This window comes from Salvia splendens, chromosome 19 (assembly GCF_004379255.2).
Source record: "Salvia splendens isolate huo1 chromosome 19, SspV2, whole genome shotgun sequence".
Taxonomy (NCBI): domain Eukaryota; kingdom Viridiplantae; phylum Streptophyta; class Magnoliopsida; order Lamiales; family Lamiaceae; genus Salvia; species Salvia splendens.
Window position 1 is genome coordinate 4,511,353 of NC_056050.1, and position 51,314 is coordinate 4,562,666.

General features: G+C 39.7%; 5 protein-coding genes and 2 long non-coding RNA genes across 13 annotated transcripts; 4 read left to right on the top strand and 3 right to left on the bottom strand.

The window, feature by feature from the left end:
- Positions 1–9,426: 9,426 nt before the first annotated feature.
- On the top strand, positions 9,427–10,541 carry LOC121779331. The gene is made up of 2 exons (XR_006045783.1): positions 9,427–9,500; positions 9,961–10,541. It is a non-coding gene; the product is annotated as an uncharacterized LOC121779331 (long non-coding RNA).
- Positions 10,542–10,787: 246 nt separating this feature from the next.
- LOC121779318 (LRR receptor-like serine/threonine-protein kinase RGI5) lies at positions 10,788–17,561 on the top strand. 7 transcript variants are annotated; one of them, XM_042176639.1, is made up of 5 exons: positions 10,788–11,657; positions 11,779–11,919; positions 12,019–12,090; positions 13,048–13,119; positions 13,390–16,190. In XM_042176639.1, the coding sequence occupies exons 1-5, from the start codon at positions 11,507–11,509 to the stop codon at positions 13,401–13,403; spliced, it is 450 nt and encodes a 149-aa protein (XP_042032573.1). In that variant the 5' UTR covers positions 10,788–11,506; the 3' UTR covers positions 13,404–16,190. The 7 variants fall into 7 exon arrangements, with proteins under 7 accessions (XP_042032573.1, XP_042032570.1, XP_042032568.1 ...); XM_042176636.1 differs by having other exon boundaries at positions 10,788–11,919; positions 13,390–17,561; XM_042176634.1 differs by having other exon boundaries at positions 10,788–11,661; positions 13,048–17,561.
- A 934-nt stretch (positions 17,562–18,495) lies between these two features.
- LOC121778884 (receptor-like protein 9DC3) lies at positions 18,496–19,082 on the top strand. The gene is made up of 2 exons (XM_042176276.1): positions 18,496–18,667; positions 18,757–19,082. Exons 1-2 carry the CDS (start codon positions 18,496–18,498, stop codon positions 19,080–19,082), a joined length of 498 nt encoding a protein of 165 aa, XP_042032210.1.
- A 7,170-nt stretch (positions 19,083–26,252) lies between these two features.
- Positions 26,253–27,349, bottom strand: LOC121778885. The gene is made up of 2 exons (XM_042176277.1): positions 26,921–27,349; positions 26,253–26,786 (listed from the first exon to the last, which is right to left on the bottom strand). The coding sequence occupies exons 1-2, from the start codon at positions 27,347–27,349 to the stop codon at positions 26,253–26,255; spliced, it is 963 nt and encodes a 320-aa protein (XP_042032211.1).
- Positions 27,350–27,460: 111 nt separating this feature from the next.
- Positions 27,461–27,892, bottom strand: LOC121778886. The gene has a single exon (XM_042176278.1). The coding sequence runs from the start codon at positions 27,890–27,892 to the stop codon at positions 27,461–27,463; it is 432 nt and encodes a 143-aa protein (XP_042032212.1).
- Positions 27,893–39,426: 11,534 nt separating this feature from the next.
- On the top strand, positions 39,427–41,431 carry LOC121778887 (LRR receptor-like serine/threonine-protein kinase EFR). Its single transcript, XM_042176279.1, has 2 exons — positions 39,427–39,629; positions 39,694–41,431. The coding sequence occupies exons 1-2, from the start codon at positions 39,427–39,429 to the stop codon at positions 41,429–41,431; spliced, it is 1,941 nt and encodes a 646-aa protein (XP_042032213.1).
- Positions 41,432–42,526: 1,095 nt separating this feature from the next.
- Positions 42,527–43,905, bottom strand: LOC121779324. The gene is made up of 2 exons (XR_006045777.1): positions 43,149–43,905; positions 42,527–42,953 (listed from the first exon to the last, which is right to left on the bottom strand). It is a non-coding gene; the product is annotated as an uncharacterized LOC121779324 (long non-coding RNA).
- Positions 43,906–51,314: the final 7,409 nt, after the last annotated feature.

The window sequence follows — 51,314 nt, forward strand, 5'->3', positions numbered from 1 at the left end:
AATATGTACATTATGTATATCTGCTTAAAAACCAAATCCGGCGACGAACTTTAGGCGACGAACACAGTGTTGGAACATAAACGATATGTACCTTCTTGCATTGTTCAATTAATAACAAACACCAACGAGGCACACCCATAAATCGGCGACGAACGGTTGCAATAGACTGCACATCTACTGTTGCAATATATAAACGAACGGTTTTCTTCAATAACCAAATCCGGCGACGAACTTCAGGCGCGATGATATTTGTGGAGTGCAGACGCATAAATTTTAGAAAGATACCACAAATTGAACGTGATCTCCATAGAAATTACCGCTGAGATTGGAAGAGAAAACCATGGTATTTTCCATAACAACCACCAAGGTTAATTTTAGGCAATATCTATGTGCTAGCTGAGTTGCTTGCTAAGGTTTTTAGCAGTAAATTCATTATCAAAGATGAAATGTAGAGACACTGAAGATCGCAATTCGTCATATTTTCTAAGCAAAAGATAACCACTACACATTCTATAGCTTTCAAATTTATTACACACTCGAGCAATGAACAGAAAGGAAAAGCCCTAAATTTACTAATCAATTTATCTATGCCTGGCCAAAATCGGCGACTTTGAGGATTCCGTCGGCGGAAATCAGCAAATTGGTGGCCAACAAATTAAGGAAGATCTTCAACGGAGTAAATTAAGGAATTTTCCATAACCAACAAAATATTGTTTACCAATTTTGCCCTACACGGTTTTTTAAAGGATTAAAATTAATGATTAAAGCCAATAATTTAGGCCATTGGATGTAGGAAATCAACGGTTGAGATCAAGAAGGAAATAGGAGGAAATATGGGAAAAGGAAATGAATACATCCCTATATATATACATATATATATATATATATATATGATTGTATTCAAATCCTTTTCCCCTTATTAATCCAATCTCCTTCTTAATCTCATCCATGGATTTATAGTGATCGGATGGTTAAAATATTTGGCTGAAATTAGTTAATTCTCTTAATATTTAACGTGTAAAGGGCTTAATAGACATTAGCATTTGGAGTTAGTTATGGAATGCTCCATGATTTCAGCAGTTTAGCAAAATATTTTATGCAGATTTCGTTGAATTGTTACTCCATTCGTCCGGGTGTAATTGAAGAAGGTGAAGCAGCCGATTTCCCCCGGCGGCAAACTCGCCGAATTCCTGAACTCGCTCTTCGCCGGCGGAAACATGAAGAAGAGCAAAATCGGCGATGACGTGTCGTCGTCGTTGAAATCCACAAACGCATCGACGTGCTCCTCCGCTTCGTCGTTCTCCCGATCCTGCCTCAGCAAAACGCCGTCGTCTAGAGGCAACCATTCCTCCGGCGCAAAGGGATCCGTGAGATTATCTCCGATCAGCATGATTGTCGACGACGATCGCCGCCACAAATCACTACAATCAGAAATCAAATCAGCAACAAATCATCACCAAATCGCGACGTTTCCACGAAGAATCACAACAACATGAACAGCATCAGAAGCGTGATCAACGAAGAGCTCATGGCGCCCGTCATGGATCAAAACCGCCGCGTCGAGGAGGTGGCGAGAGATCTGCTGAGGAATTATCAGAGGAAAAATCAAAATCCTCACGTCAAACACGAGGTTGTCGATCGAAATTTTGATGAAGACGAAGACGACGATGCATTATATGTGATATACATAATCTACATATTGTATAGTATAATGCAGAGTGTAGTTTCTGTAATGCATTATATGTGATATGCAATGAACATTTATCTTGACCCGTTTAATTTAACTTATGTCGTGTTTTGATGTTTGGCGCACGTGTCTTGTTTTTTCTATTGGTTTAACAAGCCTAGGGGCTAGGGTGTAGTATGTTCTAAGTCTAATTAACGTTGTCCAAATATACGAGCTGCATTAATTCATCTGGGGTTGCACATTCATAGCGCGTAGCTTTATATTGAAACATGATTGCCAGTTTTTGAATGTGGGGTTTATGGTTCATTCATTCCCCTAGGGTTGCCCAATTATGGGGGCTAGGTGTGTAGTATACTGTGAGAAACACAACTTCTACGAAGGACCGCGAGTATGAGACATTCCTTTACGATTTAATTTTCGGTGTGGCTAGGTTAGTAGTTTAAACCGCTACAAGTAATGCGTCAAATGTTATTAGATAATGGATGGTATTGATTATATAATGCATGATATGCGAACGGCAATGTATAGGTTTTATGAGCGGGTTTGTTTGTATATGTTATAGAATTTCATGAATAGGTCAGTCGTTAAGGGTTTAGGGTTCATTCACTCCCCTAGGGTTGCCCAATTCCGGGGGCTAGGGTGTAGTATAGTGTAAGCAACACAACCTCTACGAAAGGCCGCGAGTATTAGTCCGTCCTTAAGGGTTTAGATTTTGGCGTGGCTAGGGTAGTAGTTTAAGCCGACACACATAATGCACCAATTACTTATAGTTAATGCATGATATGTTAACTGCAATGTATTGATCTTTTAGTCGTTTAGTCTGGTTTTGATTATTTGGGGTTTAGGGTTCATTCATTCCCCTAGGGTTGCCCAATTTCGGGGGCTAGGGTGTAGTATATTGTAAGCAACACAACCTCTACGAAAGACCGCGAGTATTAGTCCGTCCTTAAGGGTTTAGATATTGTAAGCAACACATAATGCACCAACTATTTATACATAATGCATGGTATTGAATATATAATGCATGATATGTTAACTGCCATGTATTGATCTTCTTAGCCGTTTTGTCTGGTTTTGATTATATGGCGTCGCTGTTGTTTTTGATATAAGCAAACAAAGGATGAGGAAGGTGGACAATGTTACAACATGGTATTATGTTGTATGTAATAACGATACAACATAATGTCTAAAAACTAATACATGATGTACTAATAAATAATGCATAGAAAAAGCCAAATAATGTACAGATTCAATCAAGTAATGAACATACAAATAATGCATTCACTCTTTGCACCATGTAGAACAGCAGTCACATAATGGCTAAACCATGATAAATAATGCATCGAAATATCAACATTATGTACAGATTCAATCTAATAATGAACATGCAATTATTGCATTGACCCATTGACCCATGTAAAACAGCAGGTTTATAATGCCTAACACATGATAAATAATGCATAAAAAAAGGTAAATAATTTACAAAAAGGTAAATCCTGCCCCGTTTCATTTAAGTTGTGTCGTGTTTCGATGTTTGGCGCACGTTTCTTGTTTTCCCTAAGGGTTTAACAAGCCCATGGGCTAGAGTGTAGTATGTTTTAAGTCTTAAAAACGTTGTCCAAATACATGAGCTGCAGTAATTCATCTCGGGTTGCACATGCATAGCGCATAGGTATTTTTTAAAACAGACATACATAATGTACATTTTAGTGTAGTATAATGCGTAGTTTAGTTTTTGTCATGCATTATTTGTAATATGAAATGAATATTTATCCTGACCCGTTTAATTTAAGTTGTGTCGTGTTTCGATGTTTGGCACACATTTCTTGTTTTCCCTAAGGGTTTAACAAGCCTAGGGGCTAGGGTCTAGTATGTACGACAACAACCACGTGATGCATAAAACAGGATAAATAATGCATTCAAATATTCAAATAATGTACAGAATCACTCAAGTAATGAACATACAAATATTGCATTCATTCTTAGACTCATGTACAACAGTAGTCTAATGATGCATAAATCAAGATAAATAATGCATAGAAATAGCTAAATAATGTACAAGGGTCAGAAATTTCAATCCCTAGAGATGGACGACGTTACAACCTCTTATTATGTTGTATGCAATAGGGAAGGCAAGAAGAAGTCGAACGAGGATGACCAATTGAATGCACGAGTATCACTTATTCATCTAGGGTTAAGATATCATCTCGGCTAGGGAGTAGTTTTTACCTATACACATAATGTACATATAATGCACCATTCACACATGTACACAAGCACTCAATTAATGCATAATACTTGGTAAATAATGTATAATACTTGATAAATAGTGTACAGAAGCAATCAAATAATGCACAAAGGAAAATGACTTTCACCCATTCACATATGTACACAAGCAGTCAAATAATGCATAATATTTGATACATAATTTATACTATTAGTTAAATAATGTACAAATTCAATCAGATATGCACAAAGGAATATTATACAAGCAGATTTGGGAATTCTGGTTTTCACTCATGCACCTATGTACACAAGCAGTCACATAATGCCTATTACTTGATAAATAATGTAAAGTACTAGCTATATAATGTACAGCTTCAATCAAATAATGCACATAGGAATATTGCATTCACCCATTCACCCACGTCCCTCAGCAAGCAGTCAAATAATGCCTAATAATTGATAAATAATGTATACTACTACATAAACAATGGACAGATTCAATCCAATAATGCGCACAGGAATATTGCATTCATCCAATCACCCATGTACACAAGCAGTCAAATAATGCCTAATACATGATGAATAATGTATACTACTAGATAAATAATGCACATATTCATTCAAATAATGCGCACATGAATATTGCATTCACCCAATCCCTCATATACACAAGCAGTCAAATAATGGATAATACATGATAAATAATGTGTAATCATTAATTAATAATGTACCCAAACAATCAAATAATGCACACAAGAATTTTACATTCACACTTCCACCCATTTACAAAATTTGTCGACGAATGCGCCAACGAAGACTACTTGATGTAGATCCTAGCCAATGCCATAAGCGAAGGCTCAATGATACCTCCCCTAAGCCTCAATACCAAATGCAGAGTCGGCTCTACAGAATTATTCATCACTCCGCTAATCAGAATACAGAGCGTAACAGCATAACTAAATCTAGAAATGGAGAGAGAGAATTACCTTTCTGTATGTTGTAATCAGCAATTGTTAGGCCATCTTCAAGCTGCTTTTCGGCGAAAATCAATTGCTTCTGATCCGGTGGGATTCCTATACATAATTTCAAAAGGAAATCACATCAATTTACCATCAACAATTCATCACACCCCATTTTCTTCAAATTAACATCGAACACCATAGAAACCTTTTGCAACCCTACCTTGTCGACGCCTTCAACAATTTGTTCGCGCGCTACCGGTGAGAGAGTTGGAGAGTGAAACCGATGAAAACGATCACTTTCTGGAGATACCCGACGAAAAATAGTGGCGGCTAGGGTTTGAAGAGTGGTGGAAAATGGGAAGAGGAATTGCAGAGACGTAGAGAGAGGGATAGACGTTTGGAGTGAGAGAGAGCATGAGTAGATGGAAGGTTGTATCAAAATCTCGCTGAAAATTCGCTCCTTCCGTTTTGGGCGGTTTTCAATTTGGTTGTTTTACTAGTTTACCCTTATAATGCACACAATCCACCATATAATGCACAAAATCCACCATATAATGCAACACGAGATTAAAAAATGGGATTTCATCCTGTCCCTCCATCCACCAAATCCAACGACCCAAATTAAGAAGGAACTTAAATCTAAGGGAGGAAAAGGAGATTAACACTACCCTATATATATATATGTATATATATATATATATACTAATTTATGTAATAAAATAATATATACACATCTCTTTTAATAATTCCCGTAAATCAAAACTATCCATATGTTCGACTATATTGAGTCGTCATAACAATAAATATATTCTCTATGACACACTTAATATCTATGTAGTAAAAATGACAATTTAATATGCAATGACAATATAATATGATAATATGCAAAATAATGCATGTTTCAGGTTAGGGATGTCACAATTACATTCCGCGTGTCCATAAGAATAGAATTTCATATCAGGAATTGAGGCTTCGACACGCCTCCATTTCCCTGTTCCGAGGGTGTATACTTGAAAATAGTCAGATTCATTATCCCGAACCATATAAACCACCTTATACTGGCCACTTATTTTGCTCATACAAAAATCAAAAGCAACCGGATACTCGGGCCAGACGTAATTTATTAGACAAAAGAGGGTTATATATTCACGAGTGAGAGGATTGCATATGTAAACATGATCATCAGTATAATCTTGTGGAGAAAAAAGAAGCAATCCACTAGCAGCTGTGCAGTTCATTGGTGTGATTCCGAAAGGGGTTTCGAAATCTGTGAGCCGAACGTAGTGAAGATCGTGACTCTCCAAATCGGCTTTGCCTTTGTCTTTGATTTCGAAGATCGTGCAACGAGTTGGGTTCGTCTTCAAGGTAACTAGGGCGGGCGAGAATTTTATTTCAAAATAGTGTTGAGCAGATTGATCCATGATTTGCAAACGCATTTGCTGATTGCAACGCCTCAGAATTGTTGAGTTTATTAAACTCAATTACTTTACAATTAAGGAATGTTAAGTTTATTAAAGTATTGGAAGCTTGGTGAACATTATGGAGAAATCAAGAAAATATGAGATTAATGATGAAGTGGCCGGAGGATTCTAGAAGATTAAAAGTTGTCATGCACCTTGTATTATTAAATTATTAGAATTATCTAGCTCCATGCATTAACGGACGTAGAGAGATATTAGCAATATTATATTTAGAAAGAAGATGGCTAGAATTCTCTAGGTATGGTAATGTCGGTTAAGAACCGACTTAGACTTTCTATATATATTGGCACTAGGCCATTTTGTAGAAAGTGTACACAAGAGAAATATAAGAAATGGTGTGTGTGAAAATAGTGAGAAAAGAGCCGTAGCTCATAGTTAGAAAGGAAGAGAGAGTTTTGTAGTGCAGTAACACTTTTGTATGTGAATTTTGTCATTCCTTTTTAATGAGAAGTTTTTAATCTCACTTATCTTTTCATATTTAATTTTTGTGGAGTGTTCCTATATTTTTTCTGTCAAATATCCAACAGGAATGAGAGGGGCTAGAGGATGTCGGTGGTGATTTGTGATGGCAAAATTTGGAAGAAATTACTTCCCATTAGTGGAGAACTCAAACACATAGTAGAAACGGCAGAGTAGCGTTTATTTATGAATAAGAATTTGGGCTTTATTAAACATAACTCTTTAGTAAAAAGGATACGCGGTTTATAAAATTTCAAAAGTTAATTGAAAAGCCAGATTAAAATTCTAAAATTGAAAAAGCAAAGGATAAAAACTAAATTAAAAAAAGCAAAATATAAAAGAGTGATTTTATAGTTCCTTTGCTTAATTGCTTCAGATCTTTTCTTATGTTGATCTTTCCTTAGTTTAAATATTTCCTTTTATTCACCATATATTTAATACAAAAACTAAACTTTTTCCCTTTCCTCAGTTTAATATTTGGTTTTCTTCTATGGTTCAATTTTTTATGCTATGTTTTGAATCTCATGTAACTTAGAATTTGGATGACAGCATAGATTATAAAATTGTGAATTTTACCTTGTTTAATGAAAAATGCATGTGAACTTTTGTGTTTCAAAGTTGAATTACTACTTACTACGCTTCCGTGTGAGTTTTTTATGAAAAGTTTTAAGTGTTATTGTGTTTATCTAACCATAAGATATGTCAGCTTTGAGAAGTTAGTTAGCTAACTATAAGATTCGTCTGCTTTGAGAAGTTAGTCTAGTATTTACTATGCTTCACAATGCACGTCCCATGTCCGTCTCCTTAGCAAGGCATCCCACAACTATCCTATTCTCTGGGACATCATGGATGGCAAATCGGGTCAACCATCGATCGTTTCACGATCAAATAGATCGATTTTTCCCATTCAAGAAGTCTTAAATATTCGATCTGATTTTTAAATGATGGATATTTTTTGTTTGATTTTAGATAATATCAATTGAGTTAAAGAGAAATGGTCTGATCTGGATGAAAAAAGAATTGAAATTCATGGTAGTGTGCCGTGTTACTATTGACACTAGTGGTATGGTGTAATGCCAAATTGCATTAACTTTTGTGGAAATAAAATTGTAGTAGCATCGATTTTTAACCTTTTTTTCTGTAGGAATAATTATGTTTGATCTATTTTTATTAATTTAATCAATTAAGTTTTAAAACTTTAAAAAATATAGTATAAAATATTATCTATTAACGATTTTAATAATGCAATTCTACTCTTTGTACTTTTAAAATTAAATAGAAGTAATGATCAATGATAACAATGTTTAATTTTTTATAAGCTTTTTTCTTTATTTCAACTCAAATCACTTTGGTAGCAAAATTCAAATTATATGATCATTTTGTTGGTAAAGGCTGGCAGTTTCTGACACAACACAATCATCCGACACGAATCCGCACAAAATTATTAGGTTTGGGTCAAACCTTATTAGGCATGTTAAGTACCCGATAATTCCACATTGGGTTCATGTTGAATGCGGTTAATTTATTAAGAAATATTATTATTATTTTTATTACTATTTACAAAAATATATTTTACTTTAATTTTTAAATTTCTTATAAATCAGGTTCAAATCGTATAAAATAAATTTTAATCATGTAAATTAGGTTGAAAAAAAGGTTTAATCGTGTAATTTTAGATTTAATCGTGTAATAACAGGTTGTAATCGTGTAATACCATGTCTAGATCGTTATTGTGTCGTATCAACCCAAATTATATCGTGTCATTAACGGGTTTGTGTCAGATGCAAGTCGTCTTTGGATTTGAAGGTAGTAGGTTGGGTTCGTGTTCGGGTTTAGAGTTTTCTTAAGAGCACTAGCAATGGTGACCTATCTCCGGAGCCCATCTGAGAGTCTATCTACATTTTTTTCTATCACGTCAGCAGGCCCATCTCAGAGCCTATCCCGGAGCCTATCACATTTCCACATCAGCACTATTTTTATATTTTATTTTTAAATGTTAGTCTGAAATAAATGTTATAAAATAGCAAGAAAAATAAATTAAAGACAACTCAATAAAAAAAAATTCATTAAAAAAATATCCTACATTTATAAAAATACCAAAAAAATAAACTAAAAATATTAATAAACAGAGAAGTAAAATGTAGAGTGAGATAAAATAAAATGAGATTAAATGTGAATAATTGGTAGGGAATGAAGTATATATGGAATATAAAAAATGAATAAAATTAAAAAAAAAATGGCCTAGCCGATACATCGGCTGAGGCGTGGTGGCCGAAAAGAGTGGCCATCGGCTCCCTCTCCACAATGGGAGCCGATGGGGGAGGGAGCCGATCGATCGGCCTCCATTGCTACTGCTCTAACAAGTTGAGTTCGGATTAGACTTTATTATATTGGGTCAGGTTGACCCGATAACGATCCAATGAGCACAATTTGCCACCATACATTCAATAATATTCTTTCTACACATGAATTTTTATATTATACGTATACGTATATGGTACTCGTAAAATTTAATACTCCTAAAATTTAATTTTATTTAATTAACAAAACGGATCGTGTGCATAGCACTACTATACAGTAGTTCTAGGGTTTGTTCTCTCTTGCTCTCCACCGCCAATCTATCGCCACCATAGTCCAGCGGCCGTCGTCGCTTTCCTCCCTCGCCATCCTTCCGCCGCGAAATAGGTATCTATAATTTCCATATTTCGGTTTATTATCTCCGAATATCATGTCAATTCTATTTTTCTTTAAAATCCAGATCCACCATTTGTGCAGCTCCACTATTCATTCACCGTCATTTTCAGTCATAAAGAGGAGTTTTAAGCGTTGTTTCGCTTTGTCATTTTAAGGCTGTGATATTTATAGGATTGTGTGTGTGATATTTATAGTCTTTCTCATTTCAGCTCCCGCATCTTAGCAAATCAGTGTTTGTGTGTGTGATTTCTGTTACCTTTCCCCGACGGAGAGAAGTAAGCTTTGTTAGCTTTTTCATTTTAAGATTATGTATTCACCAATTAGGGTTGCTCATTACGCCCAATTTTAATTTGGTATTCACCACTCTTAGATAGAATCAATTTGGAGTTAGAAATTGATGATGTTGGATTTCTTTTATTAACATTCTAATACAACTTGTCTGTTCTTTTAGGTAGAGAAATGACGAGAGGATTCTTCTTGAATTTACCGACAGAAAACACGATTAATATCCTCTCAAGGATCTCCGTCCGAGACGTTCTGCGCTGCAAGTGTGTTTGCAAGTCGGGGCTCGAGTTACTCAACTCTCGCGAGTTTGTCAAGTCTCATCTTTTTAAATCAGTGTCGGGGTTGGCTGTGGTACGCTCTGGTGTGGAGTCTAACTCATACGAAATCTTTGAATTTCAAGACAGCCTTGACCTTGAGCACCATAATCTCCGCTACAGTTTGGTCACCAAGTTTGTTTTTCCTCGTGCTGAAGCGCTTCGGGGTTCAGCTAATGGGTTGGTTTTTATGACGGGTGACAAAGTTTGGAATGGAAGACTTATATTCTTTCTGACCGCGAAGCTTCTTCTTGTTGGACTGATTTCCGTAGCACTATGAGCTTTTAACTTAATGTAGGTAGTATATTTGCTTTATATGTTTATGCTCTAATATGCTCAGACTTTGTGCTGCTGCTAGATGCTTTTTTTAGTTTTAATGTAGCTGATCAACTCTCTAATGTAGCATGGTTTACTATTACTGTCTTGTGAGATATATCTGTGCGAAGTAGCTTTTTTTTCATGAAACGACGTTGTTACAATAAGATGGAAGTTCATATTTTTCTTTCCATCTCAATCAAGACGACGTCGTTTCATCCACTTTGGATGCCATGTGTCATCTCTGGCTGTCAGTTGACACTGTTGCCTATGTATTGAACTTAAATTTTGTGGAAGTGAACAAGGAAGAAGTAAAATTGATTTACTGATATAGTAGTAATAAAGTAGTAGAACATAACAAAGATATAATGCTTGTGGGACATAAGCTAAAAGACTAAAAGTAGTTTGTTAAAGATAATGTGTACACAAAGATGCTTTAGGAAAGTAGATTGCTTTTTCTTTTGTTTCCACTAACCAAATTTGGAAATTAAATGATTGTCTTCGTCTTCATCTTCATCTTCGTTTGAGCTTTCGAAAGATTCAAGCTACTAATGGAGACCTCTTCCCCTCACTTCTCTCTCGCTCTTTTGCTTTTGACATTAACCAGCGTTACACTGATCACCTCCTCCTTCCCGTTTTCCAACTCAACTACTGATCGAGACGCTCTCCTCGTCTTCAAAAACGCAATCAATTTGGAGTCCGATTCCATCCTGATCAGCAATTTGTCCGCTAACGCTTCCATCTGCAGGTGGACTGGCGTCTCATGCGGCCTCGCCCACCAAAGGGTCACGGCCCTCAATTTCTCCGGCTCCCTCCTCCACAGAACCATCCCTCCACATCTTGAAAACTTAACGTTCCTTCAGTCTCTGGACATGAGCTCCAACAGTATCACATGTCAATACCCTCAGAGCTGTCCAATATCCAAAGGCTGCACACGTTGAACTTAGCGAGTAATCAGCTCGTTGGTGGTCTACCGAGTGCCAACTTCACCAACATGTCTGTGTTGGTAGAGATCAACCTCAGGTATAATAGCCTATCGGGTAGCTCCCAAGTGATATATGCAGCAATACTCTGAAACTCAAGATGTTACTTCTGAGCGGAAATAAAATTGATGGAAAATACCCGAAGAGTATATGCAAGTGCGGAGAGATGGAAGATTTGCGAATATCCTCTAACCAACTCACTGGCAACATACCAACTGAAATCGGAAACTTGACGAAGCTTACTTTATTAAGCATGTATTCTAACCATTTGGAAGTTATCATCATCTCTTCTTATATGAATTAGTTATCATGTTTAGTTATGTTTCTTGGAATATTCACTAACCTTTTGTTATAATGATGCTAATTGAGCAGGAGAAATTCCTTCTTCTATCTTCAACATTTCTTCTCTGGAACGTGTGTACCTTGGTAACAACATTCTTACTAGATGTATCCCCATTTTCAACAGTTTAACCAGGCTTCAAATATTGTATCTTGACAGCAACAACTTGATGGGTAATTAATTAACCACTTGAAAGTATATATCTGTTATATGTAGATGTTATATTTTGGAAGTCTTCTAAATGGCTAACCATGTTGTACTTGTATTTGTAGGTGGCATACCCAAAGAAATTGGATATCTCACCTCCTTGCAGCATCTAAAATTTAATAAAAACAATTTGACAGGTAAAATTAACATGTTGACTAAAGGAGAAAAATATCAGTAAACTATAAGGAGAGAAGAAAAACCACAAAGACCGTGTGGGCTAGCGTGCAATGTGTGCGCCAGGACCATCATCTTTTCTTGAATGATTTTTATTTAAAACAATAACTCATACTTCCTCCGGCCCAACTAAGTTAGGTCGTATTCTTTTTTCGTGATGTCTCAACTAAGTTGTCATTTCCTTTTTTTTTGAGTTATTTCCTTTTTTTCTGGTTTTTTTAATACAGTATTTTATTATCAATTAAACATGTTTGCACATAAGTTTTGGTGTTTGATTATTAATTAGATTGTACTTTTATCGACATCTTATAACCTTTTAAACCCATTACTAACGTCTTCAAATATTGCCCATGAAAATAACAAGATATAACTGAAAACAAACCAACTCAATTTCCACATTCCTACTGTAGTCCCTTTTAGTTGAGTCGTTTTCGTTTTTTTTTAATTAAAAACAAAACATCTTACCACTATTACTTTATTCGATCACCTACTTTACTCTCTCTTATCTTTCCTACTCCATCCGTCCAATTAAGTTGAATCGTATCCCTTATAGGGTTGTCCGAATTAAGTTGAGTAATTTCTTTTTTTTTTGTCCAAAAACAAAACATCCAATCACCCTTAATTTACTTGATCACCTACTACTCTCCTTTTATCTTTACTACCTTATTTCTCTCTCTTACTTTTCAACACAATTTCTTAATTTCCGTGTCCAAAAGTTTTGACTCGACTTAGTTGGGACGAAGGGAGTACTTTATTTCTCTCTCCAATTTTATTTCTTTTCCATTTGATCCATTTAACACAATTTCTTAATATCTGTATCTAAAAGTTTTGCCCCAACTTAGTTGGAACGGAGGGAGTACTACTATTTTACTAGACTTCATCACATGCTCTTTTACTAAAAAATGTTATATGCAATTTAGGTAACATACCAAAGCAAATTAGGAACCTTACTGTGCTGAGAACGTTATACATTGATTCCAACAAGTTGACAGGTATGTATATTAGTATCGATACTATAACGGTATAGTGTGCCGAAATTTGGCATTACTGAAATATTTGGAACGATATCGGTATGATATTTTCTTCATACCGATATTTTTGATACGGTTACGGTATGGTACTTTTGGTACATTTTATACCATACCGACCCACCCCTATATATTACCATGACATGATATACATTTAAAAAGAAAATATTAAAGCCTGCAAGTTCATTATATGTTAATGAAATTTGTTACTGAATATGAATTACTTGATGAAAGGTGAACTACCGTAAGAGCTTGGTAATCTTAAAAACATCACACTTATTCAAGCATACATGAATGCTTTGATTGGTTCAATCCCATATTCCACATTTAATCTCTCAACATTGGAGGTATTATCTCTTCAATTCAATCAACTATCCGGCAGTCTTCCTCCAAACATAGGCCTCTCACTTGTCAATCTCCAAGAGCTACATTTATCTTCCAATGGATTCACCGGAGAAATCCCAGCCACTATCAGCAATGCTTCCATGCTTACTTGGTTGCAGTTGAATCAAAACTCATTCACTGGCTCCATTCCCCACTTTGATAACTTAAGGTCCCTCAAAGCCCTTCGACTTTGGGAAAATAATCTGACGGGAGCTGACTCTGCGGTTCAAGAACTCACATTTCTCTATTCACTAACTAACTGCCCAAATTTCAAGTACTTAGAGTTATCAGATCATCCGCGGATGAATGGTGTCCTGCCTTCAGTTGGGAGTTATTCCTTCTGCTTTTGGAAATTTGAGCAATTTACAAACTTTGGATTTATCTACGAATAATCTCACAGGATTCATCCCGGCAACAATGGGGAAGTTGAAGCAACTGGGGAAGTTAAACCTCTACAATAACCGGCTGGGCGGATATATCCCTCGTGATCTTTGTCTAATGAGTAAATTGTCGAACTTGGTCTTGCATGCCAAAATGCTTGTAGGCCCGATACCAGAATGTTTGGGGGAAGTTAAATCTCTAAGAATGGTCACAATGAACTCGAACAAGCTGAGTTCCACTCTCCCTTCGGAAATCTTTGGTCTTGCAGACCTCATATTTTTGGACTTGTCTTCGAACAATATGAGTGGTCAACTTCAGTATATTGGAAGGTTGAAGGCTATTAACGTGTTAGACTTATCCTCTAACAAGTTTTCAGGTTCTATTCCTGAATCAATTGGCGGATGTGAGTCTGATACGAGATATCTCTATGAATATTCTGTTAAGGGTGCACTCCCTTAACAAGATTCCGGCGACGACGTCTACTATCTCACACGTATGATAAGCAATGTTGGAACCAGCCGCCGCAGCCCGTTCACCCACGACGTACAACCTGCTGGGACCTTCCTGACTGCGGCAATCTGTCTTATGGATATCAACAAACGCCAACTTATGCTCCAGAACCCTACCCATACGCGTACAATCCACCAAGGCAGCAGGGATACCCGGGTTATGATCAACCTCCACCACGGCTGCCTACCAGCTGGGACCCGCCGGGACCGTCCTGTTGGTACCCGCCAACACCGGCCTTTGAGCAGCCGTCCTACACCTACATCGATTCATACGCGCCACTGCAAATTCCCTACACCGGAGACCACCGAGAGCAGCCTGACTCCCAGCCCCCGCGGCTGCCATATACAGACTCAGAATCACTTGTGCAGCCTATAAATTGCTCCTCGGGATATTATCCGTGGCAGCTGGAGAATTCCCCATCACGTCAGCTCCCCCTCCCTGACCTTCCGCTGCATTTACCATCACCGCCACTGCCGAGTCACTGTCGCTCAGCTGCGCTGCTGCCTACTCTTGCCCCACCGCCACCACCACTGCAGCACAACTTCCACACTCAGCCGCCACCGTCACACGACTACCACCAGCCTCCAAAACTTTCCTCCCAGCAGCCACTGCTAACAGCAGCCCTACCCCGCCAAAATTACTCGCAGGTGCCTCATCCAAAAACCTACCAGCCGCTGCCGCCGCCGTTGATTCTTGATTGTGATCGAGTTAAGGAAGGCTTTGCTGATTCTACCAAAAATATTCTCGATTCTTTAGCTGGTTTTGGTAGAGTTGAAACAGTTGAGAAGATGGAGAAATCCAGTCCGGATTCCGCATGCAAAGAGAAACCGGTGCAAGGTTGCATAGAGGTTGAGTGCTCCCGACAATTGAATGCTTCTCGAATCAAGATTCTCCAATCACAGATTGATTTGGGTGATTCCATTGTGGACAACGCATCGCTGGAATTATTGGGTGATGTTGCAGGAATGAATCATCGACCAACATTGCTCGACGGTGATGCACGGTTGATCCCGCCACACAATGACAAACTATATTTGAGTGTTCTTGGACGGGTTGACAACCTATCCATTTTAGCGCTGAATTTTGATAATCACATTGGTCCTCCTTTGATGATTTTTGATAGGGATGAGGAAGGGAGACGCTTCCCTATTCGGTGTGCGTTTGATCCAGGAGGGAATAGCTCCCCAAAGCTTTTGTTCGTGATGCTCTTCATTGTGTCGTGGTTCCCACCTTGAGGACAAGGTGGATTTTAACCGCGGGGGAGTTGATACGAGATATCTCTATGAATATTCCCTCTACCCTATTATTTAGTTAATTAGTGATTTGCCATATCTTTCCATATATTTTTAGTATCTTTATTTCTTATTCCCTAAGTCAGAGTAGTCTTATAAATAGGAGATATTGTATTCTTCTATTCCATTCAAGAAATATCAATTTATCTTTTATCGTCACTTTATCTTTTATCGTCTTCTTTATTTTCTCGCAACCCTAGTTTGGAGCTGATCCCGGGGAAAGCCCGAGACGTCCACTTTTATCCCTCCATCGTCGGTCTCTCGTCGTCGTCGGAATCTTGTTAAGGGAACTTATCCCTTAACATATTCCCTCTACCCTATTATTTAGTTAATTAGTGATTTGCCATATCTTTCCATATATTTTTAGTATCTTTATTTCTTATTCCCTAAGTCAGAGTAGTCTTATAAATAGGAGATATTGTAGTCTTCTATTCCATTCGAGAAATATCAATTTATCTTTTATCGTCACTTTATCTTTTATCGTCTTCTTTATTTTCTCGCAACCCTAGTTTGGAGCTGATCCCGGGGAATGCCCGAGACGTCCACTTTTATCCCTCCGTCGTCGGTCTCTCGTCGTCGTCGGAATCTTGTTAAGGGAACTTATCCCTTAACAATTGGTGCTTTCATTGTTGAACTCACCATGTCTGATTTTCACGTCGGAGTTGGGCGCACAGACTCGCTGCCCTCAATTTCAGATCCGGCGTCCTCCCTCGATCCGATTAAGGTGATGATCGAGCATATTCTGGCGCGTATGGCTCGGCTACAGACTCGCATGGACGAGTATGATCGCCGCCAATCCTCACGCCATACGCTGCAACCGGATCCGGAGCCACCGCACAGCCGCGGACACTCACGCCCGCTGGAGGGTCCCTTGCTGTTCACACAGCCGTTTGCGGCTGTATCAGTCACTACGCCTCCACCACCAGCCCCGATCTCCCTGCCGCGCAGCCCAGATTTCAGAGATCAAGTTGGAGCGGAAGAAGTCTTGCTAGATGTAGAAGAGAAGGATGGATTTCTCCAAGCTTTTGAGGTAGCTAATTTCAAGTATGTTGAGGAAGCAGAAAAGGTAGTCGATGAGGAAGTACCGGCTCCACCATCAGAAGGGCTTGGGTGTTCATCACTTGCCTTTGTGCTGGCTGAAGAAATTGGTCCGGTGCATATTGAGAAGTACTCTCAACTTGCTTCGCCTATTGTTCCACCGCCACCACCGCAGCACTCACACTCTTGCTGGAGCTCGACGAGCCCGACGAGCCATTGCTGCTCAGCCGCACCACTGCCCGCTGCCGCCGCTGCTCCGTCCTTGACTCTGCCCCCGCCAGCTCCTCCGTGCAGCCCCAATATATTTGGAGTTGAAGAGGCTTTGTTAGACGATGAAGAGAAGGTTCGATATTTTGCTATTTTGGTGTTTGCTCGAGTGAGAGGAGAGAAGTGCAGTAGTCGTGACCAAGTTGAGCGGAATGAGTTGTTGAGAGCTCATTGTTTCACATTTGGGATATTGGAAGAATTGGTTAATCATTCATCTCCAATAGGGGGAGTTGGATTTTCAAAGGAAGACATCTCTTTCTGTTCCACATTGAATCTGATTCAAAGTGAGAAAATGGTAATGGTCACCAATGGTGTTGCATTTATTCCAAGACGACACTCCTGCCCATTTGATCCCGGAGGAGATATAATCTCACCTAGCTTATGTTTTTAGCTACTCTCTTCTTTGTTTCGTGGTTCCACCTTGAGGACAAGGTGGATTTTAACCGTGTGGGAGTTGATACGAGAATATCTCTACGAATATCCATATATCTCTATTATTTCATATATTATTGATTTAGCATATCTTTTCCATATTTTTATATCTCTTGCGATCTTTATTTTCTTGCTCATTAAGTTAGACTAGTCTTATAAATAGGAGTATTTGTATCCTTCTCAAGCAATCAATGAAATAACATATTTTTCCTATCTTTTTCGTCTTCTTTAATTATTTCGCAATCCTAGTTCGGAGCTGATCCCGGGGAAAGTTCCCTTAACAAGATTCCGACGACGACGAGAGACCGACGACGGAGGGATAAAAGTGGACGTCTCGGGCTTTCCCCGGGATCAGCTCCAAACTAGGGTTGCGAGAAAATAAAGAAGACGATAAAAGATAAAGTGACGATAAAAGATAAATTGATATTTCTTGAATGGAATAGAAGAATACAATATCTCCTATTTATAAGACTACTCTGACTTAGGGAATAAGAAATAAAGATACTAAAAATATATGGAAAGATATGGCAAATCACTAATTAACTAAATAATAGGGTAGAGGGAATATTCATAGAGATATCTCGTATCAGAGTCACTTGTAGACCTAAATTTGTCGAACAATACGTTCAATGAATCCATCCCCGAATCTTTGTGGAACGTCAGAGGCTTGACTACTCTGGATCTATCCAGCAATAAGTTTTCAGTCTCTGTTCCCAAATCAATAGGCAGGTTGCATTATTTGGAGGTCTTGAATTGAAACAGGAACCACTTTCATGGAATCATTCCGACTATATTTCCAAAGGATTGTAGTCTTATATCACTCAACTTGAATGGTAATAAGTTGGAAGGAGCATTACCTCATTCCTTTTCCAATTGTCCAAGTCTGCAGGTTCTTGATATTGGAAACAACAGAATACAAGACACCTTTCCAGTTTGGACCGGGAACCTCACTGATCTTCGCGTCCTCATATTGAGATCCAACAACTTTAGTGGTTCCATTTCTTCTCACAATTCCAAGGCTAATCTTCCATTCCCCATGCTGCAAGTTTTTGATGTATCTCGTAATGCATTTACTGGCAATCTCCCCCATGAATATTTGAGGAATTTCAAAGGGATGATTGATGTACAAGAGAATCATCAAGGAGAACAAGATGTGTCTCAATTATATATAGATTCATTGACAATAACAATGACATTAACAGTGAAAGGTTTTGATCGAGAATATAAGAGTTCTGAAACTCCATAGGAAAATTGAATTCCTTGATATATCTGAATCTGTCTCACAATTGCCTCACAGGAGGTATACCTGCATCTCTTGGAAACATTACGGAACTCGAGTCGTTGGACCTGTCCTCAAACCGTTTGGAAGGGGAAATTCCAACAGAGCTAACAAAACTCACATTTCTTTCTGTGATAAATATTTCAGGGAAGATTCCTCAATCCAGTGGCCAGTTTTCCACATTCGAAAATACATCATATGTTGGGAATTCTGGACTATGTGGAATTCCTTTATCACGAACATGTGAAGAGCCTTCGCCTCCAGTGATGCTGCAAGAGGATGATGATTATGGTATTCTAGAGGGATTCGGTTGGCAGGCTGTTGTTTCTAGTTATGGATGTTGATTCGTAGTCGGTTGTGTGATTCTTGGGTATGGAAGGCCTAAATGATTGTTGGAATGGATCTACAGATTTTACAGGATTAAGATGAGAAGCCGTAGAAGCAACGTGGCACCACAAAGAAGAAGAAGATAACAAGGTTGAGTCTTTGATAAAATAATGGGTATTGTAACTATTGTTGTTTTCTCACATTTATTTGCATGTTATGTTCAACTTTCTTAGTTATGTCGTAAGTTGAAGACTCATAGAAGTTTGCTTCCTACAATCCTTTGCTTCCTTATCCACATATATAGTATGGAAGTGACGGGACATTGAAGTGTGTGTTTACTGTTCACAAATTTTGGCTTCGAAATCGTAATATATGCTTTGGGCATCAACTAACAATTATCACTTGGGATTATTATAGTGCTAAGACTTCTCACGTTTTTTGTTGTTAAAGGATAACCAACAAATCGGTTAGCCACTCCTACGTATGTTTTGCTAAGACTTCTGGTAGTGGTCATAGTGTATTTGGAAGGTCGTCTTGTGAATATCGTCCTTATTCATACGGATTTGGTTGTAACTAGAGCGTAAGTCAAGCTTTGAAAATACTCTCGCTGCATGTAACTCATCAAAAAGCTCGTCCATTGTAGGAATAAGGAAATGATCCAGGGTCGTGGCTACATTCAAGGCTCTCTAGTCTACAAAAATTCAAATGTTCCATCCTTTTTGCGGAACAGTGACTCACTTTTATTTACTACTCTCTCTGTCGCAGCTAAGCTGATTTCCCTTTTAGTTTGTCCTAAAAATTTACTCTCTCTATCCCATTAAAAATGAAACATTTTCTAAAATAGAAATAACTTTATCTCTACTTTTCCCTCTCTCCTACTTTACTCACTCTTTTTTATCTCATAAAACAATACTACCAAAAATCTCGTTCCGAAAAGCAAACGTTTTATATTTATTAGGATGGAGGAAGTATTTTTTTTGGAAACTTTTTCTCACCAATTAATACACTCAACCACTTTTTCTTTTTTCGATTATTTTTAACTCTCTTTCTTTCTCTAATTAATATCATACCTACCTTTTCTCTCTCCAATTAAATACATTAACTAACAACTCCTAAAATTAAGTGGCAACTAGGAAATATGTCTATCTTAGCCTGGAGTAGGGGGGGAGTACTAAACTTATTCCACAAGTGTACGAGCTAATGTAGTAATGACAAATAAGAGTACCGTATTTCGCAGAGACTATAGTATCAACTTAAGTACCATGAACCAATTTCAACTAATATCTACATGTACATATCAAATTTGGATTTTGAATTCTAATTATGCTACTTCAACAAAAGTAAAATCAAATTAAATAAAACAAGAATAATAAAATAAACAAGAGCAATTAAATATGATGTGGAAGGTAAAATGAAAAGAATGCAAAATTCTAGGATCTGATGCACCACAACAAAGTATCCAATCGATCTCCTTGCTTAGTGTCTCTAGAGTTGCTAAATCGGTCGTTTTAATAGATTAAACCCCTCCTAAGATGAAAAGGCCATAGATTAGATATTGAAATCAAAGTCCCTTTTAATTTCTTAATATTCAACTCTCAAAGATGACATTTTGGTGTCTAAGGTAATCAGAAGAAGAGAAATTATTATGATTCACTACATATCTTCCAAGACTATATTCTTGAAAAATTACACCAAACATAAAATCCACCCCACCGCACACCCCTCCTTCCTTTTCATTAAATTGAGGAAAAGCATTCACCAAAAAACCAAGTGCTGCCACCACCAGATCCCTCTCCGGATTTCCCACGGGATTACAGCCTATTCCGCTGATCATGCTGCCGTTGAACTCCCCCACCGTGAAGACAAAGTTTATGTCTGCAGATCTGCGAAGGTCGCCAACCCCTGGGCATTCACAAATTGCGATGCAGAAAAATCCAAAGAGGAAGAAAGATACTCAAAATTCTGAAATCTAAAAGGTAGAGAAATAAAAATATGAACGTGTCTCACTCTCTCACCTACGTTAGATCAGAGGCGCTCACACAAGACGTGCAGCAGAACAGTTCTCAGATAGAGTTTAATAGAAATTTAAAGTATCTATCATAGTAGACTTAAAATATTAATATACCAACTCACAGACACAACATGTTTCCTTATTACTAGTTTTAACTTCTAAGCATTGTTGAAGTTCATCGATCAGCTTAGTGGTGAGAAATGTGCCTTTGGATTTGGTGTTTTATACTACTCTATACCCTCCATAATTCACCTTCCTCAACATAACAAAAAAATATATTGTTAATACAACCTAATTATCAAATATACTACAATTTACTTATACACCCTCAAAAAAGGCCCCCTAAAGCCATATGACTCCGTCATTATTGCTTGAAATAGGAGATGAAATTTTGTATAGTATTTGTCTCAAAATAATATAAATATAAAGTTAAAAAAGGATCCATCATTGGATTATTTATTTATTTATGAACTAGAAATATATTTTATATTAAAAGGTGATATGTTAATTACAAAATTACCCACAAACTTTTTCTAAAATTCCATTGACCAATCGCACTTCTCATTGGGTCCCTGCATGGAAGTCCATATTTTAAAGGAGAAAAAAAGAGAGTGAATTAAATAGTGGATGCTTAAAAATAGCTATCAATGATTAATATATGTTGGTCATCCTTTTTGGATTCTCAAATAATATATATATGAATATATGATTACTGATGTTAAGTGTAAAGGAAGCTAATCATCATGAAATATTTTAGCAAAAAGAATAAATACTTTGGATTATTCAGTTCATTTTGGTCACCATTTATTTTAATGTCTTTGAATATTTTGTAATCTTTTTATCTAACTAGAGAACATATAGATAAGTCATCTCCAATTTTCGATCTATCACAACGATTTCTTGTGTTGGATTAATATTCTGTCATATCTTTTGATTTATTTTTATCATCTTTCTTGTATTTTTCTGAAGTCAATATATCGCAGCTACTCGATAAGAAGTCATCAGAATCAATGGAAATAACTCGGAAGGTTCCCTCTGTTGGATATTTAACACACAAAAATATAAGAACACTCAGCAAGGATGAAATATGGAGGATAAGTATTAATATGCTTCTCACAAAATGGATTACAAAATACACTCGAACAAAGAGTGCTTCAGCACTTCAAAGCTTTCTTCTCTCTTTTTCACTTTGAGCTACGGCTATTTCTCTATCTCACTCACAATTCTAACTTCTTTTCTTAATTGATTACATTGAACTACTTCTACCCCTATTTATACAGATTCAAAACTAGTCAACTATTGCTAGCTACAATACACATCAACATAACGTGGCTTCATTAGCTTAATTAGGAAGAAAACAAATGTAGTCCACTAGCTACACCGCCTAATAGATGTTAATGAGGTAGATAGATCGTGGCATCCTCATGACCATAAAGTATTCCAAAGATTACACTACTATGATAAGGTGGTGATGCAGCACCTTCATCATCATTTCTTAAATGTGAAGAAATTTAGTTTAATAATTTCAACATCCCCCTTAAGCTCAATTCTTCAAGGTCTTCATGCAGAGCATAAATTTCCATTTTCTAAAGACATCCTGCTTCAGTGGCTTCATAACTATGTCTGCAATTTGATCCTGTGACTTGCAGTACACTAACTCCACATCATTTTGGTTCACGTGCTCCCGAATAACGAGTATCAGTATGCTTACTTCTTTCGTGGAACACTGGATTCTTTGCAAGTGCTATTGCAGACTTATTATCAACACGTATCTCCGTCGGGCCTTGTTGTGCGAATCCCAGAAAAGTTAATAAATTTCTCAACCAAATGCAATGGCACACCGTTGAACTTGCTGCAACATACTCGACTTCACATGTTGAGAGTGTCACTATCGCTTGCTTCTTTGTCGACCAAGTAAAGACATCATCTCCAATATAAAAACAGTAGCCGGTAGTGCTCTTTCTTTCATCCAAGTCTCTTCCCCAATCGCTATCCGAATAACCAACGAGCTTAACTTCTTGATTAGAGGGATAAAGTATACCTTCGTTCAGCGTACCTTTAATATAGTGCAAAATCCTCTTGGCTGCATTCAAATGAGACTGTGACGGCGTTTCCATGTATCTGCTGATTAATCCAACTCCATAGAGAATATCAGGCCTAGTGCACGTTAGATATCGTAGACTTCCAACGAGGCTTTTGAAGTAAGTTGGATCCACCTCTGCTTCACCATCATGCTTCCTTAATTCTTGACCGATCGCCACGGGAGTGTTAACAGGATTGCAGGACTCCATTTTGAATTTCTCCAAGATTTGTTTTGCAAAAGAGCTTTGAGAGATAAATATCTCATCTTCATTTTGCACTACCTCGATTCCCAGAAAATGTGCCATCAAACCAATGTCCGTCATCTCGAACTCCTTGATCATGCTCTTCTTGAATTTATGAAACATTGCTTCACAATTTCCAGTAAAGATTAGATCATCAACATATAGGCAAACAAATAACATGTTACCTGCATCATCTTTCTTCAAGTATAGAGCATGTTCGAAATGGCACTTCCCAAAGTCATTCTTCAGAAAATACTCATTAATTCTGGAATTCCGTGCGCGTGGAGCTTGCTTGAGCCCGTACAAAGCTTTCTTCAATCTGTAAACTTTATCTTCAGCTCCTCATTTCACATAACCTTTAGGTTGCTCCACGTAAATTTCTTCTTCAAGAAAACCATTTAGGAAAGCCGACTTGAAATCGAGTGGATAGATCTTCCAATTGTGTTGGGCAGCCAGCGAGATAAACAATCTGATTGTCTCAAGACGAGCAACAGGAGCGAAGACTTCACTATAATCAATTACGGCCTTATGCTTGTATCCTTTCGCCACTAACCTCGCTTTGTACCTTTGTACTTCACCATTGGCATTTTTCTTTGTTTTGAACACCTATTTCACACCAATTGCTTTTCGGCCTTCTGGCGGTGTTGTCAACGACCAAGTATCATTTTTCTCGATCACATTGATTTCTTCATCCATTGCAATCTTCCATTTCATGTCTTGCGCAGCATCTGCATAAGGAATAGGATCAACATCCATATAAAAACAAATAAGATTCACATTTTCCTCCACAGCTTCATCAACTTCTTCGGTAGCTTCATATATATCATTTAGACTGCGCATTCTTCTAGGCCTTCCGACTGGACCTTGAGACGAAGTTGGTGAATCAGGTTCTTCAACTTCACGTGTATCTTTTTGCTGATCAGGTACAGTTTCTGACGAGCTTGCAGCTTTCTTATCCTCCCAGCTCCATGTTTGATCTTCTTCAAACACCACATCGCGGCTTATGATCACCTTCTTCGTGAGTGGGTTATACAATTTGTAACCCATTACTCGATCTCCATATCCCATGAAGATACACTTTTCGCCTTTATCATCTAGCTTCATTCTTCGAGCTTCAGGAATTTTGGCATAAGCAATGCAGCCAAAAACTCTCAGGTGTGCAACACTGAGCTTGAACGAGCTCCATGCTTCTTCGGGCGTCATGTTGCGAGCACTTTTAGTGGGACACTGGTTTAGGAGATATACTGATGTTGCGACAGCTTCAGCCCAGAATTCTCGGGGTAAGTCCTTCCCTTTGATCATACTCCTCGCCATATCAAGAATTGTTTGGTTCTTCCTTTCAGCAACACCATTCAATTGAGGAGTACATGCAGGTGTAAGTTGGTGAACGATTCCATGATCCTTGTAAAACTTTTCGAACAGATCGGATGTGAACTTGCCTCCTTGGTCGGATCTGAGAACTTTAATATAGTTCCCACTCTGCCTTTCAACAAGGATTTTGAACTCTTTGAAAATATCAAACACCTCAGATTTCCTTTTCAAGAAATACACCCAAGTATTTCTGGAATAATCATCAATGAAAGTTAGAAAATATTGATTACCTCCGGTAGAAATAGGCTTTAGGGGACCACAAACGTCAGTATGAACGATCTCCAACGGGTGGGATGCTCTCCATCTCATTTCTTTTGAGAAACTTGGCCTGTGATGTTTTCCCAGTATGCATCCTTCACAAACTTCTTCAGGATGATCAATATGCGGCAAGCCTTTCACCATATTCTTTGAAGACAGAAGCTTCAAACCACCAAAATTCAGATGTCCAAGACGCAAATGCCATAACCACGATTCATCTTTAACAATTACATTCATGCACTTCAACATATCATGTTTCATATTCAATGCAAATAATCTACTTTTGAACATCTTCACAGAGGCAACCAAATTACCACGAGCATCATTGATAGACAAATAAGAATTCTTGATATTAACATCAAATCCTTTCTCCAGCAATTGACCAAGACTCAAAATATTGCTCTTCATGGCAGGCACATAATAGACGTCATATATAAAACCATGATTTCTATTCTTAAGTTTAATCAAGATATTACCTTTTCCTTGCACCGCAACTTTTGAGGAATCTCCAAAAGTAACATCCCCATAAGATGTCTCCTTCAGCTCCACAAAGAGTTCCTTGTTCCCGCACATGTGGTTACTAGCTCCAGTATCCAAGTACCACGTGCTGCACTGATCACCTTCAAGTCCTTTATGAGTAAAAAGAGAGGTTGAAATTACCTGTTCATTATTGTCTCCACCTTCGGCATAATTGACTTGTTGATTGGACCTGGTATTTCTGGGTGTTGGACACTCATAGCTGTAATGTCCGAATTCGTGACAAGTATAGCACTCAACATTTGCTTTATCAAACCCTGGTTGATTATATGTTTGAGAATAACCGCCTCTGTATTGCCTTCTTCCTCGTCCTCCTTGTCCATAAGAATTTCGACCTCTGCCTCGATAGGTGAAATATTGACGTCCTCCCTCATTTTGATAATTCTGGCCACGTCCTCCTTGATTTTGGTAATTCTGTTTGCGTCCTCCTCGGCCTCGACCTCGGTTGTATCCGCCACGTGATGTCCCAGGCTCAAACTTCTTGTCTTCTTGTATCGACATCTTTGCTTGTAGCATATGCTCAAGTGACGGAGTGGTCTTTTTCTTTACGGATTTTTGATCTGGGGGTATGAATAAATAAATATATAACATGACAAAAAAAACTAATGAAAATACTATAGTATTCTGAAACAATGTTTAGTTTTAAATCTATACAATTCAAAATATAAAAGAAAAATACATAACATCTAGTTTATTTTTCGACGTGTCTTCATTTCTTCAAAACGTTTGACTACAGCGTCATCAGAAACATATAGAAATATATCTTTCTCAATGAAAGTGACCAAACAATCATTCAAAGATTGATCACCAATCCTATTTCGCAACTTATTCTTCACAAACGTCATTCCGGAAAACACTCTCTCTACACTTGCAGTAGCAACCGGAAGAATCAAAATCAACTTTATAAGCAAAAACACATGAGGATAAGCGACATCTCTCTTTGTTTCAACAAGTTTCATCAGAAGAGAACCAATATCTTGTAAATTTTGAAAGTCACTATCATTTTTCATATCTTCGATGAATATATCAAGTTGGCACTCAATAGCCATCAATTCACAGTTTGAAAAGTCGGAAGGATAAAAAGTGGCAAGTTTAAGTACATTTTCCTTGTCAAAAGAAGAGAAGTTATCTTTAGGATTGAAGCAAGCCATGCACCTAATCAACTCCATATTGACATCATCAAATCGGTTATCAAGTTCTTGAAGTAATAAATCAATTACCTTCATAAACACATCAACCCGAAAATGATGGAGATACAAACATCTTGAACAAAACGCTTTGATCTTCCTTGAGGGATATATTGAGCTTCCATATCTGGAACAACAATGCCAAGATTGTTGCAAATTGAGATTACCTTATTCAGTTGAATCTCCCATCTGACATCCCTCATTTTCTGTAACTGGTCCTTGGTTAAAGTGACGAGCCTCATAGCATTAATAATATCTTGATCCCTTCTTTGTAAAGCAAGACACAAATCATTAGTGTACCCAAATATAGTGGTCATTAGCTGTGCCATAAAATTAAAATCAAATGACTCTATTGAGTATAAAACGCCTAGAGCTTTTGCCTTATCATCTGAAGAACCCTTCTTCCCAATTATCACTAGAACGTTAAAAATTGCAGAAAACAAGTCCATGATATTCAAAAGAGTCTTGTAGTGAGAACTCCAACGAGTGTCTCCAGGCCTTTTCAAACCCCGTCCTTGTTTCAACCCCGTCCCTGTTTCAAGTTCGTCATTCTCTAAGGCTTTAGCGATTTTTTGTGCTTGAATTTCACGAATCATTTCCCTTCTCTTACAAGTAACTCCAATTACGTTCAACAAAATTGCAATAGTATCAAAAAGCCAAATACACTCATCGTTCCTTTTGGAAATGGCTACAAGAGTTAGTTGAAGCTAATGCGCAAAGCAGTGGATGCAGTAAGCACTTGGAGTATCTTCCATAATCAAAGTCTTAAGTCCATGTATCTCACCCTTCATGTTACTAGCCCCACCATATCCTTGTCCTCGAATATTAGATGGACTCAGTGAATGTTCAGAAAGCAAAGTCAAAATTGCACTTCTAAGAGACAAAGCTGTTGTATCAGCGACATGCACAAGACCAATGAATCGTTCAACTACATTTCCACTTTTTTTTTCAACATAGTGCATGCAAAGGGCTAATTGTTCCTTTTGCAACACATCGCTTGATTCATCGGCTAATATAGCAAAGCAATCCTCACCAAGATCATCCACAATTCGCTTAGTTGTTTCTTTAGCACAACAATTGATAATATCCTTTTGAATAATTGGAGATATCAATTGACAATTTCCAGGTGCATTTTCCATAGTCACTTTTGAAATAATATCATTATGTGTCCTCAACCATTTCAAGAGTTCAAGAAAATTTCCCCTGTTAAGGGATTCTTCACTTTCTCTATGCCCACGAAATGCCAAGCCTTGTCGCAATAGATAACGTAAACAAGAAATTGAAGCCCTCAAGCGAATATCATACTCTCTTTTAATCACATCACTGACATTATCTAAAGAAACAAGAATCGATTTTTTTTGCAATCCCTTAGGTTCACATATTTCTCATAAGCACGATTATGAGCACTTCTGACCCACCAATATGTTTAATAAATCTATCTGGCTTATTCCATGACTTAAATCCTTTATTCACAAACGCGTCTCCCCCCGCATTAAGTCCAACTTCATTCTTGAACAAGTAGCAAACAAAACAAAATGCAGCATCTTCTTCCATGCTATATTCAAGCCAATCCCATTTATCATACCATGAAGTCATAAATTAACGTGAACCTCCAATTTCTTTTTGAGGAAATTTATGATTTTTTGGCTGACAAGGTTTTCTAAGAATATAGGCTCTTCTAACTGCATCTCGCTCATGTGGAGGATACTCCATTATGTCTTTTCTTTTCCCAGGATCTTGAGGAACGTATTCAACATCATAAATCAATTCTTTCTCGCGAGATGGCACACTAGCATTTGAAGGAGACACATTATCAATTAAAGCAGGAGTGCTTAAAGCTGGAGTGTTTGAAGCTGGAGGATTTGCTGCAGAGTTTGAAGCAGGAGGGTTTGCGGCTCGAAAGCTAGAAGTCGGAGAGCTTATGTCACGAGATTTTATCTTTTTGGAGATAAATTGTCGAAGATCGGATTGTTTTCCTCATTATTAATAATTTTCTGCAAATATATTCAGAATCATTATAAACTAAACTTATAAATAATTGAAGCACAAGTATTAACATTACAAAACAATACAATTAAGCTTTAAATTGAAACTGTATTGTAGTAAATTCTAATATTCTACTCTCTAAAATAATACTACTAAAGAATTGAGAATTACATTCTTATATAGTAAATCACGGCTGTTTACATTCCCTAGACAATAAAAAATACTTTAATCTCAATTCTCAAATAATTTGACATTATTGAACTACTATATATAATTGTATTTGGATCAATTTTTCTTGGAAACTGAAATTGATATCGAAAGTCGAAAAAATCAAACAAACTTAATAAATTCACCCTCTTTAATACCCATTAATTTACTAACCTTCTTAGTATCTCTCCTGTCTTTGGAGAACCGAGGAGAGAGAACAAATTCTCAAATACTCAACTGGCGACTCAGCAATTGAAGTAGACCGGAGAGGCGGAGACGACGAACGCTACACTGCACGCATTTAAAGCGGCGACTCAGAGGAGAAAGCTTTTGCCAAACGCAGTCAAAGCGGCGACCCGGAGGAGAAAGCTTTTGTCAAGGAACTCAATCGACTCTGGAGGTTTTAATTTGGGCGAAATTAATAGGGCTTGATTTTTTAATTTCAATTTTTTTACCTTATGTATTTATTTCCTTCTACAAATTTAATTTAAATCCGAATATCTTTCGAATTTGATTTCTTTTTTTACCTTTGTGTCATTTTTATTTCCTTCTATCTCTTCTGAAATATTAATTGTATATTAATAATTTTTTCCCCAAATATTTAGGGGTACAATATCGATATATAATTAACAAAAATAAGGGATATGTATAATACTAGTATTAAAAAAAATATTTTGGGGGTACGGTTGTACCCCTTGTATCTTACTGTATACGCCACTGTCCACGGCTAAATTTCACGAATGTACGTCATGCGAGATGATATCCGCCATTTGTACCCGGAAAAAAAACATTTCCAGTGATGGGAAAGACGCGTGAGCCTCTCGCATATTTGATAACCAAACACGCGAGAGGCTCTTGCATGTTTAATGATACACGCATTAGGCAAATGCGTGTTTGGTTATCACATCCTCAGCAAAATTCCTACTCAGCCGCCGATACTACAATGCAGGCTTCCATGTCTCTCCTCATGGGGAAGGAACAACATCACATCAATCTTGGAAAGGGAGGCTGCTCACCAACGCAGCATGGTGCTGCATGCACCGACTCTATCATGATGGAGGAGTCTATCCTCGAGAAGTGTTCAGCCGCCAAGATCCTTGCCTATACTTGCATGGGGAGTGAGGAAAGTTTAATTAAAATGGCTGAATCTTCATCATTGGGTAGTACACCAAATCAAGAAAGTAACCCTTATTTTATGGAAAAGGAGCAACAATTGACAGATGGGTATGGGTTTTGTGTCCAAAACAAACACGCATTTGCCTAATGAATGTATCATTAAACACGCAAGAGCCTCTCGCGTGTTTGGTTATCAAAGACGCATAAGCCTCACGCGTCTTTCCTATCACTGGAAATGTTTTTTTTCGGGTACAAATGGTGGATATCATCTCACATGACGTACATTCATGGATTTTAGCCCACTGTCCACACTCAGTGAAACGCCAAACACGAAACCTCAATACTAATAACATGAAAACATCGAATGTCACATAATCAAACGAATAGAGGAAAGGGAATTAGCTTCGAAATGAGAGATATTCAATAGAAGTTGAGCTAGGAAAGCTCACAAGCGACGGCACCGAGATGAGCGGAGGTCAGGTCCGCTTGAGCCCTAGTCGATCGGGCTGGGACACAACAGAAAATCGTGGTGGCGCTGCCTCGTGAGGAAGACATCGGCTGGTGGTAGCACCGCGAGCCGTGCGCGACGGTGGAAGAACGCGATGGAGAGAGCGTGACGCAGCGACCACGGCGGATTCGGGAGCCGCAACAGAAGCAGCGACGGAGCGCGACGAGCACACTACAACGTCGGCAACGACGCTGGCTATTTGTTATCTCGAGTGGCGGCGCTTCGTCGAGGGAGGAGGGAGGAGAGTTTAAGGATTTTTCCCTCGATTTGAAAGTTAGTGAATGGAAAGGAGATTGAAGTGTGAAGAAGGTTGAGTACTAGTGTTAGCGGTACACCGGCGACCCAGTGGCTGCGTGTCGCCGAGAGGCCGAGGATGGAGGATGGAGCTAGGGTTAGACGATTTGGGGGAAAGATGGAGAAAAGAAAGGAAAAATTCTTTTTTTGGTAAAGACCTTTAATGGAATTCCATTTTAATGAGGAGGATTAGTTGAATTCCGCCTTAGGGAGTGACGCACAAGGGTTATGCGTCGTTAACAGAGAGACGCATAACCATTATGCGTCGCTAGTGAAAGACGCATAACCATTATGCGTCGTTACGCATAACCATTAGTGACGCATAACCATTATGCGTCACTAACTAACTACGCATAATGGTTATGCGTCTTTCGCTAGCGACGCATAATGGTTATGCGTCGTCCGTCGCGTTTTAAAATGGGCAGAAGGTAGAATGAGATAGAAACGAACGACGAAGAAGCAGCAGCCGAAACCAAGCGATGATCTAAAGCAATTTTCGACGAATCCGAGCAATTTCCGGCGAATTTCCACCCTCTTTCAACCATATTCCGGTAATTGTTCTTCAATTTGGCTAAATACATCCTTTAATGCTTAATTTGGGCAGATATTCCGTAATTTAGTAAAAGTAGGGTTTATGATGAAATTGATGGATTTTTGGTATATTTGTGTTGTTTTGTTGCATATAATTAGGGATTATGATGAAAGTAGGGGTTATGATGAAAAGTATGGAATTTTTGGTCGAATTTCCGTAATTTGTGTATTTCATATGGATATAATTTAGCAAAATTAGGGTTTATGATGAAATTGTTGGATTTTTTGGTCGATTTTCTGTAATTTGGGTATTTCGTATGCATATAATTGAATGGGTAGAAGCAAATGATTAAGTTTTTGTAATTGTGCCCCTTTTGTTGGGTGATTTTCCGTAAATTGGGTATTTCATATGCATATATTGCGCCCCTAAGTTGCAATTTAGTTAGATTGTTGAGTTGTTATGAAAAAATTGAATCTTGGGTGAATGTTTTGAAGTAGATGGCATCTGCAAGTTCCGAACAACAGTTATGCTATGGACGTGAGGATCCATCATTACTATTTCATCAGAACGAACACATTTCAGCCTCCTTGTTGGCGAATGGCACAGCAAATGTGTTGAGAAGTCGTAGGACGGAGAGTAAGGTTTGGGCATTGCCAATACATGAAAATGTGATGTATTGGCTTGATGTATGGGGGTTCAGATTAACACACCAAATCTGTCTTGAATATCAGCTATTATTGAGAAGACCTTGAAATCGGCACATTGTCGCACATGATGTCGAATCAACAGAGCTATCATTGGGGATGAAAAGTTAGCATGATCTCTATTAGCACGATTGCCTATACAAGTATGTCGAGCCTTCCACTTCCTAACTTCCCACATGTCATCATGCGACCTTTGTGTAACAGAAACCTCCCACTTACATTCCCTCGCCTTTTCAGCATCAGTGGTGCTGATGATGCATGTCCCTGTTACTGTCGTTCCTGCTGGAAATTTGCATACAGCATGCCACCTTCTTAATTTGCTCTCGACAACCTTAAACTGTTTTTCATTCCACAAACTCCAAATAGTTATAGCAGTCTTCACGTGTAGCTTGGAATCAAATTTTGTTCCCAACACAATCCGATGCGGCTCATTCTCATTCCAATACAAAAGGTTGTGTTCATTACCACCCACATCATCCGATACTCCAGAAGGACGACTTGGTAATTCACGAAAGAATCTAAACCCACTAGGATTGTATTCCGGAAGTGGTTGTTCACCTTGCATAACAGGTTTACATGGTACTATCTCATCATCAGAACTACCACCGACATCGTCAGCACCATCACCATCACTGAGATCGGGGTCTGGCTCTGTCTCAGATAGTGGTCGTGGCTCATCAAGATCATCTGCAACATCTACCTCATCATTCAATCCAACACCAACATCAGCAACACCTACAACATCTACAACATCTCTCTGCTCATTCATACTACGATCAAAACTCATTTGGTCCACCTTGCAGATGATCCAATACCACAGTCAAAACTCATTTGTTCAAACCTCGCAGATGATCCAATACCATAATCAACAACTGGTGGGATTTCTGCACTCCTTACCGGTGCATACTCAACAAATAATTCAATACACCCACTTGAATTTTGAGCATTGTTGAACATAAACATTACACTTTCATCATTGCAAATCACAGAACATTTATAACTCATACCGGAAGCAAAGACTATACATTGTCTCCATAATAATTCAATTGTGTGTTGGTTCATATCTATTCTCATCGCATCACAGATCATTGCTACCAATTCAGAATAGGAAACACCTGAATTTAATATGATGGAGCTCCTCGGACGAGGTGGTTCATAACCGATACCCATATGTGGTAGTTGAACTACTCTACCACCCCAATACAAACTCACAAATACTTGCATGATTTCTGCATCAAAAACATTTAAAACAACGACAATTATGGACATTTTTCCTACAACTACCACATATGAAAGCAAAATAAACATGAATAATGATGAATGCAGCTAAATTGATGAACAAATTACCGGATCTTATGGAGAAATCGCCGGAAATCGCCTAAAATCGCATGAAATCGCCGAGAGATGAAGTGAAATCGCCGAGAGATGAAGTGAAAGTGTGTTCTGTGCGCTGCGTCTGCCTGCAGGGGGTTAAAAGCCGACTTAACGACGCATAAGGGTTATGCGTCATTAAGGTAAGACGCATAACCCTTATGCGTCGTTAAACGACGCATAACCCTTGTGCGTCACTAAAGAACGACGAATAAGGGTTGTGCGTTTCATTAATAACGACGCACAACCATTATGTGTCACTCCCTCATTCAGAATAAATCTATTCTCCTTCATTAAATTGGAATTCCATTATTTGCCTAGAACAAAAGAAGAAAGACCTCAGAAAAGAAATGAGGGAGAGAGAGCAGCGACGGGTTGGGGATAGTAATTGGGCCATACCAATTATTCTAAGATTGGCCCTTTTTCTTTAACAAAAAAAAATAGAATTGGGCCACTGGTTGTTATAATAAAATTTTGGCCTAGTTTTATTTTTCCTTTGAGCCATCAAAATTAAATCCTTTGGGCCACTACTACTTAGAATTTCTTTGGGCCACTGCTATTTTAATTTAATTCGTTTGGGCCATTGCCCTAGATAAATTTGAGACCACGGAAGAAAAAAATGTTAGTCATGTTAATACTATGTCCAATAAATGATTAAATTGGACTTTTATTAATTTTTAATCAAAGTAGGTATTTTAATTTAATTAAGTATTTAGATCCAAGAGGATTTAAATTTGAAAATGGACTTATGATAATTTAAATCATAGTATGAACCACTAATTAAAACATCAAATTTGATTTATAGACCCTCCTAATGTTTTGCCAAATTAAATAATGGATAGCCGCTATTTGATTTCGCGAAAATAAAGTTTAAGATGTTTGGAATTTAACCAACGCACGAATAATCCGGCAAATGCCCAAATAAATTAAATCGCTTGATTTAATTAATGATTAAAGATTTCTTGGATTTAGGAAAAAAGAAAATAAAAATGATCACACGTCCAGGAATGCATGCATAAATAATTACTTAAGCCTAAATTAAGTATATTATTTGTTTATAAAGGGGCGTCGTCGCATGACAAGTGAAAGCAAGTAGAGGAACGGTCACTTTAAAGTTTAAGCAAAAGAGGTGGACTTTTCTTTCAAAATGTGATTTTATGTGAAAGCGTGAATATTTTTGAATGAGTTGTCATGCCACGTTTCGTTTTATGATTACATGTCTGTTGGCTATGCCAATCATGTTTAATCGAATTCGGGACCCAGTAGGGCCGCAAACCCTACTCGGACTAGTGTACACGTATGGGACTGTGTGCTAGCTTTCGAGTTGGCCGGTCCAGTGACCGTCATGGAATGTGGCCATATTCCCAGTTCACATAAGTTCATAAATGGTATTATGTTATGTTATGTGACTGCGCAGTCAAATTTATGAAATGATAAAGGATTTAGTGACCGGGGATTTATTTCTAACAAAAAAAAAATCCTCGCTCTCACTCAACTATGGCTGACAACTAAATGAGAACTGTTTTTTGCACTAAGTTCACTAAGTATATCAAGTACTCAGTCCTGCATGTTTCTTTCCTAACGTGCAGGTTGAACATGAATGAGGAGGCGAAGATGTTGGGAAAAGACTATTAATAAGTAGTTAGGTAACCCAAAATAGTATGTCTTCATGCGTACTATTTTGTCTTGGACTCTTCCGCTGCAATAGAATGATGTTCTAGAAACTTATGAATTTGGTCTTGATACTCTGATTCTATTTTGACTATGTTCCATTTGCCTTCGAAACTATTCCCTCAAATCGATTAATTTCCTCTATGTTGAGCCCATGATTGATGAGAATAATTTAGTTACGATATAGCTACGCTCACTAGTACTAGGGAGTTGTGGTCGTGACAATCACCAACTTTCATTTGCCCCTTATTCACTTTCAACATGTTCTTATGATATCTTCACAAATACTACAACCCAAAATGAGATTATATTTTAACTCTTCCATATTCAACCCTTGAAAAAATAACATATTTCATTCAATGATTGTTTAGGTACCCTTCCTTCAAATATGGGCATTTCACTTCCCAATCTTGAATGGCTTTATTTGGGTTATAATAGACTTGACGGTCCGATTCCAAGCTCCATCAACGATCTCTCTAAACTCATCATGTTGGACTTGGGTGTTAACTCATTCATCGGCTCCATTCCGGACTTTGGTAACTTGAAGCACTCGCAATCCATATATCTCCATCAAAATCATTTGACTGCAGATAAATCCCAAACTCACGAGTTGACATTTCTCTCTTCGTTAACTAAATGTCGCAATTTGAAGTACTTGGCATTAGCAGACATTTCATTGAATGGTATCCTACCTGCTTCAATTGGGGACTTTTCCTCGTCTCTTCAAAGTATGTGGCTACATAACAGCCACGTCATGGGTGCCATTCTGATACGAGCCTTCGTCTAGTTAGATATATTAGGGATTTGAATATCTTTCCATATATTATTTTCTTGTTTGGTAAGTTAGGTTTTTAGTAGTATAAATAGAGCCCTTATGTAATTGATCGATCATCTATGAAAATTATTAAACATTGGCTCAATTGCTTTGCAAACAAGAAACAACCCCTTCAGGCTGCCGACGAGAATCTTCTCGCGCTCAGCCGCCCTTCTGTCGTCTACGTTGCCGACCCAAGCGTTGGGCGCTCGACCTCGACGACAACCGTTTCTTGATTTGGAGTGTGGAATTCACGTTGAGGATTCAGATCCTTAACAACTGGTGCTCTCATCCAGAGCTCAACATCCTCCATCTTCTTCATCCATCACCCAAATCTCACCCTCCATATCCGTCAAAAAAAAAAGAAGATACCGGTCTTCACCAAAAAAAAAAAAGAAGAAAATCCTAACCCCTCCCCAATTCTTCCGCCATGACTCGGAACGAAGAGAAAGCGCGGTCCATGCTGAATCGTTTCATCACCATGAAAGAGGAGGAGAAGAGGTCGCCTAAGCAGCTCCGCCCTTACCTGGCATCGGAGTGCCGCGATCTGGAGGAGGCCGACGGCAATGCTCAAGTGTTGATGGGTGACACATCGCGGCATTTCCCGACGGGCGGCCGACGCAGCGAGAGCAACCCACGGCTGCCCCATCGCAATACACCGGAGGGCAGCAACGCACAGCGTGCCGCTGCAGGGGCGGGCGATCTTTCGCCCCAAGACTTGGATTTGATCATGGCACGTTTCGACCGACGGGAACTCTGGTTGAATTCGACGGAGAGGCGCTTTGATAAACTGGAGACGCCACGCACTCTCGATCCAGACCCGCCTTATTTTTCGGACGAGGCGAATGTGGAGGGGTATCGTTCGCAAGGTGATGTTTGGGATGCCGACGAGGATGTCCCCCGATTTTTCAACCACGGTCGGCGTGACCGGGGTGGGGATGTCCCCCGACGTAGGGGCACTGCTCGCGACACGCATAGGCGAGAGGGCAGCTTCACGCATCAGGGTGTAGCTACTGACCCCTATAGTTATCGACCGGGCCATCGACCGCGTTCGAGTTGGGATAGACCAGAGGAACGCTACCAACATGAACTTGATAGGGGCCAAGACCGTGCATGGAGCTATCCGCCAGATCGCCCGAGAATACCACGGTCCTATTTTAGTCGGAACTCTTATGTGCAGCGCCGATGTTCCACCACGGACCACTACTATTGGCTCGACCAGCAGCCCTCAACTGGCTGGCCACCGCCACCACCACGCCGGTATCCGCCGCGTCATGTATATTCAACAGCACTGCCTGTCCCAAGCTCAATGAGAAAAGATGAAGTTTTTCTTTCGAGATCGATATCATATGGTAGGGATGAAAGTGAAGATCTATATTGGGAGATGATGTCATCTTTCTCTCATAATAGTTCTCTGCGGAGGGTCGACAGGTGCTCGAAGACGGGTTCGGCTCCTGAGATGAAAGCTATTCGCGAGGCTTGTTCGATTCGGAGCCGGAGTGGGACAGATTCACTAGTTAGTGAAAACGAGTTCTCACATACACATTCGTCGAGGTACGCTTCGTTTACGAATGAGATGAGGGAACAAGAAGAAAAAATGAGTGATTTACCACGTTTGGAAGCTCAAATGGAACATTCATTTGATAATGCTAAAGATTTCAATTATTCTTCTAAGAATGAGATGGTGGAGGAGCATAGTGACTATCCGGGAAGTTCATTTTTCATGGTCTCCAGATTAGAAATAGAGGTGGACGCAGTGGGTGATCATGGTGCATCTAATTTAGATGTGGCTGGCGTAACGAATCAGTCGATTGCCTTGCGTTGTGATAAGCACGGAGTAGAGGAGGATCAAGATGCGAGCCCCGAAAGCCCCCGAGTTTCATCCTTGGACGATATAACACCAACGCCACTGCCTGTTGTTGCATTCTTGAGAACTTGCAATCCTGTGGTGCAAGAATATATTAGGAAAAATTTGGTGTATGTGGCAGAAGTGTGTGGCACGTTGGGAGCCGCCTATTCTTTCTTTAGACCGAAGAAGATCACAAGCGGTAGAGCGAAGGATAGGGAATTTAATTGCTATGAAAACTTGGGACTTCTCCAACTATATTTACACGTTTCGGATGTAGAAGTGTGAAAATGGAGACGCTCACCTTTTGACTACCACATTCGTTCGCTTTTGTTGATTTTTGGTGGAGGTGAGGATGGGAGAAGTTCAGTTGTTCGGTATGTGTTTGATCCAGGAGGAGACGCCACGCCAAGCTTTTTCTTTCAACTCTTGTCCTTGGCTCGTGGTTCCCACCTTGAGGACAAGATGGATTTTAACCGTGGGGGAGTTGATACGAGCCTTCATCTAGTTAGATATATTAGGGATTTGAATATCTTTCCATATATTATTTTCTTGTTTGGTAAGTTAGGTTTTTAGTAGTATAAATAGAGCCCTTATGTAATTGATCGATCATCTATGAAAATTATTAAACATTGGCTCAATTGCTTTGCAAACAAGAAAAAACCCCTTCAGGCTGCCGACGAGAATCTTCTCGCGCTCAGCCGCCCTTCTGTCGTCTACGTTGTCGACCCAAGCGTTGGGCGCTCGACCTCGACGACAACCGTTTCTTGATTTGGAGTGTGGAATTCACGTTGAGGATTCGGATCCTTAACACATTCCTTCTGAAATCAGAAATTTAAGTAGTTTGTTGTTGATAAATCTACGAGAGAATCAATTGCGTGGACACATTCCACCAACAATTGGGAATTTGAAGAAACTTCAAAGAATGTTTCTTAATGGAAATAAGTTGGGAAGGTCTATCCCTAGTGACATTTGCAAAATGAATAATTTGGGATTGGTGGGGTTTGTACCTTCATAAAAACATGCTTGTGGGCCCAATACCTGAATGTTTGGGTGAAGTTAAATTCATGAGATTCCTTGACTTAGGATACAATCAGTTGAATTCCACTATCCCTTCTAGCTTCTGGAATCTTACAGACCTCTTGGAATTGAGCTTGTTCTCAAACTATTTGAATGGCCAATTGTCATCACAAATCGGAAATTTAAAGTCAATCAACTTTCTAGACTTGTCCTGTAATCAATTTTCAGGTGGTATCCCCAGCTCAATTGGTGGTTGCCTGTCATTGGAGCATTTCTACTTATCAAATAATTCATTGGAGGGTTCTATTCCCCAATCCTTAGGAAGTGTTAGAAATTTGATAACAATAGATTTATCTTACAATAATCTTTCTGGATCTATACCCAAGTCATTAGATGACCTTCATTTCCTTGAGTATTTCAATGTTTCTAACAACAAATTGGTGGGGGAGATTCCAGAAGGGGGTTGTTTTGGTAACTTGAGTAATGTCTTTTTCCAACGATCATGCCCTTTGTGGTCTAATAAGATTTGAAGTTCCACTTTGCATAGAAAATCATCATGGATCAAGAAGATTGAAGAAATTTATGGTGCCTTCAGGTTGTGACTATGGTGGTGATTGTCATCCTCGTGTTTACAAAGAAATGCAAACTGAAGAAATCACCACTGCTTCCTACTGCTATTTCACCTATGACTGAATATAGAAGAGTTTCTTACGTAGAACTAGAGCGTGGAACAAGTGGTATTAGCGAGAGCAACCTTCTTGGAAAAGGAAGTTTTGGTTCAGTATTTGAAGCAACTCTTTCTGATGGGTTGAAAGCTGCAGAAAAAGTTTTGAATTTGCAATTACAAGGGGTTGCTTTGATACTGAAACAGAGATCTTGCCTACTTGTCATTATCTGGAAACTTATTTAGTGGCTTCATACCTGACTTTGGGAATTTGAAACTCCTCCAAGGACTTGGCCTTGCGAAAAATAACTTGAGTGGAGCTGAATTTCCAACTCATGAATTGACATTTTTGTCGTCACTAACTAATTGTCCAAATTTGAAGATCTTGGAAGTATCAGGAAATCCACTGAATGGTTTCCTACCCACTTCAATAGGAAACTTTTCCTCATCTCTTGAGAGTTTTGTAGCAGTATACAACAACATCATTGGTGTTATTCCGCCAGAAATAGGAAACTTAAGCACTTTGCTATTACTATATTTGGGTAGTAATGAGCTAAGAGGACTCATTCCACCAACAATTGGTAAAATGAAGCAACTCCAAAGAATTGATCTAAGTGGCAATCAATTGGAAGGGTCTATCCCAAACGATCCTTGCCAAATAAATCATTTAGGTGAGTTGAGCCTTCCTGGTAACATGTTTGTGGGTACAATACCTGAATGTTTGGGTGAAGTTAAATCCTTAAGAGTCATCAACTTAGATTCCAACCAATTGAATGCAACCATCCCCACCAAATTATGGACTCTCACAGACCTTGTGACTTTGAGTTTGTCCTCCAATCACTTGAGTGGTCAATTGTCATTTCAGATTGGAAATTTGAAGTTAATCAACTCTTTGGATTTGTCATCTAATCAATTTTATGGTGATATTCCCAGCTTAATTGATCGTTGCGAAACATTAGCTTTTCTCAACTTATCCAATAATTTTCTTAGCGGATCCATTCCTCAATCCTTGGGAAAGGTTAAAGGTCTGATAGCATTGGATTTGTCTCACAATAATCTTTCAGGGTCAATACCCAAGTTCTTAGAAGACCTTCACTATCTTGTAAGTTTTAATGTTTCCAATAACAAATTGGAAGGGAAAATTCCAGATGAGGGCCGTTTCCCTAACTTCACTGCTCAGTCTTTTTCCCACTACTTAGCTCTTTGTGGTGCTATAAGATTTCATGTCCCGCCCTGCCCAAAATATCGTCATAGATCATGGTTAAAGAAACTCTTGGTGCCATCTGTGATTTTAGTTGTGATTGCTGTGCTTGTTCTTATAAGAATGCGTAGAAAGAAAAAAGTAGCACTCTCCACTGATATCTCACCACCAACTACTGAGTACAAAAGAATTTCTTACAGAGAACTTGAACAAGGGACTTGTTCATTTAGTGAAACCAACCTTCTCGGAAGAGGTAGTTTTGGTTCTGTATTCGAAGCAACACTTTCGGATGGGCTGAAAGTTGCAGTAAAAGTGTTCAACATGGAACTGCAAGGAGCAATAAGGAGCTTTGAGGTTGAAACTACTATACTGAGTAGCATTCGGCACAGAAACTTAGTTCGCATTGTTGGATGTTGTTGTGACAGTGAGTTTAAAGCATTGATTATGACATACATGCCAAATGGAAGCTTGGAGAAATGGCTACACTTGGACATGAATCGTCTAGATCTTATAAAGAGATTGAAGATAGCAATAGATGTTGCAGCAGCCTTGGAATATCTTCACCATGGCCATACATTCCCCGTTGTCCATTGTGATATAAAGCCAAACAATGTGTTGCTCGATCAAGATATGACTGCTCATGTTGCTGATTTTGGTATTTCCAAGCTTTTTGATGAAGGGGAAACTGTCATCCAAACACAAACGGTGGGAACCATCGGTTACGCAGCACCAGGTGATGCATGATTCTTGTTTTTTAAAGTTATATATCAGCATATTATAAATTTTTTAACTGATCTTGGTGATATACTGAATGCATGTTATACAATTAAGAGTTTGGAATGGAAGGTATAGTGTCAACAAAAGGGGATGTATTCAGTTTTGGGATACTGCTGCTAGAGATGTTCACTGGAAAAAGGCCAACCCATAATATGTTCAGTGAAGAAGGGAGCATAAAAGAGTGGGTAAGTGAAGCATTAGAGAAAAATACAGCGACTGAATTGGTGGCAGGTTTTCTTTCGGAATTCTTTACTGAGTCTACCAAGAGAGACGAACCTCATATGATTTTAGAATCCTTTGAATGAAATTCTTGTAGCTATAAAACATTGAGAAATAATAATACATATTTTCTTTATCTTTTTGGAACCATTTTTCATAACCCTTTTAGGAAAGTCTTCATAAGTAACACATGTTTATTGGATTTCAATTAAATTCTTTATTATATCTAGACATGGTCAATGCAAATAATCAAATATTAACGCATGGGAATCGTCTATCTTACTATTAGGGATATCAATCAGGCTAGTTCATTAGAGTTGGGATAAGTGTTACAATTAAAGTAGGCGGAGATTAAAGTACGAGAGAAGATTTTTTGCTAAAAAAGGAAATGACTCACTTATAATGGGGCATCCCAAAAAGGAATACGACTCGTTCGCTTATCTTGGGACGGAGGGATTATTAATTTTATAATAAAATGCGAGTTGGAATTAGTTAGTGGAAAATGTGGTCCATTATACAAAATGGTAAAAAAATGAAATGCGACAAATTTTGTGGAACAGACGGAAATGGAAAAATGTGACAAAATTTAAGGGACCGATAGAGTATGAATATATCCAATAGTAAAATTGAAATTAAAGGGTAGAGACCATGACATTCAAAGCAAGAAAGAGAAAACAAACTAAGAGAGAAATGAAAAATAGTACTATAAAATTAACATCACTTATAAGCAAACTGAAATGAATATACAACTTTTTCGAGAAGTCCTCATGTTGAACTCTTTCTGAATATTACTACCACAATTTATAAATACTCTAGAAAGTAAAAGCTTTAAAACAAGCAATGTTTGACATGATAAAACAGCATGATACTATTACCACAAATTATCAATAGTCTAGAAATTGTAAAACAAGCTATGCTTGACATGATAAAACAACATTAAAAGTCTTCAGACAAGAAGAACAACGTCCTTTGTTCCATCACCGTGAGACCAACATCAAGCACCTTCTCTCCAAAGGAGAGCTTTGGCGCCATAAACATGTTTCCAAAACTATACAAAATATTAAGCTTCCCTTCCCCGGCCCCATCCACGGTCTAGGTCAACACATTTTCAACCCTAGGTCCGTAGTCGAAGAGACCCTTGACCGATATATTGACCTCACCGATATACCTGTCTCCCAGAGTCCTCTCACTATTGAGCTTCAACCTAACCACCAGTCCCGGACTCCGGAGAGAGGCCTCCTCAATCATGAATTCGAGAGGGAAGTTCCATCTAGGGTTTGTTGTCAAACATACCAAAAGTAAAACAATTACCAAAGGAAGAAACGGCATTAAAGGAGAAAGATGTGAAATTGATTTGTAATAGCAAGTCCTAGAATAGATTGATTTCATTCCTAAAATATGTTGTATTCTCCCCTACATATAGAGGAAGAACCGATGATCTCTATACACTGAAATAAACACATACTTCACTCCAATAGCTTTCAATATGCACAGTCAGTCTAAGTCTCTCGATTACCATCGTTAAGATGGTATCAGAGCAGGTATGGACTCAGAAAAAAATTCATCATCGTCCGTAATATACCTTTCCCTACCCTTTGCGACCTGCAAACAACCAAAAGAAATCATGTCAGAATCCGTGCTTTCTAATACAGAAACAACAAACCCAGAAACACCAAATTAGCCAACGTTTGGAGCCGATCTCGCCGCACAATTTGCGGCATTTCTGAGACAAAGCCTCGGCACCATACCAAACAAAACAACCAAGATTCATCACTCCGAATCGTCGAGTGAAATCAAGGAATCCACAAACGATTTGATTCCCGCAATTGAAGCCAAAAATCAAGGAATAGCCTCTGGTCTCGCAGCCCGCAGCCGATCCGTTCTCCCACCAAGAGCCGCCAATCGGCCGTGGAACAAGCGGCTGGACGACGACAAGAGCCGGCTGACTTGCTCGCACTGTGGAGGCAAGAAACATAGAAAAGATGGGTGTTTTTTGCTCATAGGCTATCCCGAATGGTGGGACGATATAAAAAAGGCAAGAGCTGCGACCACGACAAATCGGAGAGGCCGGGCGGCGGCTGTGATGGGGGAACGAGCTACCAACGCCGGAAACCCAGCGGGCAGCAGCGGACCGGTGCGTGGGAGCGATGGAGGTGACGGAGGAGATCGATGGAGTGTGGAGGGGGCGAGAGCATCGGTGGTTAGGGATCCAAAAAATCCCAATTTACACAGCAAACTTCCCCAAATCCCTCACTTATCCCAAAACACCACCCCACCGAAAAATACCTCTCAAAACCGACCCCCAAACTCTCAAATATTCACAGATCCACCCCACAAAAAAACTAACCTTCGATATAACCCCAGAAGCTCTCACATATTCAAATTACAACCCCACAAAAAGCAAAAATTACAATCAGACCCCTCCTTTGCAAAAACCTTGCAAATTACACCCCAATCTTCCAACCACCTCAAAAACAACCCCACCATACCATGTCAAAACCCTTTCGATGCCTTAGCATGTTCCTCCACATCCAACTCCGAACAAAAAGACCCTCACTGGATTTTTGACTGTGGAGCAACCGATACGATCTCATTCGAAGCCTCAGATTTTGTATCTCTTGCCAAATTAACAAAAACCTATGTCCAAACTGTCAGTGGGGACCTAGCAAAAGTTATGGGGGCTGGCACAATCAACATTTCGCCCACACTATGCCTCTCTAATTGCCTTTTTGTTCCATCTCTGTCCCATAAACTGTTATCAATTAGTCACGTGACCAGAGAACTGAACTGCAAGTTACTAATGCAACCTCGATTTTGCATGTTACAGGATATCAAGACAGGGACGATAGTTAGGCGTGGCACTGATCGACACGGCCTGTATTATGTGAACGAGATAGCCCAACAGAGTGTTGCGTTGATGCTGACTCCCGGACCGACAGACAGACAGGCTTGGCTTTGGCATCGTCGGTTAGGACACCCATCTTTGGGGTATTTTCGCCTTCTTTTTCCTAAGTTAGCTAAATCATTGAACTTTTTTCATTGTGATACTTGTGTGTTAGCTAAAAACCATAGACATTCATTCAAGTTAAACAATACTAGAGTGGAATCTCCTTTTGATTTAGTCCATTCCGATGTTTGGGGTCCGGCACCCATCCCTGGGGGGCAAGGTTTCCGTTATTTTGTTCTCTTTATTGATGACTACTCCCGCATGACCTGGATTTATTTCTTAAAAAATAAACATGACGTGTTTGATAAGTTTGTAGACTTCTATAATCTTATTCAAACCCAATATAAACACACCATCCAGATCCTTAGATCCGATAATGGGGGGAATTTGTCAATCATAAAATGCAAGAATTTTTTAGGAATAAAGGGCTAGTCCACCAAACCTCATGCGCATACAATCCAGAACAAAATGGGGTTGCGGAACGGAAAAACCGTTACATCCTAGAAATCACACGAGCTCTTTTAATTAAGTCACTGCCGTATACCTCATAAACCGTCTTCCAATCGGAATACTCAAATTTAAAACTCCCCTTGATACCTTTTCCCAACATTTTGAAATCCCATCATCCCTCTCCCTTGAACCTAGAGTCTTCGGGTGCTCGGTCTTTGTTCATATTCCTAAGCAAGACCGTACCAAATTCGACCCTTGTGCCCTTAAATGTGTATTCCTTGGCTACGGTAAAAATTAGAAAGGCTATAGATGCTATGACCCAAAAACCCGTAGGATACACACCACCATGAATTGCGATTTTGTGGAAGGGGAATATTTCTACACCCAATCTAGCAGTCAGGGGGAGACACAACCTTCAGACCATAGTCCTCACAACGACCTCCTAGATTGGCTGCCAAGTATCCAAAACCACCAGTTAGGTGGAGAGCCTCAGACAAGGGAACCACAGTTAGGGGGAGAGCCTCAGACAAGGGAACCACAGATAGGGGGAGATCCACAGCCAAGTCCTGTCACAGACGTTGGTCCACCTGAGGAAGCTAGCAACACCGTCGGGCCGTCAAGTCCTGTAATGCAGAACGAGGAACAAAGTGACACTACCCGACCATCAACCCCGCCTTCGATTCCCGAGGTAATCAATTCAGATGTTGATACTAATCTTGACAGGAACAGTGAGGATCGTGAAACTAGTAAAGATACACAGGATCCATACGAACTGCCCCCACGGAGAACAAGAGGGGTACCTCCTAGACGCTACTCACCAGACTAGAAAGAGAGAAAGGCAAAATACGCAGTATCCAATATTGTGCAGGGTCACTTATCAGAAATGGCCCGGGCCTTCGAAGCTGCTTTATATGAGGAAGAAGACATTCCGCAGACGTTTGAGGAGGCAAATAAGCATAAGCACTGGAGAGAAGCCATGAAGAAGGAGATAGATGCCCTTGTGAAGAATGGCACTTGGGAGAAATGTACTTTGCCAAAGGGAAAGAAGCCAGTTGGATGCCGATGGATATTCACCATTAAAAGAAGAGCAGATGGTTCAATCGAGAGATACAAGGCAAGACTTGTGGCGAAAGGATATACCCAAGTCTATGGCGTGGATTATGAAGAGACATTCTCTCCAGTAGCTAAGATGGAGACTGTGAGAACACTATTATCGGTGGCAGCATGCAAAGACTAGAATCTACACCAGTTTGATGTGACTAACGCATTCTTCCATGGAGAACTAGAAGAGAACAAGGAGGTATACATGGAAGTCCCTCAAGGGTTCTCCGGAGAATTTGGAAAAGGGGAAGTTTGCCGGCTAAGGAAAACCTTGTACGGGTTGAAACAGTTCCCTAGGGTCGGCAGGTTCTGCCAAGCTATGTTCAAGCACGGATTCCAACAAAGTCATTCCGATCACACACTCTTCACAAAAAGGAGAGATAACAAGGTAACATGTCTGATTATCTACGTTGATGACATGATTATCACAGGGGATGACATAGAGGAAATCCAGAGGCTGAAGGAAAATCTGTTTAAAGAATTCGAGATTAAAGATCTTGGAGCACTGAAATACTTCTTGGGGATAGAAGTGTTACGATCCAAACATGGAATATTCCTTAGGCAGAAAAAGTACGTCCTAGATCTGTTGGTAGAAACACGGCTCCTCGAATGCAAGCCCGCGGACACTCCAATGATTCCCAATCATGGTTTGAAAATAGAGGAAGGAGCGGAACTTGCAGACAAAGAAAGATACCAACGGCTTGTCGGAAAACTCATCTATCTCTCACACAGTAGACCCGACATTGCATACGCCGTAGGCATTGTGAGTCAGTTCATGCACCAACCCCAAGCTAATCACATGGAGGCCGCATTGAGGATCGTGCGTTATTTGAAAGGTACTGTAGGATATGGTGTATTCATAGCCAAGAGAGAAGACTTAGAAATTGATGGATACACCGATGTCGACTGGGCAAGCAACCCAGTGGATAGAAAGTCTACAGGAGGCTACTTTACGTTCATCGGGGGAAACTTGGTTACTTGGAGGAGTAAGAAACAGAAGGTTGTAGCTCTATCTAGTGCCGAGGCAGAGTTCTGAGGAATGAAAAGTGGACTCATGGAAATCATGTGGCTCAGAAGACTGCTCACAGAAATCGGCTTCCCACCTACTCGGAAGAGCCAGTTGTTATGTGACAACATAGCTGCCATTAGCATCTCAGAAAATCCTGTGCAACACGACCGAACAAAGCATGTGGAAGTTGATCGACACTTTATCAAAGAAAAGTTGGAAGGAGGGATTGTGGAATTCCCGTTTGTCCGTTCAGAAGAACAGCTTGCAGATATTTTCACAAAGGCCGTTCACCCAAAAGTCTTCAAAGAAATATTGGGCAAGTTAAGCATCGGAGATACCATTGCTCAACTTGAGGGGGAGTGTCAAACATACCAAAAGTAAAACAATTACCAAAAGAAGAAGCGGCATTAAAGGAGAAAGATGTGAAATTGATTTGTAATAGCAAGTCCTAGAATAGATTGATTTCATTCCTAAAATATGTTGTATTCTCCTTTACATATAGAGGAAGAACCGATTATCTCTATACACTGAAATAAACACATTCTTCACTCCAATAACTTTCAATATGCACAGCCAGTCTAAGTCTCTCGATTACCATCGTTAAGATTTGTCTCTCCGTCCGTGTACACAGTGGTAAGCCTGCTTGTGTCGGGTTCTCTATTGATGGATACCTCCGCGTAGACTTTCATCCTTCCAAAGCTCCGGACGTCTGGAAGATTGTCGGCCGAAACAATGATTATTTCGAATTTTCTGCACTCCATCAAAATATGTTGCTTATATTTTGTGGGATTTGTGTTGTGCTTACTTTTTTTTGGGTGAATCAATGAATGGAATATAAAGAAAGAGGTACACGCAAACACGGGTATACCCGAGGGATACATGCCTAGGAGCCGAAGCTATATAGGCCGATGGGGGGGAAGTAAACTCTTGGCTAACGAAGCGCTAAGAGTTGGTATTACAGCTTAAAAGACAACAAGTAAAACATCAACAAAAAAATAACTAGATTTCACATCGGTTGATGTCTTGACGGTGGGATCCACTTGATCGGCTTCGATGCTAATAATCACCAAGGTGTGCTTGTACTCGTTGCAACCGTCCACGTTACCCCAATGGAGGAAGGAGTAGGGCCTCGTTAAAACCTCCCAGAGATAAAACCCGGTGGGAAAAAGTCCCTAGGAGGAAAAAGAGTACCCCCGTGGCCGAGTGCAACGCTAGACTCCCAAGTGCTCGGTCACTTGATCATGCGGATAAAGGGAGTATAAGACTGCATATGTTACCTTCTTCACCTCAAACACGAGGTGCTTGGGTTCAAAAGCTGATCCGTCGAATATCAAGGCATTCCTGCCTCGCCAAATCAGGCTGACCATTGCAATGAGTGCTAGCCGTCTAGCCTTGCGCATGACTGCTGCTCCGCTTCGTTCCTTGATCATCCACTTGATGGCGCTTGCGATAGTAGTGATGTACCTCCTAAGTCTAAGCCAGGCTTTTATCTCCTTCCAAACTGCCCAAGTCTTGTGGCATTTGAAGAAAAGATGGTCCACGGACTCCGTATGCCCCGTGCACAAGGGGCAGCATTGGTCGATGTTCATGTAGCCCAGTCTGTCCCTCGTTGGAAGTCGTCCTCTGAGGGCTTGCCAAGTAGTGAAAGAGTACTTTGGCGGGACAAAGTCCTTCCACACGAATCGGTGCCACAGTCGTCGTTCACCTTTTGGCCTGAACCACTCGTACGCCTCGACCGCTCCCTTGGTCCCGTACCACTGTCCCAGCATCTTCTCCACCTCTCTTCTTGGCCGGTCGGTCAATAACTCGTCTCGGATTTCTAGCAGCCTCTTGAAGAGTGGTGAGTCCCGCGATCTCGCCGTCCATTCCCACAACGTCCGATTCTTGAGAAACTCACTATGGATCCATTTGATCCATAGTGAATCCTTCTTCACGTGAATGTTCCACAAGTTCCTTGCGAGTAAAGCTTTGTTCCACGCCCCTAGGTCCCGAAAGCCGAGTCCTCCTTCATCCTTCGGTAAGGAGAGATCCTTCCAAGACACCGGGGGATACTTAGTACCCCAAAGGAACTCTCGGCAGATGGATATGACTCGGTCCCTCACGTTTGCAGGCAGGGGAAACACTGATAGCCAGTAGCACTCAACTCCCTGCAAAACAGATCGCACAAGTTCAGTTTTACCGGCATACGTAAGATTCTTACCTGTCCATTTTTTGGTAAGGGATGCAATGTTGTCGATCAGTGGTGTGTAGTGCATGATGTTGAGCTTGCTCGACGTGAGGGGCACTCCCAAGTACTTAACCGGCAAGAAACCCAACGGGAAGCCAAAAATGCTCTTGATCTCCTCTAAGTCCCTCGTTGGCAGCTTGCCACCTGAAAAAAGATTGGACTTGTCCTTATTGATCTCCAATCCCGAGCAGCCAGAAAACTCATCCATAGCATCTGCATGGACATGTAGTCGCCCCTACTAAAAAGCATTAGGTCATCTGCAAAGGCCAAATGAGTGATCTTTTCTACCGCACACTTTGCATGGAAATTAAAATTAGAGTTCCTCGTTCTAGCTGCAAGCAGACGAGATAAATATTCCATGCAAAAGATAAAAAGAGTAGGGGACATAGGATCTCCCTGTCGAAGTCCCCTCTTGCCGGGGAAGAATCCATGCGGGCTCCCGTTGATCGCGATCGAGAACCTAGGTGTCGTGACACACTGCATCACCTAAAAGACGAACTTCGGGTGGATGTTCAGCCCATGAAGGATGGATCGGAGGAAGTCCCAATCCACCGTGTCGTAGGCCTTACGGAGGTCGATCTTGACCGTACACTTTGGAGCATTCTTCTTATCCGCATACCCGCGCATAAGCTCTTGCGCTAGGTGAATGTTGTCCATAATGTGCCTCCCCGGGATGAATGCCGATTGTGCCTTGTTTACAAGCTTATCCAGCAGCGGTGCCATTCTCCTCGAAAGGATCTTCGTTATGATCTTGTAGAATACGTTGCAACAGGAGATCGGTCGGTAGTCACCCACCGTTGGGTTGATTGACGTCTTCGGGATCAGTGATATGACTGTAGTGTTGAAATTCTTCAACAATTGGCCCGTTTCAAAGAACTCTTTAACGGCATCAACCACGTCGTTGCCCACTCTCTCCCATTGCTTCTTAAAGAATGCCGAGGAGTGTCCATCGGGCCCCGGTGCCTTGTCGTTCCCGATGTCAAACAAAGCTTCATTGATCTCGTCGACCGTGATGGCTCGCACCATGTCCCTACTGTCCTCTGCACTCACAAGGGGGCCTTGTCGAATGATGTCCACCTTGATGGGGTCCGTCGCCTTCTTAGTACCCAAAAGTTCCGAGTAGAAGTCCACAAACTCGTTAATAATTTCCAGCTGATCCCTTGTAATTGTGCCATCTCTCCTGTGGAGAAAAGCAATATAATTACGTGAGTTGTTCCGATTGACAAGGGAATGAAAGAAAGAAGTACTGCAATCACTAAGGAGTAAATGCTTGAATTTAGCTTTTTGCTTAAAGTACTCCCTTTCAGAATTCTCGAGGTAGGCAGTCTTCTTCTTCTGGGAAGTAATCTGGACCCGAAGGGGTAGGTCTGAAGTGTCCCTGTCCGCCCGTTTTTGTAGCATCTCAAGCAGTTCTCCGGCCTCCTTGGCCCTCTTTGATAGTTCACTGAACTCTTTGAAGTTGAACTCCTTGAGGTACTTCTTAAACTCCTTTCCACGTTCGGCTAGCACAAATTGTGCCTTCCCTCGGACATCAGAGGGCCAATGATCTTCCACGAGTTTGGTAAACCCTGCATGCATGAGCCAAAAGTTAAAGAATTTGAATGGCTTAGGGTACGAAACAATGTTACCAAAGAGGGTAGTGACGGCCGGTGAATGGTCCGTGTACGGTCCCGATGGCAGAAACTCCGTACTAGCCATAAATCCTTTAGCTGACCAAGCATCATTGATCATGGCCCGATCTATCTTGCTTGATATCGCATGGTTCATCCACGTGTACTTGCATCCCGTTGCCATAATATCATCGAAACCGAGGAGGGCACACGTGTCCACCATGTTCTTATCTCATATTCAGTCGGGATGACGCCCCCCACTCTTTCATCCTCGGCGAGCACGTTGT

Excerpts from the sequence above, each read along its gene's own strand:
- LOC121778887 (XM_042176279.1), top strand. The coding sequence starts at position 39,427 with ATGGTGGTGATTGTCATCCTCGTGTTTACAAAGAAATGCAAACTGAAG. Across the intron at positions 39,630-39,693 it reads GAAGCAACTCTTTCTGATGG|AGATCTTGCCTACTTGTCAT; the intron begins GTTGAAAGCTGC and ends ATACTGAAACAG.
- LOC121778884 (XM_042176276.1), top strand. The coding sequence starts at position 18,496 with ATGCTGCAAGTTTTTGATGTATCTCGTAATGCATTTACTGGCAATCTC. Across the intron at positions 18,668-18,756 it reads AATGACATTAACAGTGAAAG|GAGGTATACCTGCATCTCTT; the intron begins GTTTTGATCGAG and ends ATTGCCTCACAG.
- LOC121779318 (XM_042176635.1), top strand. The coding sequence starts at position 16,252 with ATGCCCGAGACGTCCACTTTTATCCCTCCGTCGTCGGTCTCTCGTCGT.
- LOC121778885 (XM_042176277.1), bottom strand. The coding sequence starts at position 27,349 with ATGATTCGTGAAATTCAAGCACAAAAAATCGCTAAAGCCTTAGAGAAT. Across the intron at positions 26,787-26,920 it reads GGGAGATTCAACTGAATAAG|GTAATTGATTTATTACTTCA; the intron begins GTAATCTCAATT and ends GTGTTTATGAAG.
- LOC121778886 (XM_042176278.1), bottom strand. The coding sequence starts at position 27,892 with ATGGAAAATGCACCTGGAAATTGTCAATTGATATCTCCAATTATTCAA.